Raw genomic sequence first — 71,532 nt, 5'->3', positions numbered from 1 at the left:
TCAGCACAACAGAATCAGGCTCATTCTAGCTTCTTGAGAAAAACTCCCTTTTCATTTAGTATGTTTAATACAAATAATTCTCTTTGCCCTATATTCTATTTTGTTTGATATTAATAAGACTCTACTAGCTTCCTTCAGTTACTATTTGCTTGGTGTTTCTTTTTTTCATGTCCATTATAAATACCATACAGTTGGAATTTAAAAGTTCCAGTCTGAGACTATGTTAAAACCAGTAGTTTTAATGTTTTTACATTTGTTACTGATATTTTTGGACTTATTTCTTCCATCTAATTTTCCTTCTATTACCCTCCTTTCTCTTTGCTGTTCCTTTTGTCTTTAATTTTTATTTTTCTTATTTTCCCTCCTCATTTTCTAATTTGGAAGTTATACTTTTCATTTCTATTAATGGTAATCTTTAAGTTTTTGTCATCAATACTTGACTAAGTTAAAAGCAAATATTTCCCAAACAATGTGGGGACTTCCACCTTTTTTTCCACTTTTTTTTATTGTGGTAAAGTACACACGACATAAAATTTACCATCTAAACCATTTTCTAGTATACAGTTCAGTGGCATTAAATACATTGATAATGTTGTGCAGCCATCACCACCATCCATCTCCAGAACTCTTCATCTTGTGAAACTGAAACTCTGTCCTCATTAAACACTAGCCCCACCCCCACCCCCATCCACTGTCTGCCTCTGTGAATCGACCACTCTAAGTGGCTCCTATAAGCAGAATCATGAGGTGTTTGTCTTTTTGTGGCTGGCTTACTTCTCTGAGCAGAATGGAGAACTTCCACTTTCTGACTCAGTGCCTCTCCCACCTCCATGGTGTTGGCACCTGCTGTTTTCCTCTATCTTGTTTCTGACTTCCTTGTTAGTTATTCTTATCATTATTAAGCTTTGTTTGCAGTCAAGCTTATTAGATTTATTACTATATATGCTGATATTTTTGTTCATCATGCACCTTGCATCTTACTCCTTTGTTCTGGAATAAATCTCCTTCTTAATGAGGCATATTTTCAGTAGGTATTTCAGTGAGAATCTATGGGTGGTAAATTCTCCCTGTCTTTGTTCATAAATGTCTTTACTCTGCTCTCTCTTTCTTGAATTTTGGTTTAGTCAGATAGAGGATTCTAGGTTGGCAGATATGATAACTTGTAGTAGTATGAAGACACCGTTTCATTTTCCCGTGGAAAGTATTATTGCTGATGAGAAGTGGACTGCCAATCTGTCATTACCTTGTAGGTAATCTGTCTCTTCTCTGTTTACTTGAAAGGTTTTCTTTTGTTTTTGATATTCTGCAGTTTTACTACTGTGTGTCTACTGGTAGATTTATTTTTATTTATCCTCTTTAGCATTTGGGTAGTTTTTCCTTCTGAGGAATTATATATTCAGTTCTGAAAAAACCTTAACTATTTCTTTTCAAATGCTGCTTCCCCTTCATTCTCCCTTTTCTGTCTTTCTGGAGACGTATTTTGGAGCTTCACACTCTAGCCTTCATATCTCTTGCCTAATTTCACATTTCCCCTCTTTTTGTCTCTCTCTGCTATATTCTGCATGATTTCTTTAGATTTATCTCCTATTTATCTAATACTCTCTTCAACTCTGTTTAAGCCACATCTCTTGAGCTTTTAATTTTGAACACTATATTTCTCATTCCTAAAAATTCCGTTTAAAAAAATCTGTCCTTTTTCATGCTTTTTATTTATGATTTCTATTCTTTTAAAAAATGTCTTAATCATGGGGCTGGCCCAGTGGCATAGTGCACTCCGCTTTGGCAGCCCGGGGTTCACAGGTTCAGATCCCAGGCATGGACCTACACACTGCTTGTCAAGCTATGCTGTGGCAGCATTCCATATAAAGTAGAGGAAGATGGGTACAGATGTTAGCCCAGGGCCAATCTTCCTCAGCAAAAAGAGGGGGATTGGCAACAGATGTTAGCTCAGAGCTAATCTTCCTCACCAAAAAAAAAAAAAAGTCTTAATCATTTTAAATAGACTAATTTTGTAGCCTGTTTCAGATACTTGGAATGATAATTGCCTCTTACGGTGCATCTGTTGGCATTCCCTCTTGGTGGTTCATTTATTTCTCTTATGGGTTGTAATACTTTGTTTTGAGCTCATTATCAGCAGTTGTTTGTTTTTTCTTTGGCACTTCTGTGTGCCCAGGTGTTTTAAGTGTCCCTATAAGGAATAGCTAAAACATGGTTTTGGGAAAGTTATATATTTCTTGAGATGGAGGATGTGGTTACAACAGAGAAGACAGGGCTAGTAACAATAGAGCGACAAGTTGCAAGTGAGAGAGGACAAAATTGATAAAGCAAGATCCTGGAGAAGGTGAGAAGCTGGAAGATGAGGAGCCCAGGTATAACTTTGTAAAAGGGAAGAGGAATACCTCTTTGAAACAGGAGGGAAGGTAAAACTGTGGTGAAAAATACAGAGATGTTTTGAATAAAGAACTTGAGAAAATCCCAAAAAATAACCCACCCTTTTCAGAATGACAAGTATTGAGCTTGTCTTTACAGGTAAGGCAGTCAAACAGGCCTGTGTTGGAGCAGACAATGCTGTCAGCTGCGATGTACGGCAGCAGCAGGGCAAGTTAACAAGAAGGATTGTTAGCAAGGAGTGAGGACCCAGCCAGGGCTTAGAGAAAATGGATATGTGGGATGCACTCTGTATGCTTTGGTGGCTGGTCCAACACTTCTTGGCAGCTCTAGAACAGGGGAAGAACAGATCAGGAGTCCCAGATTTGATGATTGACAATCCAGCCACAGGAGGTAGCTTGACAGTGAGCAATTCTAAGTTTTGGCAAAAGCCCTGTTTCAATCATTTCTGATGGAGTCCAGGTGGGGGAGGGGTCAAATGGAGCCAGAGAGACAGTGGTGGCTGAGGGCACAGAGAAGGATCTAGTCAACGGAGGCCCCGAGAAGGTGAGGACAGACTTGACGGGAGTGGGAGAGCCGCAGGGCGAAGTGCAGGGGGTTAGGTCAGGAAGAGGCATGTGTCAGCCGAGGCCTCGGTGCTGGCGCAGCGCAGTGCTGAGCAGATCAGTGATTCTCTGTGGATTTGTTATTTCTTCCATACTTGCTTTCTGGAGGAAAAGTGAGTTGCTCTGAGCTGCAGCATAGGGGTCTCTCGATTCCAATGTCGTCTTCTAAAAAGCGACAGTAACCAGTCCTGCAGAACTATTATCCTACATTAAAAAAAGATGCATAGTGGGTGCTCATCAGTTTACAGAAATCTTCCAGGATTGTGTCTAAAATCTCCACGGCCTTTGAACCCTGCTCTGCAAGTACTTGCCCACAATTCCTGGAATCTGCTTTCTGGTTGAAGTCTTAGTTTAGGACGTGCAGCAGATAATCCAGCTGCTCCCTGAGAGCAGCCCAGGATCCCTCCTCTCCATGACGTACATCTTCCCCGTGAGCCAGCAGGGCTCCTGCAGCTGCCTTTGAGCGCTTCTCCAGAGGGTGACCATCAGCTGCCAACTGTGGTCGCATCTGCTCTCCTTTTCCGCGAGACACCTGGCTGGCTTTGTGCTTCACCAAATTGCAGTGGCTTTGTGGGTCTCCTCAGCATGTCTTTCCTCTTGCCTTCTTGGTCTCAGCTGTCTCTAGGAGGGAGCACACTTTGTCTCTGAGTCATCACTGGCTGTGATGTGGGAAGTCAGAACAGCTCTTAACCTTTTCCTGTTAATTTGTGACCCCTCCTTTGCCTCCCCAGAGCTCTGAGGGTCCCTTGAGAGAAAAGATTCATAGGAAGGAATTGATTTAATGGGGTTGATTGCCTGGGATGGGATGTAACTCCTCCCAGTCTGGTCTTTCTGCCCACCTCGTGGTTCACCGAGCCCTTTCACTGGACTTGCTTTGAGGTCTGTGTCGTGAGATAAATGCAGGAAACACGATGACGAGATGGCATTAGTTCTCGAAACAGTGCTCACTTTTGACTGGCCTGCTTAGAAAGATGGAGTGGAAAAGAAGGAAAGTTTTGATGCAGAGAGAAAAGGAAGACAGAAAAAATAAGGTAGAAGTGGAGGACCCAGTGAAAGACCAAGCACATGGGCCGCGTCAGCTCTAACGTGTCCCTGGACGGGCTCCTCCTGGCTCTGCCCCGGAGTTTCCGCTCCTGCTGACATCTCCAAGTCATAAGTCAAGGGGACATGTTCAAAGAGCCTTATGATTTTGTGGGAATGTGAGTGTCTGGGAAACCCTCCGATGGAGTGGGGCCGGGGCAGGACGTGAGTGCCACAGCAGGGAGGGATGTTGGACAGGGTGACACTGCCTGTGGGGTCCAGGATCTCTTCTTTTTAAAGAAACTTTGGAGTTTTGGCCTGTAAAGGACAGCCTGATGAGTCACTTCTGCTGAGCTGGGTGGGAAATTGCTAGTTTTTGCTCTCTTAGGATTCCAAAATCTGTAGGAGACTGCAACCATCGTCTTTTATTTTCTCTTTTTACTTTGTTTTTTAAAAACTGCACAATTAACAAAACCTTCCGCATTCTGCCCCAGGGAGATCAAATGCTTTTTCTCTCCTTTGACCACAAGAATCCTGAGCTCAGTCTAGGCACATTTCACGCGTGGAAGCGGTGTATTGCCTCAAATGTCAGCTTTTCCCAAAATTTAGGACCAGTCCCTGATCAACTGCTTCATATGCTCAGAGCCATCGTGTCCTAAAATTTGACATGGACATTTGTCTAAAGAGCTTTCTCTCTGTAGCCCCTTAAGGATGATTCTTTTTCTTTTCTTGTGAAATTTTTCTTTTACATTATTGTTTGTCAGTCACAGTATAAACCTCTACCCCTTGTGCCCCCCCCCACCCCCCAGCCGCTGGTAACCACCAAACAGTTCTGTCTGTCCATGTGCTGGGTTATCTTCCCCATATGAGAGAAATCATGCACTGTTTGTCTTTCTCTTTCTGGCTTATTTCGCTTAACGTCACACCCTCCAGGTCCATCAAGGATGATTCTTAATTCCTTGATGCCACAGTGTTAGGGTTGCGACTATGTGGCAGGCTAATCTCTAGGCATCTATAACTTTATTTAATTTTTACATCCCTGTGAAGTAGGTATTATTGTTAGTATTCTCATTTTATAGAGGAATAAAATGAAGTTCAGAGGAGTTATGTAAGGCGGCCCACAGGGATGCACTTGGTAAGTGGCCGAGTCAGGATTAGAACCCAGGTCTATCACCCCCAGCGCCCGAGCTCCTAACCAGTCTGCTGGGAACTCTCTTCTGGAGTCTGTGCCCCCATCTCTCCTAAGGTCTACAGGAACTTCTGTGTGTAGGTTTTTCTCTGGGAAGAAGGATCGTGGTCTGTATCAGATTTGCAAGGGGCTGCGGCCCCCCAAGACACTGAACTATGCGAGTTGGTGGCCCAGTTAGGATGCTCTTGGCTGCAACAGTTTCCACGCAGTTTAGTCAGGGTTCCTGTTCCGTTTCTCGCAGCCCTCCTGGCTTTGCCCTCCTTCGTGTGTCAGCTTTCTCCTCAGGCTTCCCTCACTGTAGCAAAAGGCAGGCAAACACCACCTGCCCCAAAGGAGAGCACTTCTCTCCCCACAGGGCGACAAACCTTGTGGGCTTCACTCTGACTGGCCCAGCCGAGGTCATGTGCCCTGTTGGCACTGGTCACCAGGGCGGGGGGTGCCGTGCAGGGGTTGGCTGAGGACTGTCTCCTCGCCCATTCCTAAACCTATCCCAGTCATGAAGAGCATAAGTTTACACTGAGTGCCTTAGGCCTCTGGGGACCCATGGCTGGGGCCAGGGGAGGGTCATTTGTACCCAAATGACATGGCTGTTTCATAGTGGTCAGGGGAGGGGTGACATGGGTGATGGGGGATCCAACAACACCCAGTGTAGTTAGTATCTTTCCCCTGGTATCTCAAAGACCTTGGAGCAAACTCCCTCTCTTAATGGGACAAGATGGGAGCAAATCCAGCCTTTAGGAGAAGCTTCTTGGTGGTTCATTGTTCCCTTTGATTTGCGGGGTTTAATAGCCTGCTTTTCCCCACCCCAGTCAGAGTCTGTTAGTGAGAGAGGATGCCCCTACCAACCGAGAGACTGTCCTGTGGGTGCAGTTCTAATTGGAGACGCTGCTCCTGCGAAACACGTTGAGGCCCCGAGTTGCAGACTCTGTTGGCGTATTTTCCGCTTGTTGAAGACGTGTAGGCCCCGGCCCCAGGGCGGGTGGGGAAGACGAAGAGCATTTGAATATGAGAATGTGAAGGAAGACCGTCTTTTTATGAGAAACCAAACAGAAGGATGATAGCATGTGTCTGAAAATATAATTATCCTCTTTTGTTTGCTTGATAGAGTTTTGATAGAATCTTGACGGCTCTGTTATGAAATGTTAAAATGTAATTTAGGTTAAAAAAATCTTAATTATCTTAAATTATAGTCTGAAGTCATATTCCAGCCTTTGATCCTTTTATCGTGTGTGACACATGGGGCTGCAGGTGTAGCTAATCCAGCTGCTGTGTTTCCATAAAAGAATGAAAGAAATGGCCGACTGGCTCACTGGATGCCCCTAGGGGATCCATGTTTGTACATAGGGAAACCGGTGGGATTGCCTCCAGCTCAGAAATTCCTTGGATGAGGCTCTTAAATGTGGAGCTGAGGGGCGTGTGGGTTCTTCCCTCTATCAGAGAGAAGCCCAAGCCCCTGAGTGCTCCATTCAGGCTCGTAAGGGCACGGCCTTCAGCCACCTTCTCAGGCTCAGGGAGGCGCCTGGGGCAGTGGGGCGAGCGTGGGCTTCAGAGCTGCGCACTGGACCCTCGCCTCTCCCACTGACTTGCCGAGCAATCCAGGATTCCCCTTCGAGATCTCTGAGCTTCAGCGTCCTCAGTTTACCATGAAAGAGAAGAGGACCACTCACTTCCCATCACCCCTCTGTGTTCGCCTGATGTCCCCCTTCCTCCCTCCCTTCCTTTATTCCCTGTATCACTTCCCAGAGCCTCCCCCGCCCTCCATCAAGGAGACCGACATTCTTAGGGGCACGGGTGCACGCCTTCCCCTCTGCTCTCCACCTCTGGTCCAGGAGAGAGATGTAATGCGGTGCGTGGGTAAGCGTGAGACAGCTTTGCTAACAGGAATGTTCACTAACATTTTTCATTATCTGTTTGGCCTTCTGAGCAAGTGTCAATAAAAAGAAATAAAACACTTACGTGACTCAGAAGGAGAGAGGGCTGGTTGAGGTGAGACACAGCTTTGCAGAGTGGGCACTGGAGTCGAAAACTGGTTCAGGTACTGCCTGTGCCTCAGTTTCCTCTGTGAAATGGGAGGATAACAGAACTCACTTCATTGGGTAGTTGTGAGAAAAAAATAAGATAATTAATATAAAATGTACTTAGGAGAGTAAATACTTAATACGAACTAGTTATTGTTCCCCCAGCAGATTAGTTCTGCCAGGTAGGAACTCTACTGCACACATGAAGCTCAATGAGGGTCTGAAATTCTTTCATGAACAAACACTGAGCAAGAGTAGAGACAGGCTTTCTCCTCACTTTGCCCCAGGTGGAGACCGAGGCAAGTCTCCACGGGCAGTTTCCCTCAGACGGTCAGAGCACTGCTGGGGAGGGGTGGGGTGCATGCGGTGCCAGCCCACCACACTGCCCCCAGCATCACCATGTCGGGAGGCTGCCAGCCTCTGAAGCATTGTTCCTATACGTCCTCAGAAGACACCCATCACAAGGACTATGTCCTACATCCATTTCCCTTAAATAGAATCAATATTCAACATTTATTAAGGACTTACTATGTATCTATTGAGTATTGTTACGTAGGTAATCTCATTCAATTCTCACAGCAATCCCCTAAAGTCCTTCCTGTCATTATCCCAACCTCACAGAGGAGGAAACTAAAGCATAGGGCAGTCAGGTCAACTGCCAGGATGAAATGGTTAGGGTGGTGGAGACAGAATTGGCACAGGCTCAGGTGGGATGGTTGGGGTGGTAGAGACAGGGTTCCACCAGGCCCAGGTGGGATGGTTAGGGTGGTGGAGACAGGATTCCACCAGGCCCAGGTGGGATGGTTGGGGTGGTGGAGACAGGATTCCACCAGGCGCAGGTGGGATGGTTAGGGTGGTGGAGACAGGGTTCCACCAGGCACAGGTGGGATGGTTGGGGTGGTGGAGACAGGGTTCCACCAGGCCCAGGTGGGATGGTTGGGGTGGTGGAGACAGGGTTCCACCAGGCCCAGGTGGGATGGTTGGGGTGGTGGAGACAGGGTTCCACCAGGCCCAGGTGGGATGGTTGGGGTGGTGGAGACAGGGTTCCACCAGGCGCAGGTGGGATGGTTGGGGTGGTGGAGACAGGGTTCCACCAGGCGCAGGTGGGATGGTTGGAGTGGTGGAGACAGGGTTCCACCAGGCGCAGGTGGGATGGTTGGGGTGGTGGAGACAGGGTTCCCCCAGGCGCAGGTGGGATGGTTGGGGTGGTGGAGACAGGGTTCCACCAGGCCCAGGTGGGATGGTTGGGGTGGTGGAGACAGGATTCCACGAGGCCCAGGTGGGATGGTTGGGGTGGTGGAGACAGGATTCCACGAGGCCCAGGTGGGATGGTTGGGGTGGTGGAGACAGGGTTCCACCAGGCCCAGGTGGGATGGTTGGGGTGGTGGAGACAGGATTCCACGAGGCCCAGGTGGGATGGTTGGGGTGGTGGAGACAGGATTCTACCAGGCCCAGGTGGGATGGTTAGGGTGGTAAAGACAGGGTTCCACCAGGCCCAGGTGGTATTGTTGGGGTGGTGGAGACAGGATTCCACCAAGCCCAGGTGGGATGGTTAGCATGGTAGAGACAGGATTGGCACCTGGCAGTCTCACTCTGGACCCACTTCTCTTCACTGCTGCCCCCTGCACCTCTCCACTCTTATACCTGTGCCCAGGGTTCTGGATGGTAACAAGTCCATTTACCTCACCCTGCTGCTTCCCCCACCCTGCTGCTCTTCTCCTCAGTTTATTGACTCAGTCTCTGACCTTGTATTGAGTGGTGATCAAAGTTAATGTATTTTTGGACTTTAATGCCTGTGGAGAATCATGGTTTAAAAGAGGCTTAGCAAAGTTTAATGAATTTGGGTGTCAGAAAGATGACTCTCTGAAGGCTTGACGTGTGTTGCAAGAGAATTCAGCGCAAGCCAATCAGGTCAAGTCAGTGTCCTTGCTTATGGCCTGCAAGAGTACAGTGTAAGGGCATTGAAAAGGGCTAGGTGCAGAAGTGGGGAGGCCCTGCTTCCCCTCTTCCATCGGATGGGGTGTCCTTACGCTCAGTCTTCCAGGGGCTCTTCCTGCCCTGCGACCTGCCCCTCGCTCAGAAACGCTGCACACCTGCCAGTAAGCCAGACCATTTTTTCAGTAAACACATTGCTCATTGCAAACCCCATGGTGGAATCGAGCTTTGGAGGAGGAAAGAGAAGGCAGTGAGTTCTAGTATTCTTCGGAGTGGCTCCGACTCGTCTGCTGGTCTCAGAGGAAACACTCGTGGTGCTCCGGGCTGTCTCTCGTGCCCAGGAGGCTCAGGGGAGCATTCATGGCCTCAGTAAGGGGAAATCTCAGGAGATTGTTTCTCCCACTGATCCCAGCCCTTCCTGAAGCAGGGATTCTAAGTCACGCTAGAGGATCAGTTATACGAGGTTCTCTCTCTTTGGAGCCTGATGGTTTAGCATCTGCTTTGGGGCAAGGGTAAAGCTTTACTTCTTTCTATTGACAGTTGTTTACCCTGCAAAGTTCCCATGTGCAAACAGCGTGGGTGTTAACAATGCTGCAGAAGTTACTGTGGGAAAGCGTTTGGCCTCAGGCCTCTGTGTTCAACATGCTGAGACTCACAGCAGCTTACTCAGCCGAGAGCCGGCAGGGTCCAGGGAGCTGAGACGCCCTTTCTCGCTCTGCTCAGCTGTTCGGAAGGTTTCTCTGTTTCCTTGTTTTTGACATGTGAGGCTGTAAATCTGAGAGCTCATTGAGACGTGAGAAGCCAGACTCCGTGTAGTGCTGCACAGGTCATGTTCCAGACTGGATTCCTTTAAAATGACCAGGCGTACAAGCACTTGAGGGCCAGACGAGGGAAACTCGGAGCTGAGGAAAGGCTGAAACAAGATGCGACAAGCCTCACACAAATTATCCATGATTCCATGCTGACTCACAGCGGAAGGTAAAACAGCCTGCAGGCCCAGGACTGCAGGTGGGTGAGTGAGAGCCCTGGTGTGCCGATGCGCCTCCTCCGCAATGGCGCCCAAGTGGAGGCCTTCGGGAGGGAGAGCACTGCAGAGGCAAACCATCCTTCAGGGACAAATGGTCTTTTGGCTGAAGGTCTCGAGATTTGGTAACCAGAGTTGGACTGTAACCAGGGAAGAGGCTGAGGAAATTCTCTGCCGTAGGCCACCTGGATAGACTTTTCAGGGGGCGGCGGTGGCTGTTTGTCCGCCTTCACCCACACATTGCAGACTGTCTCTGGAAAGTGGGGTTCCCGTAGCCCAGTTCTTCTCAGGGCGGTGAACTGTCTCCTTCAAAATGACCTAGACCACTGATTAAAATGCACATTTTGGGTCTCACCCCAGACCCCCTGATTCAGAAACTGTGTCAGTGCAGCTGGGGAATCTGCTCTTCTAGAAAATACTCCAGATAACTCTTTGTACTTAAAAGTTTGGAAACCACTGCTGAAGCCTAATAGGCAAATACTTTCCTGGGCTCTGGCAAAATCTAAGCTTTTCTTTAATTCAGGAAGTCAAGGATCTGTTATGGTCCAGATGGGACATAGATGGGCAAGAATTTGATGCCTCCGAGAAGACTTACTCAGTGGTTAGAAGAGTGAATTGGCCTGCATTTACAGCACTTCTGTCACGGGCGAGGTCTCCATGATGTCTCGTGTTGGTTGGTTGTTGTGACATCACCGTCACCGCTGAGAGGCACTCAGGTCAGGTGGCAGGTTCTTGCCCTCAGAGAACGCTCACTCTGACTGAGAAGTTAATGCCAACACTGACGAAACACTTGTGAATCCTGTGAAATAACTGACAGTTTTTTACCAGATCCCCTGAAGTAAAAGTTAAATGTTAGGTAAAAACTGAGGCCCGGCACAGTCAGGGGAAGCTTCGTAGAGGAGATGGGATGTGAGCTGGATTGTGGAAAGTTGGTAGATTTGGGGCCTGAGAAAGAGGACCAGAAGTCCCTGGCCAGAGGAACATGATGTTCCCTACAGAGGTAGAGGTGGCGAGGGCTGGTGGCACAGTGAGGAGACCGGAGTGTTTTGAGTGGAGGAGTGTGCTGGAAGATGTGGAGGGCCGGCTGGGCCATGCAGGCCATGGAATCCAGGTAGAAGAGGGTAGATAAGAAAAGGGAGCTACGGAAGCTGGTGAAGTTGCTGAGTAGCAGAGATAACACGATTTCACGGGTCCAGCAGGGCCAGGAGAGTCGCTGTTTCTGCATGTCCCAAAGCTGGGTGCCGCTTGATGCTAGTGGGGAAGTGTGAGAAGTCAGATACACTGGGGAGATTCAGGTTAGAATCTGCATTTGGGATGGACGGCCTAGGGTAGATGGGGCCACAGAGGGCAGTTCTGGGGCTGCCAGGGGAGAGGAGCTCCAGATCAGTCCCAGATGGCTGGAGCCAGATACAGAGTTGAGTCGAGGTCATGGGCCATGGAATCTACGGTGGAGAGGGCCAGGCTTCCCAGGCAGGGCAGGAGGCCAGAGCAGACACTGAAGCTAGCAAATAAGGAAAGACTTGGCACAGCGGAATCGGTGGAGTTAGTCTGATTATCCATGGTGAAAGGAAGCTCATGGGATGTGTTCTTTGGAAATTCCAACGAAAAGTCAGTGCTGGGCCTTAAAGGGCCATCCCTATGCATGGACGTGGGCTGGGGCAGAGCTCCACCCAGTGTGGGTTAGGTCAGGATTGGTTTTCCCTCACGTGGTGTCCTAGCAGAACGGTCCACAGTCTGCCTAGAGCCGCCGCGTAAGAGGGCGTTAGACTGTAGGTGCATACGCCGACTTGTGGGAGTCAGGCCGCCCCATGTCCTGGTGATGCTCGTCATCAGCAAGTCTGTACTCTGAGGCAATCCTGTCACAGAAGCAGGGACATTCAAACAATCGGGGATTTTAGATCGTAGCTCAGGGATGGCAAAGAGGCTTTGTCTCCTGTGCCCACTGCAGTTTGGTGGCTGCCTGGAGGGCTAGTCTGGTCTGGGTTCTGCAGGAAGGAATGTCCTGGTTGATCAGGGATGTTTGCAGGGGGCGGGGAGGAGTAGTGAATGACAGACCAGTGTGACCTATTTGCCGTGTCTGCTTGGTCCCGACCTCCTGACCTTGTGTGTGAGGATACTGAAGCCCACAGATGTTAAGTGTGTTCCCCGAAGCCACAGAACTCAAGGGCAGCTCAAGGACTGGGCCTGTTTCCTCTGGATCACACAGCCTTCCTACCCTCCTCCTCATCGTGGGGCTGTCACACTGAATTCATTTTCCCAGTCCCACCCTTGGCTTCTGTTCCACTTTGCATCAGGAACTTGGCCACAGACCTGATTTGCACAATGTTAAGCTTGTTTCACGTGTGATCAGAACTCCTGGGGAAGGATTCTAGGAAGAGGAATTGCAGATTGATTCAGAATTCCCAAGTGCTGGAAAAAGCAATGAGGTAGGGGTGGCAGGAGCTGACCGAGAGAGGAGGAGGATTAATGGGGACAGATATGAGGGAAGCAGCTATACACCGTCATCACTTTTACAGAATTGAAGATCAAAAAGTGAACGTGGAGGTTATGAGCTGCTCAAAGTGGGGGGTGGCGAGAGCAGAGAACCTGATGTTTATGCAGAACTGCTGGGTGTGGTGATGAGGGGTCTCAGGAAGCACATGGCGGGGGCTCTGCTGACATGAGGTGGGCACCCCGTCACTGTCGGCAGAGAAGCCAGTTGTGCTTGCAGCGTCTTGTCCTCGCAGCCACCCTGGAGTGGATCTGATCAGCCCAATTTTTACGCAAGTAGGAAGCGAGTGGGGTCTCCGAACGGTTAACTAGCTCACCCAGGTCTGCAGGTGCCTGATCGGATTAGGATTCCAGATCCCATTCCCTCTCCCCGGGAGTGAGGATGCCTCCGTAGGGAACCAAGGCTTTAAGAGAAAGAAGAGGGTTGTCTCTTTGTGCTTGTTACCCTGCTTTGGGGTGAAACACTCTCAGCTTCTAGTCCGTGGGGTAGAGATCCACCCCCATTCCTGATTCCCGAGACCCGCTCTGTGTGTTGTGTTTGCTGAGTTGCGTGCATGTTTTATTGAGGAATTAGCTCCAGAAGGGTCTGTTTGCAACTTTCGTCACCACGCCTGTCACTTCCGTCAGTGAGCCTCTTCTCCCTCCTCCACTACCCTGCGTTTTGCTAAAAGAATCAGCAATAAACCGTTTGAAGAAATGTGCAGCCTGCTGAGTCCAGACTGCCCTCAGTTGCTTGTGGTATTCTGAGGCATAAAATGTCACTTGAAGCTGTTCAGAGAGGCTTCCAGCACATGTCCAGGCAGGGCCCCAGGGTGGCAGAGCTCACTGCCAGCTCCACCAGGTCAGAACAGGGTGACAGGGCCCGTCTTACTACCAGCTTCAGAAACCAAACCTGCTTTTCTGGGGCCTGGCTGGAAACCAGCAGCTCCCTCCCCTGCCCAGCAGGCGCTGTGCCCTCAGGGACCATCTGCAGAGGTGTGTCAGGTATTAGAAACAGGCCAACGGGTTGAAGCCATCACTGCTGCTGGTGGTGACTGCTGGCAGTGAGGCGGAACCCAGCGGAGGCTGGTGAGGAGTCAGCCCGCCCTGTCTCCGCAGTCTCACAGCATACTGTGTCTAATTTAGTTTAGTCTCAGAGTCTTACACCACACTGTGGTGGGGGAGGGTCCGTCAATCTCATTTAATAGACAAGAAAACCAGGACACAGACTTACTGAGTGACCTGTGCAAGGTTACACTGAAACCCTAACATTTGTTTTTGCCTTTTAAGTTTTATTTTATTTTTTCCAGTTTTATTGAGATGTAATCAACATACAACATTGTATAAGTTTAATGTGTACAACATAATGATTTGATATATGTCTATATTGGGAAATGATCACCACACTAAGTCTAGTTAACATCCATCACCTCACAGTCACGATTTTTTTTCCTTGTAATGAAAACTTTTAAGATCTACTCTCTCAGCAACTTTCAAATATACGATACAGTATTGTTAACTATAGTCACCACGCTGTACATTACATCCCCAGGACTCAGTCATTTTGTAACTGGAAGTTTGTACCTTTTGACCCCATTCATCCATTTCTCCCACCCACTGCCACCCGCCTCCGGCCACCACCAGTCTGCTTTATTTCCTTTTTCTATTCTTTTGTTCTCTGTTTCTATGAGTTCAGTTTTTTTTAGATTCCCCATATGAGCTCGTACAGTATTTGTGTTTCTCTGTCTGACTTACTTCACTGACCCTCTAACATTTGAAAATGGAAACCCAGCTTCTACATTTCTATAGAAATGATTATTTAAATGAATTAAAAATAATCAGATACTATTTTAATGACACTGCTCTTTTCTGGGGAAAGATAATTATAATGCAAGTGAAAAAAATCTTAATACTTTCCTGCCTTCTTTTTTGGAGAAGAGAGCAAAATGAAGTCGACCCAAAAAACTTCACCACATGCTGTGTCCACAGTTCTACTGTCTTGCTTGAAAGACTGTGCAAGCATTATATATTTTCACTTTTAAAACACGGAATCTAAAAGTCTTTGCTATTATGACTTTTAAAAATTTTACATATGTATTTATTAAAAAATAAGTTCATAGTAGAAAACTTAGAAATTGCCATAGAGGCAGAAAAAAATGCCATCCTGAAGTAAAAATTCAGAAATAACTGTTTACATTGCTATACTTCCTTTCAGTCTATTTTTCTATGCCTAAATATGTTTCTTTGAACAAAATTAAGATTTTTCTGTAGACAATTTGTAGCCATGGTTTTTTTCCCCTTCACATTGCATCATCCTATTTCTGTAACATTAAGATTCAAATACACTGTATTTAGGGCTGCATGATATTTCACCATTCCCTTCTTGAACATTTTCCTTCCTTGGCTGCTGGAGCCTCTCTTGCTTCTCCGTCTTAGAATCTTCTAGATCTCTTTTGTGGAACGTCTTCATCTCCCCAGTTTCTAACGGTGGAAGGTGCCCAGAGCTCAGTCCTGAGGTCTCAGGCTGCATTCCCTGCCAGGGGATCCCGTCAATCACCACAGCTTCAACACCACCCTCCACTGTCAACTTCCAAATTGCACCTTCAACGCTAGACACAGGTACAACTGCCTGTGTGCCATCCCCACTGAGATGACTAAGGGACACATTCCACCTATGACGTCTAAAGCCAGGCTCCTCACGAGCCTGTACCCCAGGTTCCCCATCTCAGCAAGTGGTGACTCCATCTTTAACCTGCTCAGGCCTCTGAGGCTTTCTCTGACTCTGTTCTCTCCTATCACACATCCAGTCCTTCAGCAAAACTGCCAGTTCTGCTTTCCAAGTACATCCAGCATCAGATGGAACTCACATCTCATCTCACCTTCACTGCAATGGCCCTGGCCTAAGCCATCTTCATCTCTTGGTTGGATGATTTCAGTAGTCACCGAATGGGTCTTCATCCTAACTCTCTCCTGGCCCCACGACAGTTTACACTCAGCAAAGTAAGCAGGCACTGTCATGGCTCTGCTCAGAACCATCAGAAGGATTCCAATCTCACTGCTACTGAAGCCCCATGTACCGTCACCGCCTCTGTCCCCACTGCTCTGGACCTTGTCCACTCTGCTCCAGCCACACAGCCATCTGGTTTGCTGTCCCCTTGGAGATTTGCTTGCATGTCCTAGGCTGACCTGTTCTCCCTCCAGATATCTGCCTGTCTTGTTCCTCTTTGCTTCAAGTTTCTGTTCAAATGCCACCTTACCTGTGAGGCTCTCCTTGAGAGTCTTTATAAGGAGCAATCTCTCTACCCAGTACTCCCTCTCCGCATTCTTACTGATTTTTATTTTTCTCCATATTGCTTTTTCTATGTAGCATATGTATTAGTTTCCTAGAGCTGCCATAACAAAGTACCACAAATTGGGTGGCTTGAAACATCATAAATTTATTCTTTCCTAGTTCTGGAGGCTAGAAGTCTGGAATCAAGGTGTCGGCAGGGTTGGTTCCTTCTGAGAGTTCTGAGAGAGAATCTGTTCTAGGCTTCTCTCTCCCAGCTTCTCATGATGGCCAGCAATCCTGGCATTCCACGGTTTGTAGACACATCAGTCCAATCTCTGCCTCCAATCCTCACATGGCCGTCTTCCCTCTGTGTCTCTCTCCTCTTCATACAAGGATACCAGACATATTGGATTAAGGGCCCACCCTACTCCAGTACGACCTCAATTTAATGTAAATAATTCCACCTGCGATCATCCTATTTTCAAATAAGTTCCCATTCTGAGTTAGGGCTTCAACACATCCTTTTTGGGAGCAGCACACAATCTATTTACTTGTTAATTTGATTAGTACCTGTCTTTACCCACCAAAAGGTAAACCATTTCTGTTCATTGACGTATCCTTCATGCCTAGACAGTGCCTGGTACAGAGTAAGAACTCAATAAATATTTTTAAATGAATGAATGACTATGGAAATGTCATTTTCTAATGTTTTATCAACTCCTTGCTAATTTAAATAATGGTGTGATGAAAGCTTTTATGACTAATTCTTTACCCACTGCTTGGGTTGTCTCCTTGGGTAAATCCCAGAGATGGATAAAACGCAATCCACCACCGCTTATCCTAGTGCTGGTCTATGCTGAATTAACAGGGAAACTTTAGTCATTCAGATGTTGCTTCTTTGAAATGTGTGATCATTTGAAGGAAAGGATGACCTGGTTCACTCGTGCTGAATGTGTGCTAAGTAAGTTAAGGGTTGTGTCAAAGTTTAGTGAACAGTAACACCAGATCCCTTGCTCCAACACACTTCTGAGTTTTCTACCCTGGGTCAATCCTAAGTTCTGCCTATTCTGCGCCTGTTTCTGGGCTGCTTAAGAAAAGTCACCACCACATGGATTAGTGCCATTACTCACTGGTTTATTGACTTCAGTCTCCATTGGACCCTCAACGCTGCCTGCTAATTTTCCTCGTGTCCCTGGCCAGCTCTCTTTTAGTCTCCACAGTGCCCAATTCAAATTTTTTCTCCCCTCTTTACATTTTGTCCTATTTCCTCCCAGCATCTAAGCAAATTTCACCTCCTACTTCACAGAGAAAATAGAAACCACTGAGCAGACACTTCCTCAACTTTCTGATACCACACCTGCTAACTTACCTCTGTCTCCATTCGTATTTCTTCTCCCATTCTGCCATGATGTGGAAGTGTTCCTGGCTGCAGCTGGCTCCTTCCACCTGGGACCAGATCCCCTGGCTGCCTTCTCAAGGAACTCAGGCCTTCAGCTGTGCTCCTCTTCTGGTGTCTTTGAACATTCCCCTCTGTTGAGTCCTTCTCAGAAATGTCAAAATATAGGCATAGCTCGTCCATCATAAAGCACGTTCTCTTGATCTCTGCTCGCCCTCCCTTGGGTGGCGATGGACCTTATCTCAGTCCTCCCGTTATAGCCAACCCCTTGAAAGTGGTATTTACACTCGCTCTGTACACCTTCTCCTCTCCTAAGTACACTTCAACTGGTTGCAACCTGACTTCTAACTCGGCCAAGATAAAAAGCAAAAACAAAATAAAAACAAAACAGAAAACTACCTCCTTCTTGCTGAAATGAACTCTGATATTTCCGACTACTCATCTTCTTGAAACACTTGAAACACTTTCCCTCCCTCTTAGTTTACAAGACATCTTCTCTTCCAAGTAATACCTTTTATTTTTTTCCTACAGTTTTCCTATTGTTTCTCTCTCTCTCTCAATCTCTCTCTCTTTTCTCTCTCTCTCTCTCGTTGTTGTTGTTGTTTTCGATCAGTAGCTGGAGTTTTAGTTCCAAGTCTCAAAACATTTTTTCTGTTCTCTGTAAGGGATCCTTTTTCTCTGACTGTGTCAGTCAAGTCAGGCTGCCATAAAAAAAATACCATTGACTGGGTGGCTTCAACATCAGAAATTTATTTTCTCACAGTTCTGGAGGCTAGAAGTCCAAGATCAAGGTGCCAGGAAGGTCAGTTTCTGGTGAGAGCTCTCTTCCTGGTTTGTAGATGGCCACCTTCTCCCTGTGTCCTCACATGGCGGAGAGAGAGGGAGAGAAAAAGCAGGCTCTCTGGTGTCTCTCTGTATAAGGGCACTAATCCCATCATGAGGGCCCCACCCACATGACCTCACCTACACCTAATCCCCTCCCAAAGCTCCATCTCCAAATACCATCACATTGGGGATTGGGGCTTCAACATTTGAATTTTGGGGGGACACAATTCAGTCTTTAGCACTGGCTATCCCTGAATTAATTGTATTTCCCAAGAGTCTACCCTTGGTTCTCTCCTCTCCTCTTGCTACACACTCCCATGGCTTCAGAGAATCCAATAATGGGTCTCAGCCCCATATCTCCATGTTTTCACTAAGTTGTAAGTAATATTAATATATAAGTATATGTTAATCATTATATATAATATTAATATATATAATCATGATATATAATCAATTTTTCCCTTTAGTAATTGGTTTACCTTTTTTCCATGTTTTTGCGTAGTTTCATAACTAGAGTTAATGGCTAAGATTAGAAAATCTTAACTTATTTCATTGATCCCCTATTAGTGGGCATTTAGATTGTTTCTGATTTGGGGCTATTTTAAACAATACTATAACATATCTTCAAATGTACATTTTTTTCTCTCATGTTGATTTTTCTCTTTAGGGTAAATTCTCAAGAGTCAAAGACTCTCAAAGAGTCAAAGAGATTAAATATTTTTATAGCGTTTGATGTACGTCCCTCATTTGAACCACAGGAGCTGAAGAGGATCTTCAGACATTTTTAAGACCATTCACATACACATCCATCTTTTAAGAAAAATGGCCTCCTAACTTTTTGCCATTGTTGTAATCATTAACTAGTTCACGCTCTCTTAGGGAGTAGAGCCTCCTATTAACTGGCCACCACCTTCCAGACCTGGGAGAGATTCAGGAGCTGAAAGTAAAGCTGTGTGGGCTTGGTGTGAGGGAACCAGTCACCCCTGGGAGGTTGGGAGAGATTATACATTAAATCTCTCCACACCATGCGGTGCTAAGTGACCCCATAGAATCCTCTCTTTAAAAAATGCATAAATATGAGATGATCAAAGAGAAAGCCAATCACTCAACATAAGACTGTTTCATCTAGAACAACAGTGAGCCAATGGCACTGATCATGTGTGAAGCTGGCTGCACATTCCAGGCGGTTGACCGAGGGCCCTGAGTATCTGAGCTGCTGATGGATGCTGCCCCCTTTTGCTGAACCTTCCCATGGTTCTCTGCAATAAACCTTTAAGTTTGTTAATAATTTGTGCACATATGCTCCTTGTAACCCTGAAGAGCTTGACTAGCAACGCCAGGACAACGTTGCTTTACAGAAGGGACACACCCTTGACCACCTCACCAATGGTTATGCCGGTTAGCAACGGGTTCACCACAACCTTACCAATTCTGGAGTTGTCATGAAGACCTTTTTGGGGGGTTCAGTTCAACAACTGTAAAATGGTAGCTCAGTGTTGATTTATTTGATTACTAGTTAGAAAAACTCAGTGCTTAAATGGTCCTTACTTGTTATAAACCAAGTTACCTAATAAAGAAACTGGCCTCTGCAAAATTAGTTGTTAGTGTGTGTGCTAAATAATATCCTCCATTTACTGGGAATTCATCTAACATGGATCTCAAATTATTTAATAATAAAATTGCAGATCGACTGTAGGCACAAAAGTCCTCAGACTTACAGAATTTGGGGACCCGTATTGTCTACTTGAACCTGTCATTTGATTTCTGTGGTTGCCAGTTGTGTGAGTTATGGCCATCTGAATGCTTTGATGTTCCTTTGTAGTATTTACCCTTGTGCAGAAGACAAAAGTCATCACTTAAATGAGTAAGACAGTTAGGAGCAGCACCCTAGTACTGCAGCAGGCACAGTTTTAAGGGGAGCCCCAGTGAGTCACACTCTTGGGTGGTCCACTCCCTGTGAGTGCTGGGGGAGCCTGTGAGTTGCTTTCAGCAGATAGAATGTGGCAAAGGTGATGGGATAGTCACTCATGGCTACGTGATTGCTAGGCGACATCTGTTGTAGCAGACTGGAGAGAGGGATTCTCCCTCTGGCCTTGAAAGAGTAAGCCACCACATGGGCAAGGAACCGCGTGCGGCACCTTGTAGAGGCTGAGAGCCAGCAAGAAAGCGGGCTTCAGTCTTCCAACAGCAAGGAACTGAATTCTGCTAAGAACCACGTGAACGAGGAACAGGACCCCAAGCTCCAGAAAGGAACGTGGCTGGGCTGACACCTGGGTTGCAGCCTGGAGTGACTCTGAGCCGAAGATGCAGTTAAGCCATGCCTTGTCCCCTAACCTACAGAAACTGACATAATAAATGGGTGTTGTTTTAAGCCCCTATGTTGGTAGTAATTTGTCACTCAGCAACAGAAAATTAATATAGTCTCCTTATCAGAGTAATACGTAAGGCAGTGAGTTTAAATCTCAGCTCTGCTACTTGCTAGCCATACAACCTTGGCAAATTACCTAACCTCTCTGAGTCTGTGACCTTAGCTATAAAAATAGTACCTATATCAGGGTGCTGATGATTGAATAAATAATGCATGGAAGTCACTTAGCAGGGTGCCTGACACAGAGTAAGTTCTCAATAAATGTTTTTCATTGCCAGCAGAGGCTGGACACTTTTAATTCCATAATGCTTAAAACATTTTCATTATTTCTTTTCTCCATGTACCCCAGGTTTTAAATATTTTTCTCCATCGTATTGACTGAATTTAGTAATAATTTGTTTTCCCACGTATTTCTAATTAATCACCTACATAGAGTTTCTGATCAGCTTGAGCTATTCTTAATAATTATAATTAATATAATTTGGCTAAAAGCAAAAAATTTTGGTGTTATAGTGAATGCAAATTTCCATTAGCTTTTTAAATTTTATTTTATTTTTTTTTATCAAGGTAACATTGGTTTATAACATCATATAAATTTCAGGCGTATGTCATTATATTTTGACTTCTGTGTAGATGTTATGAGAGGTTCAGGGATTCGATCGGAGATGTAAAAGACACTTTCCACTCCAAACAAATGGACTGAAGGTATATTTTATTATATAGAGGATAGTAAAGGCGATAGTCTGCAAACAGATCCAAATAGGTCAAATATTAAAAGGGAAAAAACATCAGCCCAACTGGAAAGGGAAAACATCCACATCGGCTGAAGAGAAATGACACAAATCAACCAGAAAGAGAAACACCAGGTTGACCGAAAAGAGAACACATCAAATCAATTACTTCATATCAAATCAATTACTTCACATCAAATCAATTACTCACAACATCCACGCCCCACTGCCGGGAGAGCCCTGTCAATCGACGCGGCTGGGCGAGGATCACACGTCCTGGGCAAGGTGTCCCTTCCACAGGTGGAACTCTCACCAGGTCTCAGTTTCCAGCAGTTTATATAAGCAGTTACAGAGTTTACAGAGCAAGCATCTAGTGTTCCCATGCACAAAATAGTTATCAGTGGCGTACGTGCACTGAGCCCCTTGGCTAACGTCCCAGCCCAGTAGTTGTGTACGTGCATTGTTCTCTTTGGTTATCGTCTTAGCCCGGCACAGATGGCCAGTCCATCCCGCGCTACGACGCTCCAAGAGCCTTGAACTGTTACAACTTGCAACTCTCTCCGTGGGAGAAAGGCCAGTTCCCGGGAAAAGGCCAGTTCCCACCACACAGAAAGCAGCTTTGTATTTCTTTTTGTGCTGGTGGCTGTAGGTCAATGGAGCGGCCAAACATGGCTGTACTCATGTCAAGACAGTAGACTACATTGTGTTCACCATCAGAAGTCTAGTTGCCATCCATCACTGTACACATATGTATCCCTTTACCCCTTTTTCTCTCCTCCTACCCCCTTCCCCTCTGGTAACCATCAATCTGTTCTCCTTATCTATGTGTTTGTTTGTTTATCTTCCACATATGAGTGAAATCATGCAATAATTGTCCTTCTTCCATTAGCTTTTGAAATCCTAGGACTGAGTGGTTGAACCTTGTTAGACCACCAGATTTGAAACCATAATGTTAGTTGATTGACGGTAAGTAGACACTGGGTCACTTTCTGTGGTTAATGAGCAGGGCAGTCATGACTGGCCCTTATATGCCTCCATATTTGCTCAGGTGTTGTTGGATGGGTGAAATTGGCTGAAAAGAAAACTGTAAGTTCAAGTGAAGAAAAAAGTGCCAAGAAAGGAAAAGAAAGACATTGGATACAATATTAAAATTATTTAGGTACTTAATGCCTAGAAATTAACTTAAGAATGGCTAAATTTAGGAATTTTGCAATGTCAACATTTGAGTTATGGTAAAGTGAATAAATGCATTGCTATTCTGCATTTATATTTAAATATCACTATTTTATAGTTTATTTTGTGCTCAGCATTAATATTTGAAGTGTGATTGCTACTCCATTAGTGCTTTATTTCCTCTTTGAATATTGTCTAAAAAACTACATTTTGTTATATTATTAGTATGAGGGCGAACTGTATTCAGTTTTTAGTGAACACTTTTGAAGTCGATTACAGACTTGATAGAAATTGTATTTGTTTAGTAGAACTTTCTTTTTTACACATTTAGCTAAAATTCTGGTAAATAAGAAATAACTATGTTATAAGGAACTGTTCTATCTAGTCTAAAGGTATGTTGTTCTTTTTAAATGCAGAAAACAAAAATTAAGAAGTACATTTGAAAATTAAGGTTAAATAAATCGGATTTTCTAGTTTATACTCTGAATATACCCTGAAAAACAGCGGTTCTGTGAAACAACACACACACACACACACACCACATACAACAGACACACAACACCCACAGTGCACACACGAAACACACAAATGGCAACCCATATTAGCATACTAAAGCTCTGAGAAGTCCTGCAACAGAGAACTGTTCAAATTGGTTTAATCGTGTTTTCCTGAAATTAATCTCAGAACCCTCCTCCCTCTCCCCTCAAGTACCCCTGATTCCTGATGACTTAGTGCTTCCTGGACACACCTTGTGAAGGACCGCTCAAGGAGATTTTTCCCAAGGAGTTAACTGTTATATAGGATAAATATGAGGTGCCCCCAGATTTTATGGGTAGAAGATACATACCACCATTAAAACAACTCACGAATGAGAAACAACACCTCCAAACTAAGTAGGGAACACTGAAGGCTGTGGTAGGTACTGAAAACCTTGTGACTGCCTCTGGAGTCCAGGGTCTCTCATGTGCAGATAAAGGCAGTGTAGCTGTGGGCAGTTGCTGGACCACCAGGCTCCACGCACAAAGAGAGAGAGGTGCTGGTAGGTGTGAAAGACGGTCTTCTTCCTGCAAACCGGGGCAGGAACCGAGGATGGGTGCCTCCTCACTGGGTCCACCTGCAGGCTCTGACCTGACAGCTGGTCTGGAGTATTGTGCTCTCTGCACCCCTGATCCAGAGAGCCAGAGGCAACTCCTTTTCAGTGTGTCCCCTCTCTGTTTATGTCCTGGAGAATGAGAGAAGAACCTATTTTAACATCGCCAGACTTATCGGAGCATTTGGAGAGTGCTTACTCTGAAGATTAAAAAGGTTTTATCTTCATAAGGAAACTTCAACATTTGCTGTCAGGATGCCAGACCACAGTTCCGTACAAGCTTTCCTTAAGGCTCAGCTGACAGCTGTGCAGGCACTGGGAACCTCATTGCCAAAACGACGATGAAAGGCCTGCACAGTCTAGTGCATTAATATTTTATATTTTGAATTGAACCATGATTTTCCACAGAGTGACTTCTACTCTATCAAAGAAATCAAATATTTTGGCCGGTCCTAGATAAGCTTTTATTAGTGACTTACCTGTTTATTAAGGTACAGAGCAATGAAAGAACTTGCTAAAAATTATTTTGGCTCAGTTCACTCAACATTTGAACACATGCAAGGTATTCTGCTGTGCACTTTGCCTCTCTGTGTGCTCCATAAGCAGGAAGTACATGATCTTCATTCTTCCAAGATAATTCCCACTTATTTCTGGGCATTTGCAGACTGATCACGTGCCAGAGTCAACCTGTCTTCCTTCTTAAACACATAGAGCTAGGCAGGCTGGAAAGGGGCATGTGGCACCAAACGAGGCCGGTTTCAGGGAATTTGTAAATTTTAAAGGACAACATCTATTCAGAGACTAGCTTCTGCTAAATAAGACATGTTCCCTGTTACCAGCACAGAACTGACGTTTTCCCCGGCCTCTTCTAGCCTTTTCAGTGTCGTGTCTTGAGTTGAAACACCAGAGCCAGCTCTTTGAGGTGCACACATGGTTCAGGAAGCTGCCTTGCTGATGGGGTGTTTCTCCCCCACCAGAAGTTCAGAGACCGAAGCCTCCTTGGCCTTGTTGTCTGAGATGGTTTCTAGAGACTTAGTCTGGGATTCAGAGGGCCGCCTCTTAACTGTCGGAGGGTGGATTGTGATGCTTAATTTTATGTGTCAACTTGGCTATGCCACGATACTTGGATATTGGGTCAAACATTATTCTAGATGTTTCTGTGAAGGTATTTTTGGATGAGATTAACATTTGAATCAGTAGACTTTGACTAAAGCGGATGACTTTCCATAATGTGGGTGGGCTTCATCCAATCAGCTGAAGGCCTTCATGGAAAATGACTGACCTCCCCAAAAGAAGGGCGAATTCTGCAACATTTGCTCTTCCCTGGGGCCATAGCCCGCCAGCCTACGCTGCAGATTTTGGACTTGCCAGCCTCCAGGATCACATGAGCAAATTCCTTAAAATAAATCTCTCTCTATATATATACAAATCCTGTTCTGTTTCTTTGGAGAACGCTGACTAAACATGGGTGGAGCCTTTAACATGCCTCATGGTCAAACGCATGAGCTGCCTCATAGAAGCAACCTGGGGTGAGGAAGACATCTGGCAATCTGTCTTGGTCCCCAGACTGGGCTTTGATCTTTTCCTGGACAGGACATCCTGGTCCTGACCCTAACACTGGCCCCTGATACGCCAGCTCACTCTGCCCTGCGAGTGGAGAACTCGGCTCCCTGCCGCACACCTGAGTCTGAGCCCGTTGGTGTTTTTCTCTCCAGCTAAAATCACGTGTGGTCTGCTCCTAACTTGTACAATTTAAGAATCTATTCAGAACTTAAACGGGAAGAATGTCTGAATTCTAATATCTAATATTGCAAGGTTAATCAATTAATAATTAATCAACGCTCAAACAGCATTTTCTTATGCTTGCCCACTCAAGTCTCATAGAGACGACCCTGTTCTATCACAGAGTCATTTTACACAGTTCTGGTACATTTCTGCCCATCACTTTCCACTAGATCCTGTGCTGGGGGAGGGACTATAAAACCCCGGACCTGTAGTGTCACCTCTGTAAATACGATGTCATGTGCGGGTGACCTAGCCCTGGAGGTGGTAACACAAGCACTGTAGTGATAATGCTCCTGTCCACTGCATGCTGCTCTGTGCCGGGGCCTGTCGTTCAGGCGCGGAGCCCTTTTGTCCTCACAGCAGCCTTCACTGAGGCGAGGGCTGTCACCAGCCCCATTTTGCGGATGAGCAAACCGGACCGCACGCAATGGCCCCCTACAGAGTACATGGTGCCCTTGCTGGGACGCGTTCCCGGTGCCCCACTGATGGCCTCGAGGATTTCCCCTGCTGCTTCCTCCACAAATGCATGCAGCACTGCGCTCCCCTAAGCCCGCCCTCAAGGACCCCACCCTGAGGAGCAGAGCAGATGGCCCTTCCCCACCAGAGAGCAGACCTGTTCTGTCTTAAGCTTTTCTGGCTGATTCTCTTTTTTGAGGTTGCTGTGGCTTCTTGTCTAGGGTCTGATTTGTCGTGATTCCCTTTTTCCTTGTCCCATCACGAGTGACCCCTATTTCGCTGTGTCCTGTCCCCTGTCCAGCGAGCCTCGGTACACGTGCTGTGGCTGAGCGTGCTGGGGCTGCAGCTCTGCCATCAGAGCCCATTCTCCCCTCCTCAGCCTCTCGGTCCCTCCTGCCCTGCAGGACTGCGGGCTCTGGACGGTCGAGGTTTCCCGTCCCTCAGAGAAGGACACCGACTCCTCTTTCCTGACTTGCTCGTAAGATTATTTAGACTCTCTTCTCACATACCTTGTTCGTTGACCAAAGTCCAATGCTGCTCATTTCATTTAAATATTGCTTCAATGAAGTTATTACCAGTTGTCAATGGTTCTGGTTAAATTCTTTCTTACTTTGAGAGGACAGCCTTCTCTTGATGTCGTACACTGAAGAAACCTTCCTACAGCTAAACCAGCCCTCCCCATGCTTCTCTCCCTGGAGCCCATGGTGTGTCCCCTCCCTGTAGGCTGAGGCGTGCTTCCTCCGCCTGGGTCCTTCCATCCTCTAACTCACCAGGAGCCCATCATACAGGAGCCGATGGCAGGATAACTGTGAAGACAGCTTAAAAAATATTACCCTCCAGAAAAGGGGGGCTGCTACCCCCAGTGTGTGAATTCCTGTTAAAAGTGCGGACTGAGGCCTGCTGGAGCTGTGCAGACGGGACTCTCACCGTCAGGAGGAGGAGCTGACAGACCAGGAGCTTCAAGACCAGAGAACAGGGCCCTAGAGTCAGAAACAGAGGCAGTGGCTCCTGGTGGCTGCTGATACGGACATTGGGGAATAATGGCCAAGTCAGAACCAGGGTGCGGGGGGAGGAGCCAGAAGTCGAGGTGCCAGCGGCAGAAGTGGAGAGTCAAGGAAAGGCTGCATTTGGGCTCTAAGCCCAGGCTGAGAAGACATGGAGTTATGAGGCCCAGGGGCATCTATGCTGATGCTTCCTCAGAGGCAGCGGCTCTTCCGGAGTGCTGGGAAGACCCCATTCTCTGGGGGTTAAAGGGTCCTTTGTACTGGAGCCAGGACACGGAGGGTCTTCACACCAGTGATATTCCTGGTGGCACATTTATGTTCTTCTAGAGAAGGAATTCCGAGGTTCCTGGAACACTGAATTGGACTGATGAGAGCGAGAGGGAGAGCCAGGCAGAGAGGGCGAAAGAGGGAGAGAGGGAGAGAGGGAGAGAGAGGGAGAGAGGGCGAGAGAGGGAGAGAGAGAGAGAGAGGGAGAGCGAGGGAGAGAGGGAGAGCGAGGGAGAAGGAGAGAGGTAGAGAGGGAGAGAGGGGGGAGAGAGAGGGAGAGAGAGGAAGAGAGAGAGAGAGGGGGGAGAGAGGAAGAGAGGGAAAGAGAGGGAGAGAGAGGGAGAGAGTGAGAGCGAGGGAGAGAGAGGGAAAGAGGGAGAGAGAGGGAGAGAGGCAGAGAGTGGGGAGGGAGAGAGAGAGAGGGGGAGAGCAAGGGAGAGAGAGGGAGAGCCAGGGAGAGAGAAGGAGAGAGAGGGAGACAGGGAGGGAGAGGGAGAGAGAGGAAGAGAGGGAGAGGGAGAGAGAGAGAGGAAGAGAGAGGGAGAGAAGGCCTCGGCTGAGTTGAGTCAACCTCTCTCTGAAATGCATAGTTTAAAGTTTAGACATTTGTTTATCTGATTGTTTCCAATCATAACACTCCGTTTAGGAAAGAAAGGGATCTGCTTCATGGGTCAGATGTTTTAGTTTAACCATCTCATTTGTTACTCCTCTCACAGCAGAGAAGAGCAAAGTAAATCGTGTACACGGAATAATTACGTTTCCTATTCTTGGGCGGCAGATTTCCAATTCTTTCTTAACAGCATTAGAACAAATTCAGTGAAAACTCCTTGTGTAAGTGCAAAGGGGAGGAGTTGTTAACATAACTTAAGGAGAAGAGGGATGATGCAGAGTACAAAGAGGCCTCACGGGTCCACAGATTAGAGAGAGACATGTCTAGAGAAAACGACTTTTGAGGCTTCTTTAAAGGTATTACTCAGCTTAATCCATAAACGTAAGCAGAGCCTTCCCCACTCATCTGGCAGGCTCTTCATCTTCTGTCTCCTTGATAGGATGACTCCCAGTTACTCCCATGTGGCTGTGATTCCCACACAGAAACCCGCAAAACCAGAGGCCCACGGAAGACCTACATTCCTTGCCTCAAAAACTCTCGTTCGTTTCACTTTCCCTGAAACATCACACATGTTCTGTCTTCCCTTCACTCTGCTCAGGCCCCCAGCGCCGGCCGCAGGGCAGCACACTTTCTAGAACTTTCCTGAGACATGGCACCTCTGCACGCCCCGTGGCCTGAGTGCTGGTGACAGTGAGAGGCGTGTGTGGACTTGAGGCATAGGAAGACTCTCGCCTTTGTGCTTTTTGTCAGCATGAAGCCCAGGAAGCTGGCCCCATTTCAACCTCCAGATCTTTCTTTTTACGAAAATGATTATGGTCACAGAGTCCTGTCGTCGGCCTCCCTGCAGATGCTCAGGGCCAGCCAGCCCCATGCTCTCGCTTCCTTTGCCTTTCATTTGAAAACGACGTATAGAGGCCCATAGACTTGGCCAAGATAACTTTAAAAGAAGAATTTCTGAATTTAATTAAACAATATTTAACAACGTAGCTCATTTGCATGGTGTACTGCAACATGCACCAGCCTGTCAAATGTGCCACGCCATCTAACACTCGAACCGTGGGCCTGTCTCCACGGTCACACCAGAACTAAAGCGAGTGTTTCTTCTGTTTCCCGTGGGAAGTGTGACAGGAACTGAGCGTTTTTCCTGGACTCTTCTGCATATGCATCCCCTCTTCATGCCTTTCAGGATAGACAATGCTTCCTTACTCTAGAGCCCCTGTACTTCTCTTACAGCCCAGCATTCACGGCACAGCCAGGACTCAGGGCCGTATTCTTGTTAACCGCCTCTGTGAGCAGGTGTGTTCTCAGCAGTCTGTGTGGCTCCCTCTCTGCTGTGGACTTGCAACCGGCAGGCTCACAGCGACAGCAAAGTGCAGGTGGGCTGGCCCACAGGACACTAGTTCCTCTCTTTTCTGCAACGGCTTGCTTCTGAAACAGCCCCCAAGAGGATTCTTTGATGAAACTTTGGCATTTCGAAAATATAGACTTTGTAAAATGGTATAGACGAGCAGAGAGTTTTCTGAACTAATATATGAGAGAGAAAATAAACAGCATTGAAATGGGAGCTGAATTCCTAAACTTGAAGAACTGCTTCCTTTTTCCCCAAAGCCCGCAAAATACTGAGAGGGGCTTCATGCCAACAGCCCCTCAGTGGGCTATGCTGTGGGTGAGCCTAGGCAAGCACAAAATGCTACAACATGTAGCATTTTACCAAAAAACCCTTTTTATTGACTATAACGTATGTACAAAAAGTATGCTGTCTGTGCGTGTGCGTGCATTTTGTGTGTATTGTATATGTGTGTGCACATGTTTCCTAGCTCTGCTGACTGAAAAGGCCTGGAAACAATGACCAATCTGGTAGCAATGATCATCCCTGGTGCCCAGATTGTGGTCCAGAAGTAGTACTTCCCACTAAAGGAATCTAGAGAAATGACTCTTTCCAGGTTTGGGATAGGAAATGTCAGAGATGCACCTAGAACATCTTGTCACACTACAGAGTGGGGAAGCTATCAAAGACCACCAGGGTCATGTCAGGAACACCTCAGAACTTGAAGAGGCTTCTGTTGGCCAAAGAGGGGAAATTTGAGCTTTAAAAAGGATAATAATTGCAATTATTTGGAACCCATCCAATAAGTTTAAATCCATGACCTCATAATGATATTTTAAAAAATTGCTCTGCTTCAGGGGGTGATATGGAACCAATTATTTTTGTGAAAATTGGTAGATGAAGAGGAAGAATCATTTATTCTGCTTTTCCTATATGAATGGTATCAATGAGTAACCAGATAGGGGATGAGAAAAGCATATATTTATAAAAGTGCTCCAATGGATGGATTAGTAGGGGGAAAAGAAATGGTAGAACTAGAATATCACCATTTTGCAGCCCCCTTTGGATGACTCGATCTCGGCATGGGGCATCAGCAGCTGCTGTCATCACAAAAAGAGAGACAAGCAGACGTCATGCGGCTCTTGATGAGAGAACAAACTGGCACCAGGAATCCTGCAAAAGATCAAACCTGAGCCCGACCAGGCCTCTGGACCCAGCTGCCCATGTGCAGGAAAAGCAGAAGACAGAGGAGCACGGTGACCTGCCCCATGAGTGTGCCGTCAACAAAGTCCCTGGGGCAGGAGGTCTGAGAAGTTGTGAGCAAAGGAAAGATGGAGGAGGAAACGTGCAGAATATGAGACTTAGGAGACACGTCAAATTTATGGGTGGGTGATGCCATACTGTGGTGTCTAGGGACGTGCACTTAGGCGGTAAGCCTACAAAGAAACACCAGGATATGATTACTCTAAAAGTCATTGGTTACTTAGGGGAAGAGGAAGCACACTGGCCAGGATGGGACACATCGAGGGGCTTGGGGTCGCTAGTGAAGTTCTGTAGCTCCACCTGGATGGTGGTTGCTGAGGTGCTCACCTTATGCCACTTCACTCAGCTCGGCATCACTGTGTGGTCTTCTGAGTCTGCGTTTTATTTTATAACAGGAAGGTTGAAAGAGAAGAAGAAAATAAGGATAGCAATTTTTAAATTTATGTTTTGCGAATGCCATAAAGGGCTTTGCGAGTCGAGAGCAGTTTGTGTCAAGAAGCAGCACAATGGAATGGTGGGGGGCTGAGCTCGGAACCACCCCACAGGGTCTGAGTCCCAGCGTGGCCTCTTACCAGCTGGGTGCCCCTGGGCAAGTCACTCAGCCTCTTTGAGTCCCCATTTCCTCATCTGCAAAATGGATGTCATTATAGTTCCTACCTCGTGTGTCATCCTGAGGTTTAAATGAGATGATCACTGAATGCTTAGAATATCGCAGGCATCCAGTAAGAGCTCAGTGCACGTCAGCCATGTTATTTCTTCCTATTTCTGAAAACGTGCCTTTCTCTCCTATCAGTTTTCCTTGCACACTGCAGCAATATCTTTCTTAAAAATCCTTGGTGGCAAGGGGGGGTGTGGGAACATGGTCCCCTGGCCCTAATCTGTGCCTCTCTTGTCCTTCTACCCTTGTTCCCCATTCTGTTTGAAGACCCTGAAGGATGAATCTGGCAAGGCAGGGAAGGAAAGATCCCAGCTGAGCAGAGTCAAAACCTGTTCAGTGCGGAGAGAGCAGGGAAAGGGACTTCCCTTGTCTGCCGCTGGATCCCAGTGTCTAGAACAGGAGGTGACACTGCGTGGGCATGGAATAGACGTTTGTTGAAAGGACAGATGAAAACTGCAGAGGTGATTTAGAGACCGCTGTTCAAGTACTTCCTTTTTGCATGAAGATTCTGAAGTGGTCTGTGGCTTTATTTCTGCCTCCCTCCCGCTCCAGGTTTTCTTCCCTGCTGCCCCATTTCAGTATTCACAGCTTTGTATGAGTCACTTAGTCTAAATGTGGTATCTCTTGGCAAAATGTGTGTATTGTACTTGCTCTTCCTCCAGAAGCCACACGCTGACCCCAGCCCTACGCCTGCCAACCGTCTTGTTGCTGCCCCTTGGAGCTCCTTCCTCCCGAGATCTGCCCGTCCCGTTCCCTCTTCCTCTGATGTCCTTCCTGTCATTGCTCCAGACCCGGCTCTCTCCAGTCCTCGGGTCACAATGTGGACGAGTTCGTTCCAGCAAAGCCTTTCTGGACCAGCCTCTCACGGGGACATTTCTCTGTCCTCTGCTTGTGAATCCTTCTGCTTTCCTTCGAGCACTTACCGTGTGTTCTACGTGTCGAATATGTGAGAGTAAACAGCTAGTACGACGGTGACTAGATGCTCCAGGAACGGAAGCACGAATGCGAGCTGACTTACTCGCTGTCTCTGCTGTGACTTTCGTGGCGGTACTATGACTGTGGAGCTTCCTGGTGCCTGGTGCTCAGTGGTGCTCAATAAGTGCTTGGTGAATGAATGGATGCACAGGGGGATGATATGTGCAGCCCAGGCTTGGAGTTGAGCTAGGAGGTTCTACAAGATGAAGGATCAGAATCTCACTGAGCAGGCTGAGCAAAGGGCGGGGGTGCTCACAACCTTAAGGAAACACACAGTTTCCCTGAAAGGCCTGCCCACAGCGGGGGGACCACCCCATAGCTTTATCAGAGATGGACTGGGAGGCTTAGCAACAGAGACTGAGGCTAAAGCCAAGGATTAGGGCTCGGGGACGGCGAGCAGGGCTTCTGGGCCCAATGGTGCCCAGTGGGCAGTCCTTGAGACGCTGGCTCCGACGGACTTCTGAGGTTTTCGAGAGCGACGGACGGCTGGGTTCCACCAGGGTGTCAGCATGGCCTGTCGCTGTCAGGGTGCTCTAGGACGTGGGGTGGCCTGTGTCTGCAGACAGGGTACAGCTTAGAAAGGCTCGAATTTAAACTTTAGTTCTGTCACTTCATCACTGTGTGACCTTGGGCAAGCTCTTAACTTCTCTGAGACCTGGCTTCATCGGCTACAAATGAAGATCAAAATACCCCGAGATAACGTGAGGCGCCGTGTCCAGCGCTGCTCAACCCTGGCAGCACACAGAAGAGTCCACGGCGAGTCTTCACAGCGCACACCCGACTGCTGGAGATCCCGACTCAGCAATTCTGGGGTGTGTCCCCAGCACCCGGGTTCCGCGAGCTTACAGGCGCTCACGAAGCTCAGGCTGCGCCGGGCGACCTTGGACTGGCCTACGGAAGGCCACAGGCACGGAAGCCCCCGCGCTGCGGCCACTGGCAGGCCGCGAGGTGCGGCACGGGCGGACGCGCTCGGCAGCGGCCTGCGGAAGCAGAGGCACGAAAACCCGCGACGGCCGGCAGCGTTCCCGTCGGACGTCGACTCCAGCGAACGCTAGACGAAAGCTGCGGCACGGAGGACCCGGTGCCCACGCGTCAGCTTTAAACGCCTTGACAGCACATGTGAGGGCGGGAGAGACGTGCTGCCGGGGCTCATCCGCACGAAGTGACTCGCACACACGCTTTCCCCGTTGTCTCCGTTTGTGAGGTGACCTTCTGCTCGAGAGCCTCAGACGTCCTCAAATAACGCTCAGGCGCTTTTCAATGCAGGCTGCGGGGTGGGTGCTTTCCGTGCGCGGCGAAGAGAGCTGGGCGCCCCGCGGGGCTCGGCGCCACGGGACCGGGTTTCGTGTTTGTCGAGTGCTGCTCTGGCTGTGGGCTGTATCAGCGAAAAGAAAAGAGCAGACGCAAGTCCCTACCCTCTCGGAGCTCACATCTAACGGGGAGAGACGGGATAAACAGTCAACACAGCAAATCATGAAGTGTCAGAATGTGACAAAACGCTAGTTAGAAGTGAGACAGTTTAGGAGCCTCAGGGAGCAAGTGCTTCAAGAAGGAGCAGGGGTTCTGCTACGTGGGTATCTGGGCCAAGAGCATTTGGGGGGGGGATGACCAGTGCAAAGGCCCTGGGCACACGGAACCTCTGAGGAACAACAAAGAGGCTGTGCCGTTTCGGGGAGCGGGAGAGGTCGAGGAACGCGGCTGAGGCTGAAGAGAAACAGGCAGATCAAGTCGGGTCTCGCGGGACGAATCGCGTCGGGTCTCGCGGGGGGATCATGTCGGGTCTCGCGGGGGGATCACGTCGGGTCTCGCGGGACGGCTCAGGTGGGGTCTCGCGGGACGTTTCAGGACTGTGGCCGTTGTGTTGGGCGAGACAGCCGCCGGGGCCAGGAGCAGAGCGGGGCTCGGCCTGGCTACGGCGGGGAGCTCCGGGCGGCACTGAGGACGCGTGTAGGGGACGAGGGCGCAGACTGGGGGCCCGTGAGGAGCTGACGTGAGAGCTGATCTAAGGAACGTGAGAGGACGGCGGAGGGCTTTCGCGACAGAGGGGGCGGCAGGGCGGGGTCGGCGGCGGGGAGGGCGCCGCCTCGGTCTCCAGGCCCGGCGCTGAGGGCGGCAGGCGGCAGGGCCCTCGGGGGCCCCGGAGACAGGAGCCCTCAGAGGCGGCCGAGGCTCTGAACTCTGCTGGGGAAGGGCTGACAGCACAGGGCCCACGCGGGGTGTCGTGGTTGGAGACGGAGGCGGAGCGAGGGGCGTGCGGAGCCTTACGGAGCGGCGGGGGACGCGGGCTGCTCGTGCCCTGACACAGGGACAGAAGTGCGATGCGACTGGTGCTGGGGACCCGCGGCAGCCGGTGCTGCAAGAGGCTGCAGGGCCGGCAGCGGCCCTGGCCCCGGGGACTTGGTTTTGGCTCCCGTCGGGGGCCGCAGGGAGGTTGGAGAAACGTGGGCTTGGTCCCCCTCGGAGTCCTCTTCAGTCCTGAGGAGGGAAGGGAGAGGCCCCGGGGCGTGAGGTCAAAGACGTGGTGCAGGTGCTGTCGGCTCGGGACGCCCCCGCCGCCGGAGAGAGCGGGACCCGTGTGGCCGCGCCGCGGGGGCGGGCCGGGCGGACGTCCCACGGGGCCGCTCCGTGCGCTCCGGAGCAGCGCCCGCGCTCGCCGCCCTGCCTGTGAGCCTGGCCGCCGCGCACGAGCCCCGCCGCCCAGGCGAGGCCGAGCCGATGCCCCCCTGCCGCCCTGCCTCCCGGAGCTGGTCCGCCGGCCCGCAGCGCCGGCCTCGCCTGGACGCTCGCTGGAAGTGCAGGGCTCGGCCGCACCGCAGACCCTCTGAGTCAGCACTTGCGCTGAACCGCGCCCCCGGGTGGTGCGGAGGCGGTTCCAGTCTGGAAGCGCTGGGAATGCCGTTCCTCGTCTTTAGGAGGAACAAAGCGGGTGCTTCCAGGAGGAAGCCCAGGAGGGCTTACATGTTACTCATCAGCCGTAAACCCCAAGTGCAGTGCATTTTTTCCCAGCCCTGGCAGTGTATTGGAGTCATGTGAACTTCGTTAAAAAATAAAAGTTCTAACTTGCATGACTCGAAAAACATTTCACTGTTTGTTTCGAGAGAAACAGATCAGAACAAAGTTGATTATACAGAATGAGGAAAAAACAACTCTGAACTTTTAACCTGAATGAGTAGTCTTTAGAGTCTTAGACAATTCCAGAGTGTGGAGCAGTAGTTCTCTATGCTGGCTGTGTATCATTGTATCGTGGGAGCTTTCAAAAAAGTAAAACATACCGATGCTGGGCCCCAAGCGGGATATTCTGACGTGATTGCAATGCAGCAAGAGTTGAGGTCACTGGTAGAAATGAAATGCAAGGCACGAGTGTAATTTTAAGTGATCTCGCAGCCAAATTAAAAAGGTAGAAATAAGTAATTAATTTTAGTAATATAACTTAATCCAATATATCTAAAGTATTATCATTTCAACATGTAATCAACATAAAAAAACTAATAATGCGATACTTTATATTTCTTTGTCTTAGTAAAGCTTCGAAATCTGGTGTGTATTTACACTTACAGCACGTCTCGGTTCAGATCAGCCACGTTTCAAGAGCTCACGGGACACCTGGGACTGACGGCTGTGGTGCTGGGTGCTGCTGCTGCTAGTAACAGTAGTGCCAGTCTGTGAAAGATAGATTCCACTTCTGGAAAACAAAATGATCACCCATTTAAAGTAGAAGAGGTGGTTCAGAAGACCATGAGGTGTAATTCCGTACTATTTCCTGTTTGCAAACAGCCTCTTAAAGATCGTTGTGGAAGTTCAATGAGGAGGTAGGATTTAGAAAGTTGCAAAATTTCTTCCAAAAAGGGAAATGTTGTCTGGGATTCAAGTGATACAGGCGAATCTTCCCGTAATGCTGGCTTAAGGCACAAGAGTACGTGCCTTGTTTCTCAGCGCCTGTGATGTTAGGAAGTACTGAGCTGCTACTGATTTTGTTCTAGGAAAAGAGAAGAATGTAGTCATTGGCTACATTTTCCTTTTTCTTTCCTGGAATCAACCAGTATGAAGTGCAAGCATCTTTCAGGATTGTGATATCTGTGTAGCTGAGTCAGTGGTGGGATCGGGGATGTGAAGGGATCCAATTCTGTGGCTTGGCATTCCTGGCCCAACCCTCTTTCCCAGAAGCATCACTCCTTGATCTTCTCCCAAACCAGCTGTGAGTATAATAAAGATCTGCTTCCTAGTGTTAACATTAGATTGGATTCCTAGGATTGATTTTTACTGTGGTTTTTTTCCTAAATAAATTAGAGAAACCATGTATCCACTGGCATGTGTTAAACTGTAACCAGGTCATGTAGCTCTCCTGAGCCCAAGCAAGCAAGCAGAAGGTCTTCGTGACATGTGCTGAGAACTGGGTTAATTCACTTCCCAGTGTAGACTACGGGACAGCTTCTTCGCTGCTGACGGTGGGGAGCAGAGCTCTCAGGACGAGGGTGCCCTCCCACCTGCCCAGATGCCTACGCCCGTGTGGAGGCTCCTCATCACTTTGCACCAAAATGTCTTTGCTTCCTTCCCAAAGCTGACTGGTTTAAAACAAGGAAATCATGAGATGGACAAAATTCATCTTGGCCCATCTATTCACTCAGTTCTGAGCCCTCCCCTCCCCTTCACCAGTCACACCTACTTCTCTTTGGAAGGCCCTGGGGGTGTCTCTGCTGTCCAGACCCTTTTCGGCAGAGCGTCCTATCGTCATTCACACGTGGAGTGACTGTTTGCACCAGGGTGCAGATCACACCCAGTTCTCTCTCCTACGGCTCTTGTGGAAAGTGAATAGAGCACGGCCAGATGAATGTCAGGCATCGGCTGGGCGGGGGGTAAAGATGGGTAGAAAGTTGGAAAGACTGAGCCCCTGAGACAGACTGCCTAGAACTGAGTGAGGGAGGAAGGTGGAGAGCCTTCTGGGGCCAGGATGAGCCACAGCAACGAGGGGCTGCCCCTGGGGCGCTCGGAGCCTCCGTTGTGCGGCTAGGCTATCAGGCTCACTGTCGCCAGAGAATAGGGTCATTTCACTTCTTTAAAAATGTAGAATTTAAATAATATTACCAAAATTAGGTTTAAAGATGATTCATATGAGTAAGTTCTTAAATGAAACCTGAGGATGCACCTGCCCCCTGCTTCTGTAGTGCCCTGCTCTCATCACTCAGTGACCCTGTTCACAGCCCAGTGTCCTGTCTACAGTCCTGACTCACACGGATGTCTTATTTGGAGACCACGCTCTCGCATTAGGACAGGGAGAACGTTTAGAGGGGGTTTTCACAATTTACTAGCCCAACAGTACTCTGTAACTTTCTCTTTTCTTTTTCTACTGTTACTTGGAAGGAAGGAGCCCCTCTCTGTGTTAAAATGTGGGGATTATTTTGTAAATTTGACTATGGAGAATAGTTATATGATTTACTTTTTTTAAAAGATAAAGTAGTCTTAGCTGAGGTCTGCAAGATGTTATAAGGACTTTTAGGATCAAATTACTCTAAAGTCAGCCATTAAGAGAAATCTGACACTTATAAGACAAAATGTATGTGACTCAATCTGTCTGGAACCCTGCAGTGGTCCCCTTTGCTTAAAGACGAGGTGTAAACGCTGTCTGAGGTGAGTGAGTGTGGGACACACGTAGTGAATCAAGTTGACGCTGAAAGGTGAGGTGAAGACAGAAAGAAACCTTCGCATTTGACTCAGGAGCTTGCACTTTGGTAGGTAGTAGGGAGCCGTTGAAGGTTTTAGAGTAAGGAGGACGATGATCTTGGGATGGTGCCTTAGCTCGGGGGAAATGGAGGGAGGAAGAAAGCTCAAAAGCTTGGTGGGCATGGGACCAGGCAGCAGGTCAAATGTGGAGACTGAAGAAGAAAGAGGAGGTAAAGATGACTCAGACTTTGAGCATAGGAGGATGACAGCGCCTGAAGGAGCCGAGAGGCCGAAAGTTGTTGGGGAGAAATATAATTAACTTGACCTCGAACATGTAGAGTTTAAGAATCGAATGAAAAAATATATTGAAGCACTTCCAAAGGTGTACAGCACTATTCTCACGTAATAAAATAATGATAGTACCATTTATTACATGTGGGGCAAGTATTTTACACGGACTCTCCCAGATACATGCTGGGCCCCCATTGTTGTGAAGATGATCTTCAAGTCTAGGAGAAAGAGCCTCTGGGCAGAGGTCCTGGGCTCGTTCGTCAGTTAGGGCAGTGGGAGGAAGCATCGGAGAAAGTCTCCAAGGCCACATGAGAAGTGATGCGGCCTGTGGTCACTCAGGGTGGCACGACAGCCCCCACCTTGGAGACGACGACTGTGATCTGGTGGACAGGAGCACAGCCTTGCAAGAGGGATGGGCTGAGTTCAAATTCAGATTCCACAACTTACCAAGCTGGGTTATCTTGGGCAACTTCACCTTTGAGCACTTCACTGTCCCCGTCTGTAAAGCAGGCTACCAGAAGTATCTGTATCTGCTCCTTGGGTCGGGTCGTTGTGAGGATTAAGTGAGATCATGCTTGAAAGTGCTGAGCACAATGCCTGGAATAAGCAATGATTCAAAACTATTAATGACACCACGTGCTGTAGAGGACTCCGTGCTAATGGGGAGAAAAGTGGAAATTAAGAACAGAATCCTGAACTAAACTGGAGTCAGGAGGCCTGTAGGGGGAGCTCTCACACCTTGTCACACCCTCCATTACTCTAAAGAGGAAGAGAGGACACTTCCATCTCTGACAGGAAGTACAGCTGCTTGATACTTTTGAAGGAAGACTTTTCTCTCCACCCGGCAACAGCCCAGCCAATGAGAAACACCACAGCCCAGCCAATGAGAAGCTGCCACTGCTCTGAACTGTCACTCTCCCCCAATGGACTTTCCTTTAGAACGGCCCCTCCCTGCTCCCCCTTTTCTCTATAAAAGCAGCTCCCTCCTTTGTTCTCTGGATTAGCCTGTGGTTGGCCATTGTGTGCACATCCTGAATTGTAATTCTTTTGGCTGTTCCTGAATAAACTCGTTTTGAGATAAGATAGCAGGCAAATTTGCTTTTGAAGTTGACAAAACAAAAACCATTCACTGCATTTGGAGAAGGGAGGTAAGGAATGATATCCTGGAGGAAAGTTTCCTGGAGTGGTGGTGGGGCAAAGTTTGTCTCCAGAATGTTCAATTTCTCTTACAAGGTGGAGTCATAATAGCAATCACAACAGGAACAACAACATGTGCTTCCTTCACAGTGCGCTTCTGATGAAATTTGTTACACACGGGGGAATTGCATATGAACAAAGTCTGATAAAATACTAACAATAAGTAAGAGTAGATGTTTAATATTTATAACACTTAGTACTATGTTTGCTTTCTCTCAGAAGAAAATTTAACAGTGTAATTTGCCAAAAGGACATAATCTAATTACCCTGTCCATGCTGAATAGCACGTTATCACACCTAGGAACTGTGTTGGTGAACATTTAAAAATGTTTTCTCAAGGCACAGCTTCTAAAACACCATGAACCCTGCTATAATATTCTCCACTATAATACTTTCCCTAAGACTTATTCCCTTAGTTGTAGGTCAGTGATTTAATTATATTTTTTAAACAGGTGCTTTTAAAAGGATCCTCTTGACTCTTTAAATCTAGTTGCTATAAATTGATATCAAAATTTGGTTTCTTGGGGTCAGCTGGGTGGCGTAGTGGTTAAGTGCTCGTGCTCTGCTTCGGCAGCCTGGGGTTCACAGGTTCCGATCGGGTGCCACCCATGCACCGCTTGTTAAGCCATGCTGTGGCAGTGTCCCATATAAAATACAGGAATATGGACATGGATGTTAGCCCAGGGCCAATCTTCCTCAGCAAAAAAGGGAGGATTGGCATCAGATGTTAGCTCAGGGCTGATCTTACACACACACACACACACACACACAAAATTTGGTTTTTTGGAGTATAAATGTTAACTATTATAATTTCTAGACTGGCTCCATTTAGAAAATGTAAAATCAGAAAAGTCATACAATCACATTTAAAAAATACGGAAAAGTAATTACAGTGCCATTCAATTCACTGTAAGCAATCTGGAATATTTCTCTCAGACTTTTTTTCATGTATTTCTTTTATATAGCTGCAAATATCCCCCACACACAATGCTGGACCTGCTCTTTAGTATAAAATTATTGGTAATTTTTAGTTGCCTACATAGTCTCCACAACCATCGCTTTTTGTGTAACAATTGATCAAGGAGAAATGCTATAATTTAGCTCTTTATTCCCCTGTAGCTGGATGTTAGTTTCTTCGTTTCATATTTTACTGTTAAAAATAATAGTATTTAGCGTATTTAAGGATGTAGCTTTTTCATATTTAATGTTTTTTCCTTATTCTCAGAAGTTGAACTGAGGATCAAAGGGCATGTGCATTTATATAGCATTGGTGTATACTGCCCAGTTATTCCCGAAAAGAGTGCACACACACACACACACATGCATGTGTGTGAGTGTATGAGCGTGTGTGTGTGTGTGTGTGTGTGTATACGTGCATACATAACTTGGTGGATAGAAAAAGATGCCCTGTGTTAGTGTGTTTCTCTGATCGCATGTGGGTTTGAATACCTTCCCTAACCATGTCCCTCTAATTTTACTCGCTTGTTCAGCTTTTTTGTGTTGGCCTTATTTCTAGGAAGGTGGTTCTTTTGCTTAAAGTTAATTTGAGGTGAATGGTTACAATAAAGCCAGGTTATTTATTACTTTCTGATACTCCCCCGCCAACCACCAAAACATAGGTTTCAATCTGGAGCTCTGCTTTTGAAATGCAACCACAATGTCAACGAACTTTAACAGGGCACATCGTGTCTATACTGAAAAGGAGTAAACCACCTGAAATACTTCCCTCCGAGAAAAGCTCCAGAGGTCCTTAAAGAGAGAGCTTTGAGAAGCAAAGCGTGATATAATATATGAGTAGCTCAAAGTACTTGCAGAAAATGGTGAGACAATTTGAAAGCATTTATTGAAAGTAATCAAATTTTGATAGACTGGTGAAACTCTAAATCCAAGATTCCTCAGCATCTCATGCTGCAGAATCAGTTTCTGTTCCTTCCATGAAAACTACACTTTCTTTCAGTTGAAAATACAGAGGGAGGAATTGGAGAGCCTGTGGGGTGGAAAATGAGGAGTGAGGGGTCTATGAGTTCTACGTTTGCTTGCTGCCGTCTCTGACTCACCCATCACATCCCTCCTGCCGGAGGAGGGAGCAGGAACCAGTGCCAGCAGAAAAGCAGGACAAAGGGAGGAGGGAGAAGACTGATGGCTGGGTTAGGGGATGTCTCATGGTCTCCGAGTGGAGGATGCTGCTGGGCCTCAGGCGCAGACTCGGCCGGGCTCTTCGGGAGCACCTCCTTCCGCTAGGTCCCTGTCTCAGCTTCTCTCTCAATGCCGCACTCACTCTTTTTCCTAAGGTCTTTCTGTCGTGGATCCAAATTTCTTAGAGAAGGAACTCGTTGGCCATCTTCGTAGCTGTGTGGGCAGGGACTCCAGGGCACGGAGACATGGCATTTCCTGCCGCAACTCTTGGGGTGGCGAGTGAGTGGTGGAAGCAGTTCCAGAAGAGAGGCGCCGGGCAAAAACCTAGCTAGTACGCCTGCCGCACCTGCTGGCCGGCTCGCTGTCCGCCCGCTGACGGCAGCTGCAGCTCTGCAGGGCCTCTCAGTCTGCTCCAACCCGTCCTTCCCTTGGGGGGCCGGGTGGTGGCACTTCTCACAGTTTATACGTGAAACAGATGATGTAGGATCTTCCTGAACTTCTGTGCATACACAGACTGTATGATAAATGCCTGTTTATCTTGTGTGTGTAGAGATAGAAAGATGGAATTTCTATCCACACAGACAATTGTGTCTGTGAGAAACTTCTAGGAAAAAAAATAATATTCTTTCATCAAATAAGTTCTGGAAGTGCTGAGCTAAGAGAGAGAAACAATTTCTGTATCATATGGCTTCTCAGGGCCTTTAGTGTGCTATACACCTGTGAGAGAGAGGACATGAGTTTCCTAAACTTACTGAAATAGATGTGTGTGTGTGTGTGTGTGTATTTATTTGAGGAATATATGTCAACACCTTGCATATTATTTAAAATGCAGTTTGAGAAATGCTGGCTTGGGTTTGAAGATAAATATGAATTTCTCTTTGGAAAAGGGAGAGAGAAAGAGGAGTTTGTGCCAAAGAGATGATAAATTGTTAATATAAAAGCCCAAGGGGAAGGCGCCTGGAGGAGATAAGCTCCTTTGGGAGCAATCAGGCCGAGAGCACAGGTGGGGTCTAGCATTTACATGGTCCGCTGGCCTGTAAAGACCTCAGGTGGGCTGTGGGCCCCGCTTACCCTCTTGTGAGACGTTCCGTCACAAGGTCTCTTCTGGACCACCAACTGTACTTCTCATGGTGTTTGTAGGGATTTATGAAATACGCTGTCTTGACGTTTGGCACCTTTTGCCACGTGTTTCTGCATAAGCTCATGATCCAAATATTACTCAAAAGCAGCCGTGGGTCCAGCTGCTCTCTTCCATTAAAATTATTACATCATTGTCACTGGTCTTTCGACCTCCTTATTTCTCTGTTCTCTTGCTTTCCTAACCTGCATCAAATTCTTTCCTTCTACATCAAGAGAAGGAGCATTTTTCAGAGGCTGCTCTTTTAACAATAAAGTAGATAAAAAATTGAAGCTATTGTTTTTCACATCCCATGAGGCTGGCTGATATGGATGTGGAGAACTTTCAGATAGCCTATCACACCTGAAAAGTTGGTGCAGCCTGCACTCATTATGGGCCTGCCCCATTCTGGGTGCCGGGGCTGCATCCATGAACAGACAGAGCCACACTCACAGGGCGTCTGTTTGTGTGTGTGTGTAGACTGAACAAAAGTAAACAAATATGCAACATAAAGTCAGACAGACAAGTGCTCAGAAGAAAAATAAAGCAGGGTCACGGGCTCCAGAGTGACTGTTTTAGATAGGATGGCCAGGGAGGTTCTCTGTGTTCTGTTAACACCTGAGCAGAGACCCGGACGGAGTAGGGGCATCAGTCACGAGGCTAGATAAGGGAAGAGACTTCCAGCCATCTGGAGAAGCAAGTGCAAAGGTCCTGAGGTGAACACATGCCAAGTGTGTTTCAGGAGCAGCAAGGAGGCCACAGTGGCTGGAGCCAGGTGACCAAGGGGGAGAGGGATGGCAGTTGGTGTGTATGTGTGTGTATGTGTGTCGGGGGAGTTGAAGGGGGGGTTAGATCATGAAGAGCCCCATGAAGAGGCCACAGGAGTAATTTTTAATTTTATTCTAAGTGTGACAGGACATAATAACCAGGACACAAAACATGAGGAACAGCGTCATGCGTGTTCTTTTATTACTCTTTCTTCCCTCAATTGCCGTAGCCAAAAAATTCTTCACGAAAGGAAAAGAAACACGTGTACTGTCTGGAAGCACTTTGGGGTCAGGGCCACAGGAAATAGCAGGACCGCGGGCCGCAGAGGCACGATGAATAGGCCCTTTCTAAATAGGACGGACATAGCTGCTGCTTTTGGGTGCAATTTGTTCCTATAAATATCTCTGCTAATACCACCATTCACTCAGTGACGGAGGAGGAAAGGCGCAGAGCCCTAGGTGGGAACTCCTGATGATGAGTCAGAACTGCCCTGTTCCTACCTGGAGGCCTCGAGTGGAGGGAAAGCTATTTGTGGGCACAGGGAGGCGTAGTGGCACACGCCAGGAAGAAGCATAAAATCAGGCGACACTCAAGACTACTGGTGTCAGGAGCAGAGAGAGCTTTTTCTGTACCCTCAGACACCCACGTAAGACATAAAGAGACTAGGTTTGAGGAAGTAAGTAGCCCTCCGTCTTCCTTGTAACATCCATTACAGTGGGTTTCAAGCGGTTGCTCAGGTCTCACTCCTGGAAACATCTTTTTAATGGCACCTAGAAATGGTGACAGATTCCAGGGGCCGGGGCCTGATGGGGTGGCTCTCCAGTCCCTCTGCACTGGGTAGCTTCAAATTCTGACTCCGGCTTTGCCCCTGAGGGACTCTGTATGTCTGAGTCCTATGATTTCTCCATCTCCTTCACCATTTCAGGAGCCAGAGGAACCCGGGTTCCCATTCTGGCTCCGTAGCTTGGTCACCATGCGTCTCAATAGTAGCAAGTACCTAATCTTTCAGTCTCCTTGTTTACAAAATAGGGACAGACATATGTACCTGTTGTATTAGGGTATAAAGTGCCCAGCAAAGAACTGGGCATTCGGAAAGCACTTGAGGAACGTGATGGACCCTGGAAGGCAGTCCACAGGAATCCGAGCCTCCTGGAACTGCCACTTGATGACTGCTTGCCCTTGAGGGAGTTGTTGAATATTGTTGGTGTTCAGAAAATTGAAATCTAGCTATAAAATGTATACAGTCCCTATTCATGCTCCAACGAAACGCTCCCTCCACCCTCCCGTTCCTCCAGTCCTGCCCAGCAGCAGACAGGGAGAGGGACGGAGATTTCTTAAGCTCCTACGCACTGCTGTGGACAAGGCGTCTTACGCATATGGTCTCGTTTGATCCTCCCGACACTTTAAAGCCAGCCTTATTACCCTCATCCAACAGTGGAGAAAACAAAGCTCTGAAAAACTGAGACAGGAGAATTTACACCAACTGATAAAACGGCAGAGGTGGAGTTTCAACTTGGTCTGCTTGAATCCCAAACCCGAATTCCCTCCAGGACCCACGGGGGCTACTGAGTGCACATCGTTATTAGCAAATAATCAGTGTTGACCTAAAAGAATCGCTGAAAACAGAACACGGGGACATTCTGGCCTCATCTGGGAATCTCATTGGATTCTGCGAATGATTAATGTCCCAGAAACAGGGCCAGTTCTGTTGTTGATGGTTAGGTAAAAATCCGTCCTTGGGCAACACTTGACAAAGATGCTTCTAGTCTGTTTCTCAAATCAACTCCCCTTCCTGGCAATCTGTTCTAGAACCTTCCAGCCCTTATAGTCGTCCTCATTTTGAGCTTCAATCCCCTTCCCGGGGCCACCACCACTCCTATAACTGCTTGACCCCGACATGAAGACAGATGCTCAATCCCACTGCACCTGCAATGGGAGGAATAAATAGCCCTAGTTCTTTTAGATTTCTCATAAGACCTATTTCCTTGGCCTTTTAATAATTTTCACAACTCTTTTGTGGACATTTTCCAAACTTTCCACTATTTGCTTAAGTCTCTGAGTCCAAAATTGGAGATTTAATTCTAACTGAGCTCTGAGAAAAGTGAACCAGAGGACTGATCCCGTGTGAGATATGCGTTCCTCTTGCTTATGTGCCCAGGTGTGTGGTCCACATTGATGCTGCAGCACTACTGAGTCATCGTCCTCACTGTGAAGAAGTGCCACCTTCGGGAAAAACAATAAATGAGGAAGCCAGGGCTTTTAACCCTGTCTAACAGCTACTGTTACTGCCACGATGATGGTCAGGCCCTCTATGCGCCCTTTTTAGTGCTAAGAAGGAGTATAAGCAGGAGTGATTTTCTTCATTAGCATCAAGAACTTACAAAGGATGTCAAACAAATGGATCTGTTAAAAGCACCTTATTAGTCTTCCTGGCCCAAGCAGAGCAAAATCCTTGGTTAATAAAAAATTGGGGAGGGGCTCGTAGGAAGTAAGCAAATAAGCTAAGATAAAGACTTGATAGCACAAGTTGTTCTGAAGTTTTTAAAGTAGCAAGATTTCGTTTTTTATTTTAATTTTGGCGGGATTTAAAGGGAATACTTGGAATGAAGAAAGAAACAGCTTATTGCTTTTAAAATTGTCTCTTGCGTAATCTAGCCACAGGGAAACATGCTCATAATTTGGTATTTGAAAGTTAAGTATTTCATTTGGTTAATTACTTCCAGAGTTATCATCATTTCATTAAAAATTTCTTTCAATTCAGTTTGGGGATTAGAAGAGCTTTCAAAATTCTTGTGTGTGATGTTTTTATGGCATCTTTGATCAGTATTTTTTTTTCCTTTGGGAATACATTTTCCAGTTTCATAGAGTCAATGAAAAGACAAATGGTTCCATTTACAGAAATCTGTTATCTAACAGATTGATCAAAGTAAGCAGAGGGATCTGGCCACAGGTCCTGTCTCCCACGCTGACCAGCAGTGTGACCTTGAGAAAATGACTAAAACTCTCTGTGGCTTCAGTTTTTTGTGAAGATAAATGTACACGGAGTTCTTAAGATAGGCTTGAAACGTGGTGATAGCTCAAAAAACGTGATGTTCTATTTGTTCAGCTAATTTGAATTCTAATCCAGTCCTTGAAAGTATTAGTCATCTCATTTTAACAATCTCATCATTAAAACATAAAATATAAAATTAAGAACCCTTTTGAAAGTCGAGTTGAAATGTTGCTGCTTACAAAATTCAACGATTTTCTTCTTTTTGTTTTTCTGACTGGACCCGAAAAGTCTTTATTATTTCTTCAGGAACCTCTGTTAACTTGTGACATTTCCCCTCCAGGTGACATTCACGTGCTTTATGTCTACGTATGCTTTTTGCCCACCCCCATGCCCAGATTTTCATTCATCACATGATCATCCCCCCGTCACATGTGCACCTCTTCCTTCCCTGTGGTTCCAGGATAGTTTTTTTTTTTTTTTAAATAAGAACTTCTATTTTCCTGATTTCATTTACCCATAACATTTTTTTTCCTCTCATAGTGCTTTTTTCTCGACAATTTTTTTTTTGTGTGAGGAAGATCAGCCCTGAGCTAACATCCATGCTAATCCTCCTCTTTTTGCTGAGGAAGACTGGCTCTGAGCTAACATAGCTATTGCCAATCCTCCTCCTTTTTTCCCCCAAAGCCCCAGTAGATAGTTGTATGTCATAGTTGCACATCTTTCTTGTTGCTGTATGTGGGACTTGGCCTCAGCATGGCCAGAGAAGCAGTGTGTCGGTGCACGCCTGGGATCCGAACCCGGGCCACCAGTAGCGGAGCGCGAGCACTTAACCGCTAAGCCACGGGGCTAGCCCCTCTTGACAATTTTCAAGCCACTTGAAAACTTAGGAACCATTGGTATTAAGTTTCTGGGTAATAAATAATGTACAAGTGGGCAAATAACACCACTTCTCAATTTTTCTCCCTTAATGTGAACAAGAATGATCCTACTCTGTGGGACACTGTTCCTTTGGTGGCCAACAATGAACCACGACCCCTGGTGATCACACACTTGTGTCCTTCCCTCCCGCATCGACTCTGGACTTGGTCATGAACTGTCTCTGGCCTGTGGGACATTAGCAAGCATGATGTAAGTGGAAGCTGGATAAGTGCTTTCACACTGGGGCTTGTTTTCTCGGAACACTTGCTCTTGGAACCCAGCTGCCATATTGTGAAAAAGCCAAAGCAGCCACATGGACAGGCCTAGATAAGGAGGACTGGGGCCCTGGCCAACCACCCAAGTGGAGATCCCAGCTGACAGCCGGTACTGACTCGTCAGCCTTGTGAGTGGCCCATCCAGCCCCAGTTGGGCAGCCCCAGCCGACACCATATGGAGCAGAGACAACGGTCCCCACCGGATCCTGACCAAATTACAGAACAGTGAGTAAACAAACGGTTGCTGTTGTTGTAAGCGGCTGTGTTTAGGATGGTTTGTATGTAGCAAGAGATAACTGAAACACACAACCGCTCTCCTTCCTGACCTTGAGTATGGAATCAAGAGAAACTGGCAGCAAAGCAACCCAACGCTACGTTGATGCTCGGCCAATGTAAATCTCTCCCCACTACGGCATCATTAGATCTTGAGAACAAGGCGGAGCCTGAGGCTCAGAGGAGCATCAAATGGCACTTTTCCAGTGGGGGCTGCAGTTTCCTCCTCCTCCTCCTTCTCCTCCTCCTCCTCCCTTTCTGACACACGTTCCCTGAGGGCTGGCCATCATCTGACACACGTTCCCGGAGCGCTGGCGGTCACCTGACACGTGTTCCTGGGGCGCTGGCCACCCTCTGACACATGTTCCCAGAGCGCTGGTGGTCACCTGACACGTGTTCCTGGGGCGCTGGCCACCCTCTGACACATGTTCCTGGAGTGCTGGCGGTCATCTGACACATGTTCCCGGGGTGCTGGCTGTCCTCTGACACATGTTCCTGGAGCGCTGGCAGTCACCTGACACACGTTCCCAGGGCACTGGCCGTCCTCTGACACGTGTTCCCGGAGTGCTGGCCATCCTCTGACACATGTCCCTGGAGCACTGGTGGTCCTCTGACACATGTCTCTAGAGCGCTGGTGGTCACCTGACACGTGTTCCTGGAGCCCTGGCTGTCCCCTGACACTCATTCCCGGAGCTCTGGCGGTCAACAGGACAGACACAGCTCCTGCTCTGATGGAGCTTGCTCTCCTCCCATCATGTCAGGTCTTCACCAGGATGTCATCACCTTGGATAGATGGAAGTCTGACTTACCTCCTCACCCCTTACACAGTACTAAATTGTTGACAAATGGCGGGAAGATGGCTGGTCAAGGAGAATGAGCAGTTGGTCACCAGCCCGTTGTCAAAGACAATGACCGACACGGGTGACAGAACTGAACAGAGGATTCCTCCACAAGTGTTCCCCGAGGGTGGAGGAGCTCTGCACCTTCCTCTCCTTGTCGGCGGGTGTGTCTTTCAGCAGGTCCCGACTCCAGACTCCCCGTGGAATGTTTCCTGGCCCCTCCTTCTGGAAGGCGTGGCTCTCTTCAGCACTCCTCAGATCTGTGGTGCCGCTCCAGACGCTGCACACCCTTGGCGTGTGAGAGAGTAGCTGGGACAGGCCTTGGTGGCTGAGGTGGGCTCCAGGTTCCTCCTCTGCTGAGCGGCTGTCCAGGGGACGTGCTTTGGAAATGCTGGAGAGGAAGGAAAACGTGGAAGAGAGTTTGTTCACTATAAAGACTTTCTTTACGCCAAAGCAGAGGAATCACTGGTCATCTCCTCAGACAGCTGGAGATCAAGATGTTTCCTTTGTGATCTGTGAGGCGACCGTGCGACGGTACAGCTGGAGAATAGGCGCCGGGGTCAGACTGCTCGGGCTCCTGGTTACACCACCTGCTAATCCCGAGACCTGGTTAGCTTGTTGAATATCGCCACACTTCATTTGCCGCCATCTGTAAAATGGGGAAAAGAACGGTACCTACCTCCTGAGTTGTTGAGAAGAGCACAAGTGCGTGGTACACTCTCAGCAAGCATTACTTGTTAGTATTAGCTGTTAGTTCTTTCCTCAAAAACTTAGTGCTTTCCTTCCATTGACTAAACATATTCTTAACTCCGCAAAGCAGAAAGGATCATTTTAACTATGTATTCTATAAAATTTTTTGGATGTGTTCTGTTTTCGTTTTCTCTTAAGAAACCTTCCAGTTGCAAGTTTGGAAACTTCTAGGTTCAGACAACCTTTATTTAATCTAAAAATATATTTTAAAGCCATATCTCACCAGTCCTTATTTGTAAGCATTTAAATGATGTGTATAGTCAGGAATTTAAAGTAAAGCCTACTCTTCACAACTCATTACCGTATATAAGTGAGATTTGGGAGGCAGCTTTGAGTCGTTGGAAGTTTTTGATTCTGCAACCTTTTTGGAAAACTCCATTCACCAGAGAGCTCTAGGATCACTATTATACAGGGAATCTTCAAGGAAGTTCTGTGTTAGGAGCCAGCCAGTCACACTGCGAATGTCAGTTTATTGACAGACCTTGATAAACACTGCGTCTCCTTCCTTTCTATTTTCCTTTCCCATTCTCTCTCTCTTTCCTCCTTTCCCCTCCCTCCTCCTCCTCCTCATTCTTCTCTCTCTCTCTAGCTCTCTATCGTGTTAAGGCTTGCATTATTCTCCTTCTGATATAATTGGGGCCTCTGGGTTTTAGTGCCCAGAGAACAAGCGGCCGTGAACTCCTCCACGTAGTCTTCCACCTTCACCCTGTAAGACGGGAACCTGCCCCTCCACTCTCCATTCAAACTGTGCTGTGGAGACTGGGGTGGAACTTCCGAGTGTGTTGGATCTCCCTTTTCCTTTGGTAATTGAGGTGGGAAGCCTGTCTTAGAAATCCATAAACACGCATACGCGACCGTGGACTCCGTAATGAGAAAACTGCATTCCTGTTTTACAGCCACTCTTCCTCCGTTACTTCCAGGCCCAGTGCCCACTCAGTGGGGATCTGCCTGGGAGTCCCTGATCCTGATATTTTCCAGTCCTACCACTTCTAGGAATGCGCCCAGCTTGAGTGCCAGATAACAGCAGAGTCAGAACTTCCAGTACTTGTTTTGACCAGAGATGCCTCAAGGGCAAGATCTTTCTGTTTCTTCATGGGTCTGTTCAGAGGCTTATGCCCACACAGTCAGGAGGAACCTGGAGCTTCCTGGCTTCCCAGACTTGACAAGTGTCCCGTTATTAGCCACAATCTAAGTCTTGAGATCTGGAAAAGTGCTGTATGCCCTCAGTGAACAGGCAAGAAATTGATGGCTTTGGGAGGGGAAGAAGTTTAAATATTTTCACAACGGGTTATGTCAATATTTGACAGCAATACGCCATGGCTTGTTTGGTATAAGGAATGTGGTAAGATGATAGACTTTTTTACTATCTAATATTCTGTGAGTTTCCTCCAGAAAAGAACTGTGTCTTATTCCTCCCGTGTCCAGCCCACCACTTAGCCTAGTGTCCTGGCAGCAAGCAGACACAGAGCAAGTGCTGACTGCCTGAATGAATGCATGCTCTGTTCAAAGCTTCATCAATTATCATCTAATAAATGTAATCATTTTTGTGATTAAGGCTCTTAAGTTCTGAGACTGGCAGGGAATCATTGCCGGGTAAATCTCTGGATGTCCCTGCAGAGTGACATGGGGTCTGCGTTCCATCCACGCCCTGATCTCCAGGGAGATTTTGAAGGGGCCGCTCCAAAATCCTGAGATCATGGCTACACGTGACCTAGGATCATGCCCTCCCTACCAGTCACGGTGCCTACTGCAGGGATGGGAATTGGGTGGAACAGAGAAAAAGAGGGTAGAAACTTATGCTTCTGTCCTCTGTGACTCCAGAGTTGCTCCATGACTGACATCTGTGGAAATGAAAAGCAAAGATCCTCTTCCTTCCAGGTCCTTTGAGAAAAGACCCAGGTGGTTGTCAGCCCCTCTCCCCCTCCTTTCTTTTGTGTGTAGTCTAATTCCCTCACTGCTTGGATGAGGAATCAGGATCAGGGGGCAAAGTGACTTCTCAGTGTTATCTGATCAGCCACAGGGCTAGGACTAAAATCTGGCTCTCCACTCTCAGGTCCTGGCCCCTCACCATCGTCGTAACTACAGCATATGGAGCACTCACTTTCTATGTACTTTATTTAATCCTAACAACTTGATCATCCTCCCATCATGGATGAGCTCGCTGCAGTTTAGAGGGTCAGTAGCTTACCTGGGGATCCAAAGCTGGTGCTGATTCCCAAGCTCATGCCCTTAGACACCGTGCCCAGCATCCCCACAAGGGGCTTGATTGATTTGTGGTCTCTGATCCTCAGGACTGTGGAAGGTGCAGGGCTTGCTTTTTTTCTACTATCAATAATTCACGCTCAGTGTAAAAAGCCTGTATATTAGTTTGCCAGGGCTGCCATAGCAAAGTACCACCAACTGGGTGGCTTAAATAACAGAAATTTATTATTTCATAATTCTGGGGGCTAGACGTCTGAGATCAAGGTGTCAGCACGGCTGCTTTCTTCTGAAATCTCTCTCCCTTGCTTGTAGATGACTGTCTTCTCCCAGTGTGTTCACACGGTCATCCCTCTGTACGTGTCTGCGTCCTAATTTCCTCTTCTGAGGACACCAGTCATGTGGGATCAGGGCCCACCTTAATGACCTCATTTTAAGTGAATTACCTCTTTAAAGACCCAGGCTCCAAACACAGTCACATTCTGAGGTAAGGAGGGTTAGGACTCAGCATATGAATTTTGGGAGGACACAATTCACCCTGTAACAGCCTGATATGTTGTTTTGCCCAGAGTATTTTCATTTTGAAGGAAGTCTCTTAAATGCAAAAATGCGTAAGCCCAAAGGGATAACCCAGGGTAGGTGTTTCAAGCACCAGACCAATGCAGTGTGCACTCTGTTTAAGAGGAGGCGAGAAGAATAAGGTTTCCTTTCATTTCTCATGATATTGGCCAATCCTGACTCCCAGCTAGCTCGCATGAGTGAATTCTCAGATCAGTTTAAGGGACTTGGATTATAAGAAAAATAATTCAAACTGGCAGTGCCTGTTCATCAGAACCTTAACTGACACCTCACATTTCTAATGGTCATCCCTTCTGGAAGAATCTGTACCCCTCACAATCTAATGTGATCAACAGCAATTTTCAAACTCCAGAGGTATCTCGGGTGAATTCCCAGCGCCAACAGTCGACAAGTCCTCAGAGCCATTTACTGTTAGCTCGAGAGCTGTTTGCTGGGCATGTAGGTAAGTCCCTGCCTCCTGCTGAGGAGACGCCAGGTCTTCCTTCTTGGGAAGGCCCTTAAGTTCTGTTATAAATCCTCGTTTGTCATACAGTCCAGACACAGAGAGCCTCCAGTTGTACTCTGGCTGCTTCCTGTAATGAGGGACAGGAGGTGTGGACGTTAATGTAGCTGGACTTCGAGTGCTGACCCCTGGAGCCCCGGACAGGAGTCGGCGAGGAGATGGGGCAGGAGCCCTGCGGGCTACCTCGAGGGTCTCCCAGGTTTCTTTCCCTGGGTAACGTGGGGCCTACACAGTGGCTCCATTGTTCAGAAAAGATGAGGTGCCAGGCTCCTGTCCAGAGGAAGCAGAAGCCTCCCGCTCTTCTCTCCCTGTGCCCTCCCCTCCCCTAGCTGCCCTGGCACGTGAACTTGTCGTTCAGGTCAAGCGAGTTGTGCCTGTGTCAGAAGGGTGTCTGCTGACTGATGTTTTCCTCCCTGCACCCCCATTCCCAACCGCCCCTGAAGCCCTGGCCTATTTTCTCTTGAAGAATAGCTGGGTTAAGGTTATTATCTCTGATTTAAACCAATCTGTATGATGGCAAACATTGAAAAGGAAATCCCATCCTTGGTATGTAATCCCCGCTCCTCGGTAACTCAGTGTGTGACCAGCTCGACGTTGTGGAGTCTCATTCTTCTTCCTTCTGTAAAATCGTCTCCAGGGTCCCCATAGCTCTGTCTCTGATAGGAAAGGAACCGAACGGTGAGCGGCTGATCGCCGAGCTGAAGGCTTGTGAGACCAGCAGCCTGACCGACACTGTCCCTAAGGGATGGTTCCGCCCTGGGTGGGCACGGCGAGGGCAGAGGGGCGCCGCACTGTGTGCTCGCGTCACCCCGAGTCCCCAGCGGGGGACAAGCCTGGGCTTCACCTCGAGGGCCGTGGAAGCAGGTCAGAGCCTGAGAGAGAGGGTGGGCACAGGAGCCGGGGGGGCTCTCGTCTGCTTCTGATGCTCAGAACACACCCGGTGGACTTGGGGTAACTTGGGATCTGTAAGCGAACGTTCTTGTCAGAGGGCCAAAGAGGACAAGGCCAGAGCCGCCCTGTCCAGATTGTGCCGGAGGGCCCGCGTCCCTCAGAGGCAGGAGCCCAGGACTGCCCTCTGCCCCGGGGATGGCAGACGTGGGCAGGAAACTCAGCTTTTCCTGGTTTTGTTCACCGCTCTTGGGCACCTCGGCTGATGGAGAATCGATCCAGCCCTTCTCTCCCTCCCTCCTCTCTCCCTTCCTTCCTTTTCTCTTTCTCCGTTTCAAAAAAGCATTCATTTTGTCTTTTCAAAGCCATAACAAAAATGTTTATTATTGTTTCTGAATAAGAAGGTGAAACCACAGCAAGTAAGTTTAGTTCCTGCTTCATGGAACATAGTTTCTCCAGAGAGTGATCTGTCTGCAGTTTACACCCGACACTCTTTGTGGGGTCACTGGTCAGAGTTTAACAAACATTATTCGGAAAACCCGGGAAGACAAAGGTTTTAGTGTTGTATATTTTTCCATGTACTTGAGAAATATATCCCATGGCCTAGACATTTCTTGTGCATTTGCGCAGTCACAAACGTACTGCTAGTTTGTAAATAACACGAACTATTTGTCCACGGAGGTGGAAGGGATTTCACATGATTCATAACCATCTGGTTATAGAGCAGGAAATGAGGTGTTTGGCAAATTTGTTTCTTTTTGCCAGGGGATTTTTCTTTTTCTGAAGAAGTTGAACATGTGTTCCGTGACCTGCGACCTGCGGGAGGTCTTGTCCTACTTATCTTTACAGTCTGTGGGCCTGCCGTGTCTGTGTTGCCAGGGAGCATGACCACCCGAACACAGCCGCCCGCACCGGATGATTCCGGAGCCACCATCTGTGCTGGGTCCTGTTCTGTGTACGGCACAGACTCGTCCAGGGGCCACGGCAGTGCTCGGGCTCACAGGTGAACATCCTTGCTCATCGGGAAACTTCCCAGGCAGAAGGTCCAGCATTCTGAATATGAGACTCCAAGTGAGTCATCTCAGTCTCACACGGAGGAGTCTGCAGGTCGAATTAGTCAGCCAGACTGTGACCAGCTGGACGCTAACAAGTAACGTGGCAAGCCACTGGGGCCTGACTAACCGGTTTGCTCCCACGTCCTCCTCTTATGTGCAAATCCAGTCTTCTAGTTACAGTTGTGCTGAAGGCCATTATCTATTCCTGCAGTGAAGGCTCACCAGGTGAGGGGTTGGAGGATTTATCCTTGGCTGTGACTGTCCTCAACTCACCCTGTGTGAATTCTCTCCTAGAAGAGGCTGGACGGGTAAGATCTGGCCCTTGGGATGGTCAGTGAAGAGCAGAGAAGGATCTGAGAGATGGTGTCCCATCTACAAGATGAGGCTAAACAGAGATCCAGGCAGGCTGCCCAAGGAGTTATCAACCCCAAAGATGCGGGCAGATTCGAGGTGTAGGACACGAGGGAGAGAAAGGGTTTCGAGCGGAGGATGGGTGCACACACCCTGGAGAGTGCCCGTCACAGCACACGGCCGCAGGCCCCTGTCCACAGGGTGACAGTGGCTCCTGTTCTACATAGACGGTGAAGGAGGTGTTAGGACCCACAGCTTAGCTCAGAAGCCTCCCTCTGACCCCACAGTGTCCTAGGCAGGTTCAGACCCCGACCCCGAGACAAGAGCTGTGAAGGTTTCAGAAATTTTGAAATACTTGCAAAGTACGTGTTGTGTGTGAGGAGCAATGGTGATTTGTGGGGGAGAAAAACAACGTTTACATAGTAGCTTTTTTTGCCTTTCTTCAAAAGTTAGGGGCATAAATGTGCTGTCCTTTGTGACTCTCTTTGCTAGTAAATCGGTTATCTTGGATGTATTTAAAAGTGTGAAGTCCTGGGAGAAAGTTTAGAAACATTTGGGCACAGAATTTTTTTATGGGAGAAGGGGGAATGTCCTTAGGAGAAAGTTGGTACATATTTACACTTCGATATAGGACAAGAGTTCTAAAGACCAGGATTTCTCTCAGCTTTAAACCAACTGGGTGCATTTCTTGAAACTAGTCCTTTAAAGCTCTGGCCTGTTTCCTTCCCTATGATATGGAGACGTTGGCACTTGTGTGTAAATTATCGGGGCCATCTTGAGATGAGAACAATCCAAGTGTGCCTCTTCGCCCCCTCCCATGCACACTGAGGAGGCTGATACTCATCTCAGTGCACGTAGCCCCAAGGGAGAGGTCATGGTCTGAGGACAAGGCAGAACGAATTTTCTTTAGTTCTATTCCTGGTGGTAACATGCTCTTAGCAACTTACTCAAAAACGGCAGATATGCATTAATAGGCAGTTTTTCAAAGAACATTCTCTCATCATCTATGTACCAAAAACACATTAACGTCACAAACGATGTCAATTAAAAGGGTCAATATTTATAAACTGAGCACATTGTATATATATTTTTGCATACTTAACTATCTCACTAGAGATTCTTAGATTATAAAAAGGACACTAAAAAATCTGTCATAATCAGTCTTTTAGAACAAAGAAATAATGATAAACCTAATTTATAACTTTTTAGGTTCAAAAACTTGCATACTGATACGCTAATAATCCTCTCTGAAGATAGCAGGTGAATGGGGAGATTGGAAACAAAAGTCTCAACCAGGGACACTGAGCCCATAAGCTTCTCCCTGGTCTGCAGGTTTTCCTGACTCTAAACCATCCTGCCCCCTCCTGCCTAAGAGGGTGTCCAATCCTAGTCTGCTCACCCCTTGGCTCAAAAAATGTCCGTGGACCCCCAGTGCTCACAGAATAAAGCCAGGCCGCCTGTCAGGGTCTCTCAGTGTCTCCACTGGACCCAGCATGACTCTCCAGTTCTGTTTCCCACACACTTTCTTGTCCGCACCCTAACACGCACACCCCAACTCACAGCATACCCCTCCCTGCTTGCAGGCAAGCCCTTTTCCTGTGTGCCTGCCACTGCTCGTGTGCCTTCATTCCTGGAGCTCTGGCCCAGCTCCGCTCTTGGAAACCTTACCCCTTCATCCCCTGAGCCAGAATCAGCCGCTCCCTCTTCTGCCGTCCTCAGACCTTACACAGGGCTTTCCTTCCTCTGTTCTAACAGCAATCTGTCTTCGTGCATTTCCCACGCTAGTCTGTCCGGCTACTGCCTTGAAGGACTCCTGGCAGTTAATCCCTCATCACTCACAGTGAATAGAAAATTGTAAGCGCTCAATAAGTGTTAAATTTGCTACTTATCTCTGTAGCAGACATTAGCCACCTTCTGAATGCACTAAATCTTTCAGGATAGATACATGTGTGCCCAGGGGAACTTCACTGGTAGATTAAAGTTGAGATACTAGACTGAGGTAGAAAAATATCTAATCATTACAATATTGTTTCCAAAATACAGCTTTATTACCCTTGAGTACTTGCAGTTACTAGAGTTAAGCTGTAAAGTGTTGTTTCTCCTTGAACTAATCCTGATGAACAATTTGAAATTATATCATAATAGCCTAACAGTGCCCCCCGCCTCAAATTCAGTCAAATTATTGATACCTAAGTGGATGCTTCCAGAATGTTTATCTATCTAAGAGAACTGTTTTCTTAGAATTTTTATTCTAATTCTGTCTATATTATTGATTGATTCTCACAGAATAAACTTTAGCCCAGCTCTTGTCAAAATTAGTGAAATTGTTGAATCAATTTATGTTGAAATGAGAGATTTTATTGTATAAGGCAAAATACAGGGGAATCAGAAGGTGAAAAAATTTGAATTTGTGTTTTCTTTCTATGCTTCAAACGTGCAGGGAATGTTGATTTGTTGAGGTAGCAATTATTCCTTGATTACAGACCGTTAGGAATCTAAACAGATTTCATAAAGATTTGCAACATGGTAACATTTTATGCTAGTTTCAGATAATAGTGATATATCTAATAAGTACTTTATTTAAGTAAAATTTAAAAATGGGATATTTTAGAATTAAGGTATAAATGAATAGTCATGTTATTCTTGATCTTTTCTACATTTTAATTAGTAACCAGAGTTTAGTCATTTGCAGAAGCCAGCTTATATGAAACATATAAAACAGAGGTCTGTATTTTATAAGTGCTAGTAAATATATAACTAATAATAACTAACATTTAATGAAGGCTTACTATGTGCCAATGACTATTTTAAGTATTTACATTTATTAACTCACTTAATTCTATGGTAATTTCTTTATTTTTTATTATTTTATTGGGGTAACATTGGTTTCTAACACTGTGTAAATTTCAGGTGTACATCGTTATATTTCGGCTTCTATATAGACTGCATTCTGTTCACCACCAATAGTCTAGTTTTTATCTATCACCATACATATATGCCCCTTTACCCCTTTTGCCCTCCCCCTACCCCCTTCCCCTCTGGTAACCACTAATCTGTTCTCCTTATCCATGTGTTTGTTTATCTTCTACATATGAGTGAAATCATACAGTATTTGACTTTCTCTGTCTGACTTATTTCACTTAGCATAATACCCGCAAGGTCCATCCATGTTGTCACAAATGGCAAGATTTTATCTTTTTTATGGCTGAGTAGTATTTCATTGTATATATATATATACCACATATTCTTTATTCATTCATTCACTGATGGGCACTTGGATTGCTTCCAGGTCTTGGCTGTTGTGAATAATGCTGCAGTGAACATAGAGGTGCATAAATCTTTTTGAATTAGTGATTTCATGTTCTTCGGATGAATACCTGGAAGTGGGATAGCCAGATCATATGGTAGTTCTATTCTTAATTTTTTGAGGACTCTCCATACTGTTCTCCACAGTGGCTGCACCAGTTTGCCTTCCCACCAGGAGTGAATGAGGGTTCCCTTTTCTCCACATCCTCTCCAACATTTGTTATTTTTTGTCTTGTAATTGTAGCCATTCTGATGGGTGTGAGGGGATATCTCATTGTAGTTTTGATTTGCATTTCCCTAGTAATTAGTGATGTGGAACATCTTCTCATGTGCCTGTTGGCCATCTATATGTCTTCTTTGGAAAAATGTCTGTTCATATATTTTGGAAATTAACTCCTTATCTGATATATAATTTGCAAATATTTTGTCCCAGTTGGTAGGCTGTCTTTTCGTTTTGTTGAAGGTATCTTTTGCTGTGCAGAAGCTTTTTAGTTTGATGTAGTCCCATTTGTTTATTTTTTTCTTTTGTTTTCCTTGTCTGAAGAGTCACGATATTCAAAAAGATACTACTAAGATCCATGTTGAAGAGCATACTGCCTATGTTTTCTTCTAGGAGTTTTATGGTTTCAGGTGTTACATTCAAGTCTTTAATCCATTTTGAGTTAATTTTTGTGTATGGTGTAAAGTAACGGTCTACCTTAATTCTTTTGCATGTGGCTATCCAGGTTTCCCAATACCATTTATTGAAGAGACTTTCCTTTCTCCATTATTTGTTCTTGGCTCCTTTGTTGAAAATTAGCTGTCCATAGATGTGTGGTTTTATTTCTGGGCTTTCAATTCTGTTCCATTGATCTGTGTCTGTTTTTCTGCCAGTACCATGCTGTTTTGATTACGATAGCTTTGTAGTATATTTTGAATTCAAGGAGTGTGAAACCTCCAGCTTTGTTCTTTTTTCTCAAGATTGTTTTGGCTATTCGGGGTCTTTTGTTGTTCTATATAAATTTTAGGATTCTTTGTTCTATATCTGTGAAAAATGTTATTGGGATTCTGATGGGGATTGCATTGACTCTATAGATTGCTTTAGGTAATATGGACATTTTAACTGTGTTTATTCTTCCAATCCATGAGCATGGAATATCTTTCCATTTCTTTATGTCTTCTTTGATTCCTTTCAATAATGTCTTACAGTTTTCATTGTATAGGTCTTTCACCTCCTTGGTTAAATTTATTCCTAAGTATTTTATTCTTTTTGTTGCAATTATAAATGGGATTGTATTCTTGATTTCTCTTTCTGCTAGTTCATTGTTAGTGTATAGAAATGCAACTTATTTATGTATGTTGACTTTGTACCCTGCAACTTTGCTGTATTCATTGATTATTTCTTTTTTATTTTATTTTATTTATTTATTTATTTAATTTTATTTTTGTGAGGAGATCAGCCCTGTGCTAACATCTGCCAATCCTCCTCCTTTTTTTCCTTTGCTGAGGAAGACTGGCCCTGGGCTAACATCCGTGCCCATCTTCCTCCACTTTATATGGGATGCCACTACCGCATGGCTTTCCACGCGGTGCGTCGGTGCGTGCTCGGGATCCGAACCAGTGAACCCCAGGCCGCCGCAGCGGAGCACGCGCACTTAACTGCTTGCGCCACTGGGCCAGCCCCTCGTTGATTATTTCTAATAGTTTTTTTGGTGGATTCTCTAGGGTTATCTATGTATAAAATCATGTCATCTACAAATAGTGACAGTTTCGTTTCCTTTCCAATTTGGATCCTTTTCATTTCTCTTTCTTGCCTGATTGCTCTGGCAAAGACCTCCAGTACTGTGTTGATTGAGAGTGGTGAGAGTGGGCACCCTTGTCTTCTTCCTGTTCTTTTTTTTTTTTTTTGTGAGGAAGATCAGCCCTGAGCTAACATCTGCCAATCCTCCTCTTTTTGCTGAGGAAGACTGGCCCTGGGCCAACATGTGTGCCCATCTTCCTCCACTTTATATGGGACGCTGCCACAGCATGGCCTGACAAGCGGTGCTTCGGTCTGCGCCTGGGATCCGAACCCGGGCCGCCAGCAGCGGAGCGGGCGCACTCAACCACTATGCCATGGGGCCGGCCCCTTGTTCCTGTTCTTAAAGGAACAGCTTTTGGTTTTTCATTGTTGAGTATGATGTTAGCTGTGTCTATGAGGTAATTTAATTCCTGTAGAATTTAGGCGACACTACAGAATTATCATTCTGTTTTAGAGATGAAGTAACAGGCACAGAGGGATTGAGGTCACACACTGGTAGATGGTAGAGCCAGGATACTAAGGCACTGCTGCCCACAGGTAGGGACTGAGTGGAGCCCAGAGAGATAAAACAGAAAACTCAGTCCATGCCTCATGGTGCCATGGTCTAACAGACAAATGAGACATATGCACAATTCCAAGGGGTGAAAGACAGTGGACAATAGAGGGATTCAGATAAAGTCTGGCAGAGGCCAGCAATTGCTACTGGTTGGGGAGTTGAGGAAGACTGCCTGGAGGAGGTGGCACTTTAGCCGTGTTGTCCAGAAGGAAAGGACTTCATCACAAAGAGATGGTGGGTGTGGGACAGGAAAAAGAGAGCCCTGGCCCTGCATCAGAGAGTCTGGTACCAGCCCTGCGACTCCAGAGTGAACCTCGGGGTGCGTGAGCAGGAGTGATGCAAGATTAAGGTCATGCTGTGGAAACGTTTAATGCCCACATGAGAAATTTGTACTTTCCTGGGGAGGAAATGAGGAGCAATGGAGGATGTGGGAGCAGGGAAGCAACATGCTACAGTGTTTCTTTAAAAAGATAACTCCGGCTGCTACTTTCAGGGTGGGTGGAAACACAGAAAGATCACAGGCTGGCACAGGTGCTAGGAAGTGTCACATCGGCCTGTGAGAAGGTAGGGATGGACCCTGGGGACAGGTGGAGGAGGAGCAGGGAGGTGTGGCAGCTGAGTGGGAAACGAGGGGCTTTTGAGACCAACCTGAGTTTGCTACTGACATCCCCACTCTCCGGCTGTGTGTCCTTGGGTGGGACGTTCACCCTCTCTGAGACAGAAAGGGGGATAATAGTCCTGACGTCTGGCGCTGTTGTGAGGTCATGTGTGTAAGGCGCGAAGCACCGTGTGTGCACGTAGCAGACCCTCCTTATAGCCTGAGAGGGCGGTTGGTGTTGCTGTCATCTTCTTGTTGTTGCTGATACTTGATGGAGGAGAGGAGACCCTCAAGGCTGTTCCTAAAGTCTCAAGTCCCTCTAAAGGAAGGATGCAGAGCCTTTAATAGAAATAAGAAAAGCAGGCGTGAGAACAAGTTTGAGGAGGAACGAATGACCACCTCAGTCTGGCACAAGCGGATGGAAGGGTGTCCTTTTTGGGAGATGCAGAGCCCGGGAGGAAGATGGGGCTGGAGCTCAGGATGAGGGAGGCGCCTCCATAGGGGCGATGTTTACCCGTGTTAGGAGGGCAGGTTGGGGGAGTTCCCTGCCAGGAGCGCAGCCCTCTGGGCCACGTGTAGGGACCCAGGGGTGCCACAGTCTCTGTCAGCCAGGATGGCGGTTTGTGAAGAGTAGGAGTCCCACCTCATCTGCATAAATCCGTGTGTGTGGACAGATATCAGGATGTAGTGCCATGACAAGACTCCTCCTACACCGTTGCCCCAGGAGGCTTGGACGACCGAGGGGGAAAGGTCGCCAATTCTTCTCTGCTTCCCCCAGAAGGAAATGTTAACAAGCCCTCTCTGGACGTTGTTTACCTCAGGGAACTACAGAGATCTTGAAGTGGAGCCTCCGATGATGGCAGGACCTGAGTCCCTAGGAAAAGTCTGGAAACAGGCCTTTGGTGGAATGAAGGGTCTTGGCTGGGGGTGGGGGTGGTGGTGGTAAGGGAGATGGAGCCCCGGACGGGGGCAGTGAGGGGGCGGAGCCCTGGCTGCTGCTCTGCTCCCGGCTGGAGGGGCCCTTGGACAGGTCATTTGCTTCTCTGGCTATCACATTTTTCCCCTACAATTTCGAAGGTTGACTGGAATCATGCCTGGAGAGTAATACATGTAGTCCCTTCCCCCCACCCCCACTGGTCATAATGGCCGCTCCCCAAGGAAATGGTTTCCAAACCTGGGTGAAAAGTCCTGACGTCATTCTTACATCTCCCCTCAAGTCCTCTGGGAGAAAATTGTCAAATCTCTTCTTGTCCTAATCATTTAAGGGTTTACGATGAACTAGAAGGAAACTGCCCTTTTAGTATGGAGAACAGAAACTGAAATTCTGCATATGTACAGTTGTCTTCGTTATTCTCAAAGTCTGCTATGCACTACACACATTTATACATGCTTTTTAGCAATGAACCAACAATTATTGGAAGCCTGCTATAAGCCTGAAATGACTTAGGCATATTGCAAATAAAGAAATTTCGCAACACAGAAATTGAAGTTTTTCACGCTGGAGGGCTTTTAGCGGTCATCTATTCTCCACCCCATCCAGGCTACAGATGAGGAAACTCTAGTCCAGGGAGTTTCAATGCTCTGCCTCAGGTCGGGGAGCACATGGAAGTCAGAGCTAGGAGAGAACTCCATTCACAGTGCGTGACGCAGAGCCGGCCCTCCGAGGAGACGAGGCGGCGTTCACTCGCCCTCACACGTGGGCTACACCGGTTCTCAGGCAGCGCTGTGCGCCAGAGTCCCATGAGGTGCTTGCAAAAATGCAGCTTCTCAAGCCCCTATCCAGAGAGTTGATTCAATCGGCCCAGAGAGAGGTCCAAGAGTTGCATTTAACAAGCTCCCCAGTTCATTCTATGGAGGGGCCCCAAGGGCAACTTTCAAGAAAAATATGAAATTCAACTGGCATATTCTGTCCTTAGTGAAGTTAGGACTGGTCAGTGAAGTCCACCCGATGTCGACCACAGTGGGCCCCAACCATAGGCACAGGGCAACATCACTGTCCCCTGAAATGAGAATGAACTTTTGGTGCCAACCAAGGAGCCATGGCCTTGTCAGTGCCTTCGTCCAGCCTTGATGAACCATAAGCCGGATATCAGGTTGCTGGGACATCTTGCTGGCTCTTCAGACCCTGAGATGGGCTCTCACACTTCCGTAAGTTTATTTCTTGTCAGATTCAAGAGGAACACCCAAGAGGGAATGGACCTTTCCAGTTATCCCTAACACAGCTTCAGTGGTGCTTGGCGTCCGCTGTAATTAACAAACTTTCAGAGACATTTGTTCCAACATGCGCATCAAGATGACCCGAATTTCAGGTGAATGTGTACTTGTTTGTTTTTAAAAGTGAGTCTATTTATTAGCTGCTTCTATTAGTTAAATTTTTGTTGCTGTAACAGACACAAGCTTAGGAAACCTAGCTTTAGCAAAAATGAGGAATTAATAACACGGCTATCTTGGAGAAGCACAGCCAGGAATGCTCCCAGTCCTCAGAAAAATACCGGAACCAGTTACTCAAGAATGAAAATGGAAGCAGAAAGCTGATGGTAAGTCCTCTGCATCTCTTGTCTTGTCAGACTTCCCTGTTTTGTTCGCCTCCTCTGTCCCTCGGGAGACTGCTAACTATGGTCCACACGATATTCCAGAGCCAAGCCACAGCTTCCCACAAGGATCACCTAAAGATAAGCACTGAGAGCACTTCAGAATATGCCCCTTTAGGGTTTTCTTATGCATGAATGTATACTTTTTCTTATGCATGAATGTATACTTTTAACAAAATCAGGGTCATCTGTTATATATTCTTCTATAACTGATCTGTTGTATCTGTCAATAAATGCACCACAAATGCATCTCCATTTCATGACCTATTTTTCTACATACTCATTTTTAATAGCTGGCTAGTATTTACCACATGGATGTCCAGCAGAATCTCTCATGCCCAACTTGATCAGAGGAACTTAAACCTTTTATTTGAACTTAAAACATACTCCAAGTCATTAATTTTAGCTTAAAATATACTTACCAATCTAGAGAGAAGCCTTTGGCATCATCGCACTTTTCTCCCTTAATTTTTATAGCCATTCACTATCACCTAATTCAATAGTGTTTTTTGTTTGTTTGCTTTGGCAGCTCACCTCTTTTTGTGTGTGTGTGAGGAAGATCAGCACTGAGCTAACATCTGGTGCCAATCCTCCTCGTTTTGCTGAGGAAGATCTGCCATGGGCTAACATCTGTGCCCATCTTCCTCTACTTTATGTGGAACGCTGCCACAGCGTGGTGAACAAAGCAGTGTGTCAGTGCGCACCCAGGATCCGAACCTGCGAACCCGGGGCTGCCAAAGTGGAGCGCGTGCACTTAACTGCTGCCCCACTGGGCTGGCCCCTTGGCAGCTCACCTTTATCTAGTCTTTCTAAAACATTCAATCCAGTTTTTGGAGAAATAAAAATCTCTCTTTTGTCATTTTGTGGGTGTACATATTATTTAATTAAATTACATAATTGCAACAAAAACTGTAGCAGCATAAGCAGGTTTGGGAGCAAACGGAACTGATTCTGGTGAGCACACAGCTCAGCTGGTGGAGGACAGGCATGCGGGCTAGCTGGGGAGAGCTGCTGCTGTGACAGCCAGCGTGCGGGACACTGGACCGTGAGTTTATGTGAAGAACAGGGAGTTACGGCTGATCCTGGGGCTCCTTAGGTTTCGGAGAACACTTCTACTATACAGTAATTCCTTTAACCAGCTTCCTAGGTTGGCTGTCTAAAAGTTTGTGTTTTTTTCATTGCTGTTGAAAGTAAGGCAGCATTGAATCCACCCAGATAATTCTTTTGGGCACTTTCATAATTATTCCCAGAATTGGAATGACTGAGTAAAATTACACACATTGTAAAGACTTTAAATACAGATTTTCAAATTGTTTCCCAGAAAGGTTTCCCTGGACTTGATCTTTTAAAACAGAATTTAAAATAATGAGACCTTTTTTTTTTTTTTGTGAGGAAGATAGCCCTGACCTAACATCCATGCTAATCTTCCTCTTTTTGCTGAGGAAGACTGGCCCTGAGCTAACATCCGTGGGGTTCTTCCTCTACTTTACGTGAGAGGCCGCCATAGGACGGCCTGACCAAGTGGTGCGGCAGTGCGCACAGCAGAGTGCGAGGCGCACTTAACTGCTACGCCACGGGGCCAGCCCCAATAAGAGAGCTTTTAACAGGGAGTCTAATTAAGCAACCAATTTCATTTTTCTGCATGGGACAGGAATTTAAGTCTGTTCTCTTATCCTAAAACAATGACTTCACCCCTTCCAAGACATGGCAGAAAAACACCTTCCCTTTGTTTTCTGTGACAATAGCAACCAGTTCCCACGGATGAAATTTATTTTTCATCTAGTAATCCAAACCATTTGGTTTCAGGATGTGGCCAGGCAAAATGAGCCAAAAATGCAAGATTAAGGCAACTTGATTTTTAGGTTGTGTATATAGTTGAGCTTTGGGTTTGGCTGATGCAAACAGTTTCCATGGTTTGAGAGTTTTTGTTGTAGCAACGAGGTCCTCAGGCAGCAGTCTGTAAAATGCAAGGTCCTCCGTGAGGAACATTTTGAACTCTGCGAGTCCAAGGATCGGATCAGATGGTGTCTTGGATGGGGTCTCTGGAATGCCCATGCTACTCCAGTCTCAGGCCAAAAGTAAAACAGCTATCAATTCTCCGAAGAGTTTTTCCACTGTTTGGAACTTCCCAGTGGTGGTACTCAATTTGCTAACAGGGTTGGAAGGGGGGCCCCTGGCCGAGGTGCATGACTCAGACTGATATGAAATCACCATTATGGTGAATTTGAAGCAACTGCTCTCCTCTGACCCCTCCCCACAGTTTTTGGGATGGGGAGATGGATGTCTGAGAGGGCAGACTTGCTCCTCCCAAGGGTGTTTGTCAGTGGGGATCATGGGAGCAGGAGGCTTGAGAATGGATGTTGGAGAACAGGCCCTGGACCGGGTGCTGAAGATGCAGCCAAACACGTGGCCCAACTGGTTCACTCATTGTGAGCCGAGCAGGTGCCCAGAGCCAAGGAATGGGGCCAAAACAAGGGCGGCGGAGTGGCCAGGAAAGTCGTGGGCCCGCGGGGCGAGTTCTGGGCCAATCCTGCTGAGACTGGATGGCACTGCCCCTTGAGGGCTTTTTTTCACGTTTGGCAAACATTGTGTGGGTTAACTGTGTTCATTTTAGAAGGCTGGGGTGAAATGGGCTGTGATGGCCTTGAAAAGGGTGCCTGCACACGGCAGTGGGGGAGTTGGGGAGTGTATCTGACTCCAGGTTTTTAAAAAGGAGAGGGAGCAGGAGAGTCAGAGAGACCTACCTCTGATAAGGCAGTCATTCCTCATCCCACAGGCAGGGGGACAAGACAGTTCTCTGAATTCCTCTTAGATCTCTCTCCCAATTGCTTACAAAAGTTTGAAATATCCTATTAGAAATTCACTGTTTTGAGGAATATATAATATTTGAAAGTAGTTTCCAAATGAAAGACACAAATATATAAAACATGTATGGGATAAATGAATATGATACCATGCACCCAGTTTATAGAAAGGAGTTCATCGTTCCCTTTGCCGTCTTTTGTAGGCTCTTCCCCCTCAGAGAAAACTGCCATCCTGATTTTTGCATCGATCATCATCCTGCTTTTCCATAAGATTTTACCTTTCATATTTATTTCTCTAGAAAACACATTGTTTGGTTTTACCTATAGTTGAACTTTATATAAATGGACTCGCACTATATTCTGCAACTTTTAAAAATCTATGTCGTGTCTTGGGATTCATTTATGTTCTTGCACGTGTCTATAGTTCACTTGTTTCATTGCTATATAAGATTGTATTGAATAAATATGCCACAATTTAAATTTTATTCTACAATTGTGGACATTTGGATTATTTCCAGATTTTTGGTGTCACTAAGCAGTGCTGCTATGAATATTCTGGCATGGGTCTTCTGGTGCATATGTGCAAGAGTTCCTCTAAGTTTATTCCTAGGAGAGAAAATGTACAATCATAGGTCTTCTGAATCTTCAAATTTATTAGAAAATGCCAAATTATTTTCCAAAGTGGTTGCACCAATTTAAATTTCCACCGGTGGTGTGTGTTAAAATCATCCTACCGATACTCATGATTTTCAGAATTTTTAATTTTTGCTTTTCTAGTAGGCAGGAAATAGTAATTTGCACTTTTCTTCCTACTACTAAGTTGATATTTTCAAGTTTATTGATACATTTTCTCTTTTGTAATGTCTGTTCAAGCTTTGACCCTTTTTCCTTTTTTTGTTTGTAGAATTTCTTTATATATTCTGAATACATAGACTTTCCTCAGTTGTATGCATTCCAAGGATCTTCTCCCGGGTGGTGGTCCATCTTTCACTCTCTCTATGGCATCCTTCAGCATACAGAAATACTTGACTTTAGTGTTGATACTTACCAAAACAGTCCTTTATGGTTTGTCATTTTGAGCCTTAATTAAAAAAATATTTTCTTATCTCATGGTCATATTCTCCTATTTTCTTGCCCACAAATGTTAAAGTGTTGCCTTTCTCGCTTAAGTCTTACTTCACCTGGAAATAATTTTCACAGAAGCTATAAGGAAGAGATCCAATTTGATTGGTTTTCCTTATGGATAACCAATTGGTCCAGTATCATTTTTTTTAAAAGTCCATCTTTCCTTTACTGTTCTGCAGTCTCTCCCTGCCATATACCACACATGTGCTCCCTGTTCTGTCTTATCCCTGACTCATCCTCCATTGTTTTAATTGATATAGCTACATAATAATTCTTTTACATCTGATTAGGGAAATTCTACTCTCTATCCAATATTTTATCAAAATAATGATCTCACTACTTTTAGTTCTTTGTACTTCCACTTGAATTTTAAACACAGCTTGTCTAGCTATATACCTACCCACATACATACAAAAGGAAATATTAAAAATAAGTCTCTTATGCTTTTTATTTCCATTGCATTGAATTAACAGATTTTAGGAGAATTCACGTCCTTCCAACATTGAGTTAATCAGTTCATAACATGTTCTAGCTCTACATTTGTTTATTTTTCATCTTTGAAATAACATTTTGTAGTTTTCCCTGTGAAGGGCTTGCACATTTTTTGTTAGATTCATAGCTCTATAATTTTGATGCGATTGTAAAACAGTGTTTTTAAGATGATGCTTTGGAATTCTTCATTCATATATTATATATCTCTAAAATTGTGAAGCTGAATATATAGTTCAGGTGAGAGATGATATATGATTTGAACAAGGGTGAGGGAGGTCATGATGGAGGTGGTAAAATGTGCATATATGTTAAAGATTGAGCCATCAGGATTTGATGGTACAGTAATATAGTGTAATATTGACATCTTCTATATATTTGTATGTATTGGGGGGATTTTTTTTTATTGCAGTAACATTGGTTTATAACATTGTATAAATTTCAGGTGTACATCATTATACTTCTATTTCTGCATAGATTATATCATGTTCACCACCCAAAGACTAATTACAATCCATCACCACAAACATGTGCCTAATCATCCCTTTCGCCCTCCTCCCTTCCCCCTTCCTTGGGGGATTTTTCATATGAGCTCATATTTTGAAACATTATCTTTGGCAATTTTTTGCACCTGGATCAAAAATGATTTTCATCAGAGAGAATTTTCTCTTGCTTCTGCCAGGCTCCTGGGCAACTACCAATCCCAAAGCACTTTAAACTAAATATTCACCTTAAGGATTTGGGTGACCTAGATCACATGAAGGCGCAAAAGACCTGGCTTGTGTTAAGAATACTCAAGGAGACTTTTTCTCCCTTCCAGCATCCCCAGGGTCGGGAACGGTAGTTTCCTTACATTTCCCAGGGATGAGGCAGGCGTCTTTCTGGTCCACCCCTAACTGAGCGTGTCACCCGGTGAGCCCCAGCTTCAGTGGGGTCTCTCATTAGCCTCCCCACTGTCTGTGTACAGAGCTTTGTCTCTTCCTCCAAGAACGCTTTTCGGCCTGAAAACTGAGAGTAAGTTTTCCTGGGTGTGGCAGATCCCTCAGGGCAAAAGCCAACCTAAGTGCTCTGCTTACCCTTCTGGCTTCTTGCTTTAAATTTAGGGGTTTTGGCCTCAGAGAATATCTCGCTTTCTGGACAGCTCATCAACAAATTTAAAAAGATGCTAAAAGACATTTTATCCAGGGTTTTTAGTTGTTTCCAGCAGCAGAATTGTTCAGGGTCTCTGCCCACCAAGCTGCCAGAAATGGACGCCAACTTCACCCCTCTCGTCTGAGGCTTTGGTCCTTGAGAAAATGCCAGTGCCCACAGGGAGACTGCAGGCTGAGGGGGTGCTTCCCACACGTCGCCTTCAAGCCACCTCCATAAAAGTCATCTGGCATGCTTGTTGAAACGCTGGTCGTGGGTCAAATCGCAAGCTTCTGATACAGATCTTGGGATGGAGGGAGGAGGAATTTGTATTGCGTGTTCCAATGGGGAAGCACTGTGTTAAGTTGTTATCTGTCTTTTATGCTTTTGTACAGATTAGTTTCAGCTCCTTTTCTGCAACAAATTTTCATAATAAAAAGCTTAAAAATATTTGATATGTGGGGGAAAAAGTCTCCCTAATATCGGCATAAAAAATGGCTTTTCTCCTTAAGGAATCCAGATTCAGTGATTTCATTTCCCTGACCGCTGCCGTGGGGGTCCTGCCAACCTTTCTCCTTTATCTGTAGGTATTTAGTCTCAAGACCAGTGGTTAACTTGTTTTACTCATTTTTTTTTTGAGACCATCCAAGGAAATGTGAAGGAGGCTCATTTTACAATCACATTTATAGAGAAACCATGGAGCCTCAAAAAGGTTAAATAGCTTCTCCTTTTAGAAAGAGGGGAAAAAAAACACCTTTAAACTTTCTTATAAAAACATGTTTGAGTATAACTCAAATTATTCTCTCAGGAGAAATTCTTTGAAATGGATTTACTGGGTCAAAAGTTATGCATATTTTAAGACTCTCCATCCCCTAATAAAAATAGCTTTATTATTCTGATTATAAAAAAATTCCAGTCTAAGCTCAACGTTAGATATGTGCAGACCCTTCAGAAAGATTTAAGATGAAATTAAAATTACTCCAAACCTGCCACTCAGAGAAAACCATGGTTAAACACGTTCATATATTATATTTCTTGTAGAATCTTTTTCTTATGCATACAAACATTTTATTTTTCAAGAACAGAATAATCCTGTTTGTAATCTGATTCTTTTCATCAACTTTATACTGTGGCTATCTTTCCATGTCTGTAAGTGTGAATTTTGGAAATCTGCGTAGTATTTTACACGTGTCATGCACAGTGTGCTTAGCATCTAGCAGAACACCTGATACTAGCAGGTCTTCATTCATTCCTTCAACAGATATTTGCTACCCAGCTTGCCATGCCTGTAACTCCTCCTAGGAGTTGACCCCAGTCTTTACAGAAACCGTTTGTTCCCTCCTCTCCTCAGTCATTGCCTGTTGGATGAGGGGTGAGCAGAGGCCCCAAACAATCCTTTAGGCCAGGCACCTAAGGTGTGTTCTCATAAGCAAAAGATGAGCTAGCGAATGAGATTCCATTTTGTAAAAATTTGGATTCAGAAATAATCAGAGGAAGAGACAGCAACGAGAGTAGAAGTGAAAAGCCTTCTTATACTGGAAGAATGGAGGGGTAATAAAGGACCAAATTTAGGGCACATTTACCAAAAAACAGAAACCGTGAGGTAAAGATGAGATGTGGAGAGGTAGGCAGCCAGTCGGTGGGGTGCAGGAAGGGGCAGTCAGTGGAGGGGACTGCATCAGCTCGTGGGGGAGTGCTAGAGCAAAACCCACACTCAGTCCTCTGGCCCCTCCCTGGGGTCACCTCCCACGTGGACTGGGATGGCCTCTTCTCCTGTGGCTCCTCTTGTTAGGTCTGTTAGATTCGGTCTCCCTGGTTCTCCATGTGTCCCCACAAGTCCATTCACCAAGTCATCCACCCGTAGAGGGATAGTTTGAGTGAGTCTCTGTTCTCTGAAGCCCAAAGAATAAAACACACAATTATTTTGATCATTTACACCCAGGAGTCACTTAAGGGGGTAGATTTTTGGTTTTAGCTCTATAATCTTTGTGTGGTGTTTGTGTGAGTGTATGTAAATTTTTGTTTAAATGTATTTTTTTCTAATTTCACTGGAATATGATCAAGAAGTGTGACCTGTACAGTTTCTGCTGTTGGAATAGGACGTTTTCTTTGTGACTGAGAATAGTGTCCATTTCTGCACGTGCTGAAAGTAATGTGCATTCTCAATTTGAAGGTACAGTATTTTAAATTAACTTTATTGAACATATTATTTAAATGCTCTGTGTCTTTATTTTTGGCTTCTGGATCTGTCAGCGACTGAGAAGTAGGCTGTGAAAGACTTCACTTCCGCGCCGTCTCTCACTGCCTTTCCTCTTGTGCTTCCAGGTGTCGCTTTATATAGTTTGATGTAATTCATTTCCTTAAGTGCTTTTTCTATTTAATGTCAATTGCCTTGACACCCTTTGTCTGATATTAATATGGCCACCTTGCTTTCTTTTTTGTGTATATTGTTTGATATATCTTTAGTCATCCTTGTATTTTTAACTTTTCTGTATCACATTTTTTGTTCGTGTGTCTCTG

The 71,532-nt window shown here is 46.4% G+C and overlaps 1 protein-coding gene across 1 annotated transcript; it reads right to left on the bottom strand.

The window, feature by feature from the left end:
• Window positions 1-32,689: 32,689 nt before the first annotated feature.
• On the bottom strand, window positions 32,690-51,310 carry LOC131405254 (proline-rich protein 36-like). The gene is made up of 4 exons (XM_058540347.1): window positions 51,250-51,310; window positions 33,888-34,724; window positions 33,587-33,782; window positions 32,690-32,909 (listed from the first exon to the last, which is right to left on the bottom strand). The coding sequence occupies exons 1-4, from the start codon at window positions 51,308-51,310 to the stop codon at window positions 32,690-32,692; spliced, it is 1,314 nt and encodes a 437-aa protein (XP_058396330.1).
• Window positions 51,311-71,532: the final 20,222 nt, after the last annotated feature.

The sequence above is a fragment of the Diceros bicornis genome, chromosome 5, assembly GCF_020826845.1.
Source record: "Diceros bicornis minor isolate mBicDic1 chromosome 5, mDicBic1.mat.cur, whole genome shotgun sequence".
NCBI classification, from domain to species: domain Eukaryota; kingdom Metazoa; phylum Chordata; class Mammalia; order Perissodactyla; family Rhinocerotidae; genus Diceros; species Diceros bicornis.
This window is presented reverse-complemented; position numbering and strand designations above follow the sequence as displayed.

Excerpts from the sequence above, each read along its gene's own strand:
- LOC131405254 (XM_058540347.1), bottom strand. The coding sequence starts at position 51,310 with ATGCTGGGCACGGTGTCTAAGGGCATGAGCTTGGGAATCAGCACCAGC. Across the intron at positions 33,783-33,887 it reads CCCGCCCTGCCGCCCCCTCT|TGCCGCCCGGAGCTCCCCGC; the intron begins GTCGCGAAAGCC and ends ACGCGTCCTCAG. Across the intron at positions 32,910-33,586 it reads GACCCGACGCGATTCGTCCC|CTTTCGTCTAGCGTTCGCTG; the intron begins GCGAGACCCGAC and ends TCCGTGCCGCAG.